Source organism: Macadamia integrifolia, chromosome 1 (assembly GCF_013358625.1).
Source record: "Macadamia integrifolia cultivar HAES 741 chromosome 1, SCU_Mint_v3, whole genome shotgun sequence".
NCBI lineage: Eukaryota > Viridiplantae > Streptophyta > Magnoliopsida > Proteales > Proteaceae > Macadamia > Macadamia integrifolia.
The window spans coordinates 8006532-8077435 of NC_056557.1; the positions used below are offsets into that span (position 1 = coordinate 8006532).

General features: G+C 36.9%; 6 protein-coding genes and 1 long non-coding RNA gene across 11 annotated transcripts in view; 5 read left to right on the forward strand and 2 right to left on the reverse strand.

Moving 5' to 3' along the window:
* Positions 1-9699: 9699 nt before the first annotated feature.
* On the forward strand, positions 9700-14608 carry LOC122074610 (uncharacterized protein At1g28695-like). Its single transcript, XM_042639513.1, has 3 exons — positions 9700-10091; positions 10202-10600; positions 13965-14608. Exons 1-3 carry the CDS (start codon positions 9942-9944, stop codon positions 14517-14519), a joined length of 1104 nt encoding a protein of 367 aa, XP_042495447.1. The 5' UTR covers positions 9700-9941; the 3' UTR covers positions 14520-14608.
* Positions 14609-26357: 11749 nt separating this feature from the next.
* Positions 26358-30233, reverse strand: LOC122086415. Of its 2 annotated transcripts, XR_006142410.1 has the most exons (4): positions 29970-30233; positions 29714-29830; positions 26608-27785; positions 26358-26521 (listed from the first exon to the last, which is right to left on the reverse strand). It is a non-coding gene; the product is annotated as an uncharacterized LOC122086415 (long non-coding RNA). The 2 variants fall into 2 exon arrangements; XR_006142408.1 differs by having other exon boundaries at positions 26358-27785.
* Positions 30234-34113: 3880 nt separating this feature from the next.
* On the forward strand, positions 34114-41743 carry LOC122073922 (short-chain dehydrogenase TIC 32, chloroplastic-like). The gene is made up of 8 exons (XM_042638640.1): positions 34114-34331; positions 38400-38631; positions 38825-38904; positions 39049-39202; positions 39410-39488; positions 40713-40797; positions 41157-41203; positions 41379-41743. The coding sequence occupies exons 1-8, from the start codon at positions 34226-34228 to the stop codon at positions 41535-41537; spliced, it is 942 nt and encodes a 313-aa protein (XP_042494574.1). The 5' UTR covers positions 34114-34225; the 3' UTR covers positions 41538-41743.
* A 4407-nt stretch (positions 41744-46150) lies between these two features.
* Positions 46151-53092, forward strand: LOC122083644 (short-chain dehydrogenase TIC 32, chloroplastic-like). 2 transcript variants are annotated; one of them, XM_042651547.1, is made up of 8 exons: positions 46151-46627; positions 48359-48590; positions 48792-48871; positions 49025-49178; positions 49691-49769; positions 51508-51592; positions 52453-52499; positions 52673-53092. In XM_042651547.1, exons 1-8 carry the CDS (start codon positions 46522-46524, stop codon positions 52829-52831), a joined length of 942 nt encoding a protein of 313 aa, XP_042507481.1. In that variant the 5' UTR covers positions 46151-46521; the 3' UTR covers positions 52832-53092. The 2 variants fall into 2 exon arrangements, with proteins under 2 accessions (XP_042507481.1, XP_042507553.1); XM_042651619.1 differs by having other exon boundaries at positions 48359-48568; positions 48803-48871.
* Positions 53093-58084: 4992 nt separating this feature from the next.
* Positions 58085-61489, forward strand: LOC122076509 (short-chain dehydrogenase TIC 32, chloroplastic-like). The gene is made up of 7 exons (XM_042641827.1): positions 58085-58333; positions 58488-58567; positions 58714-58867; positions 59021-59099; positions 60357-60441; positions 60838-60884; positions 61062-61489. The coding sequence occupies exons 1-7, from the start codon at positions 58167-58169 to the stop codon at positions 61218-61220; spliced, it is 771 nt and encodes a 256-aa protein (XP_042497761.1). The 5' UTR covers positions 58085-58166; the 3' UTR covers positions 61221-61489.
* A 1937-nt stretch (positions 61490-63426) lies between these two features.
* On the forward strand, positions 63427-65180 carry LOC122074535 (GTP-binding nuclear protein Ran1B-like). Its single transcript, XM_042639409.1, has 4 exons — positions 63427-63577; positions 63688-63867; positions 63962-64039; positions 64841-65180. The coding sequence occupies exons 1-4, from the start codon at positions 63513-63515 to the stop codon at positions 64908-64910; spliced, it is 393 nt and encodes a 130-aa protein (XP_042495343.1). The 5' UTR covers positions 63427-63512; the 3' UTR covers positions 64911-65180.
* Positions 65181-68454: 3274 nt separating this feature from the next.
* LOC122077072 (pentatricopeptide repeat-containing protein At4g19440, chloroplastic) overlaps positions 68455-70904 on the reverse strand; it is an 8474-nt gene continuing 6024 nt past the window's right edge. For all 3 annotated transcript variants that reach the window (XM_042642966.1, XM_042642889.1, XM_042643049.1), the window contains one exon: positions 68455-68879. The gene's annotated coding sequence lies outside the window, so the exon portion shown is untranslated. The remainder of the gene's footprint in view (positions 68880-70904) is intronic.

The window sequence follows — 70904 nt, forward strand, 5'->3', positions numbered from 1 at the left end:
CCAAAAAGGGGGAGATTGTTGGGAAACATGTCCACACTCCTTGCTATGTTTTGATGTTAACAAACAAACATACATCTTTAACTTGATTTGATAAAATGTGATTAGCTTGAAGAAAGTGTAATTAGTTTGAAGAAACACTTAGAAGGTCGAATCAAGATATCAAGGTTTGAACTCATGCAAACATGACCTCATGGTTTTAAGTATCTCCGATACCGATACGATACCCTCCGATATGTATCTTAAATTTAGTCGGTCGATACGATACACACCGATACGATACATTGAATTTTTTAAATCATTTCGTATCGATATATATCCTACAATACATACCGATATGCATCAATACACCACTAATACACATCAATACGATACGACATGCCTCGATACGACTCTATGAAAAATATAAAATTGAGGTAAAATGTACGTTTCGATATGTATTGGTACGTATCAGTATGTATCGATCGGTACGTATCGGTATATATCAGTACGTATCGGTGAGTATCGATATATATATATCGGTACGTATCGGTGAGTATCGATACGTATCGGCGCTACGGTCATATAATGGCCAATATGGGTAATTTTTCAAAAAAAAAAAGATTTTTTGAAGGGTTTTTGTTCCAAAGTTGCTGTCAGCCATATTTCTCTCTAACTAAAGTGGAAATCAAGGTTGGGAACAAGGATTTTACATTTATGGGACAACTACAGACCTTGAATTCTTAGTACGATACCCTCAATTTAGTGTTTATGCATAATACATGTTATCAATAGCTTTTTTTAACAAATTCTTTATGCGAAAGTGTTTAAAAAAATGTTTCCTATCCATTTATGTGTGTATCTTTAGCGTATCTTAGTGTATCTCCGATACGATACGATACCCTTCGATACGTATCTTAATTTTGGCCGACCGATACAGCGACCGATACCGATACTTTAATCCTTGCATGACCTTGAAGCTTTAAGATATCAAGACCCAAGTTTATAAAGACAGTCAAGACCGAAGATGAAGACATCAAGACCCAAGTTTATAGAGACATTCAAGACTGAAGATGAAGACATCAAGACCCAAGATGAAGACCATAGGATAGAGAATATATTTTGTAATTTGCACACACATTGCATACGCACGCACCTCATGCATCATACTAGAATGACCATAGGTGGTAGAGTGCAATATGCTCTAGTAAAACTTTGTGAAAACAGATTGACCTGCCTCAAGGGTATTTTGGGTAATCTTAAGGTCAGTATCAGGAGATGAAACCTTCATAGAAGTTGTAGAAAATTGAGTCACAATTCCAACGCAACTAATTTCAAATCAATCCAATATTGGACCAAAATGTTATGATCAAAACATTAACGACTGGTCAGTATGACAACATTCTGTCAAAAACAGTCTGTCATGTTGGCGGTCGACTAGCTGGAATCCCCGGTTGATCGAACATATCCGAGACCATAGCCGATCGATCGACAGAAAGTCTCGATCGACTGGTGCCTCCCTGGAAAAACTCCAACGGCTAGTTTTTTACCTCAACGGCTCTTTTGGGTCGACCGACTACCGATGACGGTCGATCGGTGGTCCCAGAATACGACCGTTAGAGCCTAATTTCCTGCCTAAAATGCTTCACTAAGTTCACCTATAAATTCCCAAACCACTCTTAATTAAATATGAATTAAGAAAGAGCTTTAAGAGTATTATTGCAAACATTCAAGAGTTATTAAGATTATTATATTCCACTTGAGTTGTTCGATTACACCAATCCTAACAAAATGCTCAAGTCTCAATCAAAGTCCACCACTCTCTCTTAGTCAAAGCCATAAGAGATGACTTTACAAAAAGGTGCATCATTCATCTCTCATTCTCATCATTTGCACCACACTTGAGGTATTCCTTCTGTTCCACTATTTCTTATTTATTTCTGTTTTTACAATTCTAGACTGTACTTAGGATTGTAAGGATTCTCTTATCCTAAAAAGAGGAATGTGTCTCTCTACCTCCAAAAGAGATTAAAAAGGTGTCTTTCTGCCTATAAAGGGGATTTGTAAGGATACTCTTATCCGTGAAAAAGATTGTAAATGTTTTTTTCCTTACCTATCGTACTGAAAGGGAGAACTAGTGGAATACCTTACAAGAGGAATCTTGTAGGGAGTGGACTAGACTCAGATTGAGTCGAACCACTATAAATTTTGTGTTGTGTGATTGTACTTGTTTTATTTATTCCGCATTGTTTCAACTTGTTGTCACATTTGTGACCTATACATCGAAAAGAGTTAAATTCCACTAGTATAACCTATTCACCCCCCCCTCTAAGTTATTTCACGTTGATCCAGTAAGAAACTATGAGACATCAATTTCGAACTGAAAAGAAACTATAGAGACTAATAAGATAACTCATCACAAATCTTCATGTCAGCTTAAAGAGACCATGTTCCTATATATTTTAGTATCTATAGATAGCAACGCAACACAAATAAAAGAAAATGATACAAGAAAAGAAAATAAATTCATTGAATAAAAAAAAAAAAGATTTCAAACACAATGATAAGATGCGAAAATAAAAGGGTCCAGTGTAGTTCTGAAACTCAAAAGCTTCTACAATTGCTTCCCCCTCTCATGTAGTTGTGAGCCTTAATTTCAAACAATCCAACAACCAAACCCAACTCAAAAAAATGCACCCAAAAAAAAAAAATCCCATTCGAGAGAAGATAACAAAAGAAAAGAACTTCATCCACCTAGCTCACCACAACGAACACATATTAGTGAAGGATTTAACATGTGTCAAACCCTGTTCGTACTCTAAGATCACAAATCCCTATTCAAACCCTATTCATATTCTTAACACAAATCTAGAGAGAGAGAGAGAGAGACCTCGCCGGCGACTACAAATCCCTATTTCAAATGCCGGTGATGAATGAGAATGTGAGTGAGATAAAGAGAGAGATACTCGCTGGTGATGAACACGCCGGTGAGAACGAAGGTTGAGTTTGATTTCTCTCGGTGACGGTAAGTAATACGTAATTTCCCTAGGTTTTTTAGTGGCTAAGGGTTAAAACAAGAGTTTTTTAGTGGTAAGGGTATAATGGTCATTTTCCCTCCACACTTAACATTGACTGATGGCAGGGGGTCTGAAGATAATTTGATGAAACAGAGGGGGTGGTCTTAACATTATGGCATTCTCCAAGGGGTGGCGTGGTAAATTTCCCTCATTATTATTATTATTATTATAAATGTTTTTCTATTGTTTTATTATATTATAAAAAGACTGAGGGTTGCTTATGTAGAAAAAGATCCTCTCCAACACAGCATTCACATCGACATGCACCCTATTGTGTGCCCGTATTCTCCCAGCCTTTGAATGCCTTACTTATGTTATATAATGTTGCTGCTGAAAAACCCGTATGAGTTGATCCTGCACAAGCACAGACGGCAGAGGCCCGGAGCTTTGTCCGGGGTTAGTCCTCCAACGCTCAAGTTAGGAATCGGCCGCACAGTTTTTGTTAAGGAGTAATGGTGTGGGTATTGATCCTTACCTCTCCCTTTCTTCCGGGCCTTCTTATATAGCTCTTAGGGTTTAGGGTTTCCCCTTTCCTCGGAGGAGTCTTCCTCGAGTCTACCTCCTTTCCTTTTAGAGTCCTACTCCGATACGTCCTACCCCTTCGTGGGGGATATTCTCTTCACGCAGTTGACGTGGTAGAGTCCTGGCACCCTCTATTAGGTGGGTGACACGTGTCCAAGTGGGCGACGCGTGTCCTTACCCTACTGGACAGTCAATTTGGCTGTATAAGGAGCCCCCTTACTCCCGTCAGGAGACTCTTCCGGTGGGAGCAATCAAAATTTTCATCTTTTCTCTTCTCCTCTCATTTTTTTTTCTTTAAGTCCCTTCGGCCTTATTCCTTTTGCTTCGGCTTTAGTTCTGCTTGCAATTGAGAGCTTCAGTCAACCGATGTGAAGACCTTCGGTCAGTTTGGCTTGGCTGTGCCCGAGCCCCTGTCTGAGGTGGGGGCCTTCGGTTAGGTCCGCTCGGCTTTGGCCTGAGCCCTCAGCTGAGGTGAGGACCTTCGGTCAGGTCCGTTCGGCTTGGCCTGAACTCCTAACCGAGGTAAGGACCTTCGGTCATTTCGGCTCGGCCTTGTCCGAGCCCCGACATAGGTAAGACCCTCGGTCAGTTTGGCTCGGCCTTGTCTGAGACCCCGACCGAGGTAAGGACCTTCGGTCAGGTCCGTTCAGCTTTGGCCAAACTCCCAACCAAGGTGAGGACCTTCGGTCAGGTTCGTTCGGCTTTGGTCGAGCCCCTAATCGAGGTAAGGACCTTCGGTCAGCTAGGGTCAGCCTTAGCCTGACCCCCAACCGAGGTGAGGACCTTTGGTCAGATCGGCTCGACCTTTCCCTGAGCCCCCGATCGAGGTGAGGACCTTCGGTCAGCTCAGCTCGGCCTTAGCCTGAGCCCCCGACCGAGGTAAGGACCTTCGGTCAAGTCCGTTCAGATTTGGCCGAACTCCCAACCGAGGTGAGGACTTTCGGTCAGGTCCGTTCGGCTTTGGCCAAACTCCCAACCGAGGTGAGGACCTTCTATCAAGTCCGTTCGGCTTTGGCCGAACTCCCAACTGAGGTGAGTACCTTCGTTCAGGTCCGTTCGGCTTTGGTAGAGCCCTCGACCGAGGTGAGGACCTTCGGTCAGATCGGCTTGGCCTTTACCTAAGCCCCCAACCGAGGTGAGGACCTTCGGTTAGCTCGGCTCGCCCTTAGCCTGAGCCCCCCAACCGAGGTGAGGACCTTCAGTCAGATCGGCTCGGCTCTAGCCAGAGCCCCCGACCGAGGTAAGGACCTTTGGTTAGGTCCGTTCGGCTTTGGCTGAATTCCCAACCGAGGTAAGGACCTTCGGTCAGGTCCGTTCGGCTTTGGCCAAACTCCCAACCGAGGTGAGGACCTTTGGTCAGGTCCATTCGGCTTTGGCCGAACTCCCAACCGAGGTGAGGACCTTCGGTAAGCTCTGCTCAACCTAAGCCTGAGTCCCCGACCGAGGTGAGGACCTTCAATCAACTCGACTCGGCCTTAGCTTGAGCCCCCGACCGAGGTAAGGACCTTCGGTCAGGTCTGTTCAGCTTTGGCCAAATTCCCAATCGAGGTGAGGACCTTCGGTCAAGTCCGTTCGGCTTTGGCCGAACTCTCGACCGAGGTGAGGACCTTCGGTCAGGTCTGTTTGGCTTTGGCTTGAGCCCCCGACCGAGGTGAGGACCTTCGGTAAGCTCGACTCGACCTTAGCCTGAGCCCCCCACCAAGGTGAGGACCCTCGATCAGCTCGGCTCGGCCTTTACCTGAGCCCTCGACCAAGGTGAGGACCTTCGGTCAGCTTGGCTCGACCTTAGCCTGAGCCCCCAACCGAGGTAAAGACCTTCGGTCAACTCTATTCACTTTGGCCGAACTCCCAATCGAGGTGAGGACTTTCGGTCAGGTCCGTTCGGCTTTGGCCAAACTCCCAACCGAGGTGAGGACCTTTAATCAAGTCTATTCGGCTTTGGCCGAACTCCTGACGGAGGTGAGGACCTTCGGTCAGGTCCGTTTAGCTTTGGCCGAGCCCCCGACCGAGGTGAGGACCTTCGATCAGATCGGCTCGGCCTTTGCCTGAGCCCCCAACCGAGGTGAGGACCTTCGGTAAGCTCGGCTCGGCCTTAGCCTGAGCCCCCTGACCGAGGTGAGTACCTTCGGTCAGATCGGCTCAGCCTTGGCCTTAGCCCCCGACCGAGGTAAGGACCTTCGGTCAGGTCCGTTCGGCTTTGGTTGAATTCCCAACCGAGGTAAGGACCTTCGATCAGGTCCATTTGGCTTTGGCCAAACTCCCAACCGAGGTGAGGACCTTCGGTCAGCTCCGCTCGGCCTAAGCCTGAGCCCCCGATCGAGGTGAGGACCTTCTGTAAGCTCGGATCGACCTTAGCCTGAGCCCCCGATCGAGGTAAGGACCTTCGGTCAGGTCCGTTCAACTTTGGCCGAACTCCCAACCGAGGTGAGGACCTTCAATCAAGTCCGTTCGGCTTTGGCCGAACTCCTGACCGAGGTGAGGACCTTCGATCAGGTCCGTTCGGCTTTGGTCGAGACCCCGACCGAGGTGAGGACCTTCGGTCAGATCGGATCGACCTTTGCCTGAGCCCCCAACCGAGGTGAGGACTTTCGGTCAGGTCCATTCGGCTTTGGCCAAACTCCCAACCGAGGTGAGGACCTTCGGTCAAGTTCGTTCGGCTTTAACCGAACTCCCAACTGAGGTGAGGACCTTCGGTCAGGTCCGTTCAGCTTTGGCCGAACTCCCAACCGAGGTGAGGACCTTCAGTCAGGTCCGTTCAGTAGAGTTATGGTCACCAAACAGGAGAATTACTCTCAATTGCCGTAAACCATCTTTCATATTTTCCATGAATAAGATCCTCCAGAGTTTAGGATGAGGAATTACAACTTAAAAGTGCGTAAGAGCAAAAATTGCAAAATGCGAGTGTGCTTGCTACTCTTGTACGAGGCTTGGTTCTGCTCCATTGGCTTGAAGGGTTTTTTCCATCTGGATGTACTTATTGCACTGAGCTCTCAACTCGGCCAGGTTCCTCGGTGTATGCTTCGCCAAAGACCTTTTCAGCTCCTTATCCTTGACGCCTCCCAACAGGGCTGTGAACTCCTCTTTCGGGTCCAGACCTCTGATCGTGACCTTCTCTTGTTGGAAGCGCTTCATGTAGTTTCGCAGTGATTCTCCTTCATGTTGCTTGAAGTTGGTCAAGTTCAACGTGGTCTTCTGAAGGGCTTGGCTACTGGAGAATCCCTTCACGAAGAAGTAGCCTAGATCGTTGAAGCTATGGATCGACTTCGTCGGCAAACGGTTGTACCATAGCCTTGCCGCTCCTCTGAATGTTAATGGTAGGGCGCGACACATAATATTTTTCGAGACTCGATGGAACTGCATGGCGACCTTGAAGCCTTCCAGATGATCGACGAGGTCCCCAGACCCGTCATAAGTGTCATACTTGGGCAGGTGAAAGCCGATCGGGAGCGAATCCCTCATGATCTCATCAGCTAGGGCCGTGTCATTAGTGAGGTCTGGCTCGTGAGCTCCCATCTGATTTTCTGCCACCTTCTTGATCTCATCTTTCAGGTCCAGGACCATCTGCTTTAAACCCGAGTCCTCGTGCCTCTATTCGTCTCCCTGGCGTGGCTCCCCATGTGGGTCTTTGGCGGCACGCAGAGTCCTTCCCCTGGGTGTGGGAGTCTCCCTCATTGCTCGGTTTCGAAGGTTGTGACCAGAGCTTATCGATCCTGTACTACTCCGGTCCTCGTCTCGAGCCCTCTTAGGCTGGATGTGGGGGTCAGGCGGTGCTCCGCCGGTCTTCTGAGAGAGAGCTTTGGAGACCTCCTTCATTGCCTCGGCCATTCGGTCATATTTATCCTAGAGGGCTTCGAATTGCTCCCTTGTCACATATTCCTGCGCTTCAAAAAGGGGCGTAGGATCACTATCTCCGCGTACTGAATATCCGGCTGAACGCTGGTACCTTACGGATCCTTCCCGATCATCGTTGCCCCTTTCTCGTCCTATCTCCGTCGAGGGAGGGATCCCCCCTGAAGGTTCCTCCTCCCCCATATTCATGTTCAACGCGGCTCTTGTCTTCTTACGATTGTAGGTTCTCCCCACCATTACTGTCGTTCCCACAGACGGCGCCAATCTGTTACTGCCGAAAAATCTGTATGAGTTGATCCTGCACAAGCACAGACGGCAGAGGCCCGGAGCTTTGTCCGGGGTTAGTCCTCCGACGCTTAAGTTAGGAATCGGCCGTACAGTTTTTGTTAAGGAGTAATGGTGTGGGTATTGATGCTTACCTCTCCCTTTCTTCCGGGCCTTCTTATATAGCTCTTAGGGTTTAGGGTTTCCCCTTTCCTCGGAGGAGTCTTCCTCGAGTCTACCTCCTTTCCTTTTAGAGTCCTACTCCGATACGTCCTATCCCTTCGTGGGGGATATTCTCTTCATGCGGTTGACGTGGTAGAGTCCTGGCAGCCTTTATTAGGTGGGTGACACGTGTCCAAGTGGGCGATGCGTGTCCTTACCCTACTGGACAGTCAATTTGGCCGTATCATATAAAATTCTATATATGTACAGTTTATCATATAATTCAAGGTAGGATCAAATTGGATTGGGCTGACCTCAACCCAAGACCTCAACCTCAACCAAGACTTGAGATTTCTAACCCTAACCGTTCATAGAAATTATAGAACAAATAATCTTAATCAAAACCCTATTAAATTTAAGGTGGACGAAAACTGATTTCAACCATCAAAGCCAAACTGACACCCCTAGAAACATCAGTCATCAATTATCAATCATCAATCATCAATCATCAACATGTAGTTGCATTGCGAAACATGAGGCCGCTGGCTCTATTTGGCCATTTCTCCTGCGATGCCGTACAGGATGATGCAAGATTCCAAATTCTTAAAAGGACTGATACAGCTGGTTCAGTCTTTGTCCTTCTGTCTGACCCTGTTGTGCCACCATGATCAAAGGAAAAGTTATACAATACTAATAATAGAAGAACCGACCTGGTGGATCACCTCAACTTACACTTGGTGGCGTCCTATACGGATGTCTACGACAAACTTCTCTAACCTTAACCTATGAATGCTCATTCAGAACCATACGTCTTCTGCTTCATTTAAAAATAAATAATTTAAATAAGTCTTCTGATATCTTTGGTTAGGTGAGGAATCTAGATGTGAAGAAATTGGTGCAACTAGTCACGGTAATAGACTTAAATAAAGGATCAGGCAAATAGTAGACATGGAAAAATGGAGGCGTGAGTCAAAACTCTGCCACCGATCATGATAAATTACTTGTGATGTGGCTTTATAATCGTTGGACTAAATTTTTCATTTCACAAAATAAATTCTAATTAAAAAGTGTGAAAGAAAAAATAGAAACAAATCTACTACAATAGTCATTTTTTTTTTCTCATTTTGGAACATTATTAACATCTACCTCTCAGCAATTGAACAGATATCTCGTATGTATTGGCATCTCTCACATGTTAAGTCAATGACGTAAGGGTTTACATCATCAAAAAAGAAGAAAGAGAGTTTGAGAGGACATGTATTATGATGAATGTGTATGTCATTTTCCCTTGAAGTTGAGTGTAAGAAAAATTCATCTATGTGATATGATAGGCCAACTTAGTGATTCTTAAATGCCGAACAATTTTAGGTGGATTCCAATCTAATGTCCATTAAAGCTTCATCCTTTGATGTTCTTGATAGGGTTTTAAGATCAGTATCGCATAGATCACATGGATCAACACTAATATTGATACCTAGCCAATACCAAATCGGTGGTAGAATACAAATAAAAGGTTAAATAATTAAAAAAAAAAAAATGTTGGTAGGAGACCATGAACTAAATCCATGGTCCTTAATCCAAGGAAGCTGTTAACTGGGGCAAGGTGACTGATTCATATATCTCATTTATAGATGCTCCCTTGTAAGTATCCGGTGATCTTGAACGACTGAAGATCAAGGGTCCATCCCCACTGTCCATTAAGTGGACCCCAACAGAACTCCTACTTAATTTAATTACCCATAGAATGGACCCACCACGTCTGACATCATTCCATCTTATCAGATTTCTTTCTGTTTTTGAACTTATGCCTGGCCTTTATGGGAAGGAAAAAATATCTAATATCCTACCTTCTATTTTGACTTTTAAGAACTCCACCACCACCACCGCCACCACACACAGATTCAGACCATGCGCTTGTGACATAGTCTTATTTTGGTGCAAAGGGCTCTCTCTAAGTCTCTTGAGTTGTTGTGAGAGTTTGAAGACTCTTCTGCTTGACCTTAGGGTTGAGAGGTAAGGGTAAATGGCTGAGAATTAAGTTTAAATATAACATATCCTTCTTGTACCCAAAAGTTATTGGCTACCATACTCATGGATTACTCCAAAAGCAGTGTTTCAAACTTGGTTGTAGTGGTTGTTCTGTTGGCCGGAGTTCTCTATCTCTGCAACTGGTCTCCCTCTGCCTCCTCCATACTTCTCTTTCCAACCCAGAAATGCCCATGTCAGCCATCAACCAAACTGGTAAGCCTCCATAATTTCTCTCTCTTAATCTTATTTTTTATGGAATTACTGACATGGGTTCACTTAGTTTTACTGAAATTTAAATATTTTCTTTGGTGGGTTCTCATCAGAGTGATGAGGCAATCATGACTACCAGGCCAAAAGATGAGCTTGAGATGGCATTGGAGAGAGCTTCAATGGTGAACAAGACAGTGATAATTGCTATGGTTAACAAAGCTTATGCTGATGGGGGAACTCCAGGGAAGACTATGCTTGATCTATTCTTGGAAGGATTCTGGTTGGGTGATGACACCAGAGGCTTAGTGGATCATCTCCTGCTTGTGGCCATGGATCAAATAGCTTTCGACAGGTGCAAATTTATGAAACTTCATTGCTATAAATTGGAGACTGAAGGTGTAGATTTTGGAGGTGAGAAGTTGTATATGTCAAGGGAATTTATAAAGATGATGTGGAGGAGAACTCTTTTCCTTGGTGATGTTCTCAAGCGTGGATACAGTTTCATCTTCACTGTAAGTTCTAACTTGCTTTCACTATTATTATTTTCTTGTTAAGCTATAATTGCAGATCTTATGAAATACACATATGAGACATGGAATAGATGTGAGGGAAAGAGGACAATAATAGGGCAATACTGGATGTTTCGTTTTCTTCCTTTATTGGTGGGTCAGATTGGTCTCACATTATTCACTGGCCAACTCTATAGGGTTAGCTAGGTTTGGGAAGAATGACTTCCTATTAGGTGACCCGACCCGATAACTGACTTGGGATTTAGGAAACAAGATTTAGAAGCCTCTTAGGTTTCATGTTCTTAATATTATGTTGGAGCAGAAGTTTTCCTTCACCAGGTGATTGAAGAGAGAGACCTAGTTAGATTTCCATTCACCGTGACCTTTGGAATATACAACTATTAACCATCAGGCAGACCAATTCGACCCACTGATCCACCCATTTTCATATCCACTTTTATTTCCAATATTTCCATTTCCAAGGGGAAGTGGACAAGGAAAGTGTCGTTTTGTGTTCATTATTGAAGCCTGGTTATCATTTTGATTGCGATTGCCTTATTGGGGAGATACAAATCCCTCACCCTTTTTTTCATGGGAAAAAGTTTACCACATGCACTATTCTCCTCTCACTGTCTCACATGGGTTTCTTTTGTACTCTCTTTCTCTTCTACTTTGGCCTTATTGACTTTGTGTGAATGATGCCAATTTTTTTTTCCAGACTATTGGTACAAATCCATCACAAATTTTACTTTGTGGTTGATAGAGTTTTATAATCTGGCATCTATTAGTCATTGGCATAATAATAAATTGTTTCTCTCTTCAACAAGAAAAAAAAAAAACCTATTGGTGCGAACCCATCACAAAGGTATCGAGAGGAACTATCTTCCTTGTTTTGAACAACCCACTATTGATTAGAAAAGAATTCCTTAAAAACTTTTCTTTTAAAGAATAATAAAAATGAGAACCAATGTTTCCTTTCAACCCTGTGAAAATGTAGGAAGAAAGAATTCCTTTTCCGTTGATGATGTGACCCATATTGAAATTTTGTGTCATCACTACACTCTCCCATCTTATTCATTATGTCAAAATTATCCCTCTCCAATACATTCTAATGATACCGATGATCATATCATGAGGGAAAGAAATCTCGATCATAAATGTAAAGAAAAAAACATTAATCCAATAGTAACCCACTGCAAGCTTTATATTTTATGTTGCACCATGCAGTTTCCCTAGGTACACTTTTGAAATGACCCCACCACTAACATTGAAGAAGAGCCTACCTTTTACATATTCTAAATGTGTTCTCCATGATATATAATAAGTCCACAACTTATTATTCTTTATCTATAAGTTTGTTTTTCAGTTCTAACAAGAAAAAAAAAAAAAAAATCGTTTTTCAGTTTCTATTTAAGATTAAGCAATAATTAGTACTAGTCAGCTGAGTACTCCAACTTAATTGAGTTACCCAAATCATATTGAGAATGAAAGATTAACATGTATCCCAATAGGTTGGGGTCCACCAAACTTTTCTTCAACACAAAGACAAGGTTTTAGATATATGGTTTTCAATCAAGTAATAGCTTCACAACTGGACTCTAATAATATTTTGTGGACCATATTTGCGAAGTATTACTAGAGTTCCTCCCCACCCCCACTTATGGTATTAAATTTACAAAGGAAAGAGCAATGAGTTTGCTTAAATTGAATCTCTTGCTAATTGGTGCTAAACATTATTGATAAAACCAATCAAACCAAAGATGATTCACATAATGAGTCTTACATGCTAGAATTATTTTCATCCTTCTTATTTTCATCCTTCTTATGTCTTACATGCTTAAAGCGATTAATGAATTGTTTAGTATTGATATCAACCATTAGATCCAATGAAGGTATTAATTTAATAATTAAATGCTAAAAATATATATATTTATATATTGAATTTTATATTCATTCAAAGTCTTTGGACGGATGTGCAAAGTCTTTGAATAGAGTGTGATTTTGCATCATTTGTCGTTTCCATTCAATCTAATTCGTTTTTTTTCTTTTTTTCTTAGGTAACAGTTGTCTTTCTTTTTGCAACTGAATATATCTTCTATTTCTTGAAAAATTATACATTATCTCAGAGAGGCAAATCCTTTAGCAAATTTTTGATGGAAAAAAGGGAAAAGTTTGGCATTTCTAGTTAAGATATTTCTTCCATTTCATTATGGAGGAACTGTTGAGGGATGTTTAATGTAGGCCAAGACTTAGATTTCGTTAGTTTTGTATGGAGTCCTAGTTTCTCCCTGCTGATGGCATTAACTAAGATGCGGGATTTTTAGGTTCTTCTTATGTTGTGTTTGTCCAAGTTTGTCTAGACATTTATCTTTTATCTTTTTTCTTAATATATTCAATATGAACCTCTTAGTGGGAAGAAAAAAAGTAGTATTTTCCCACTTCTTCTTCTTCACAGAATACCTTCGCCTCACCCCACGTTTTAGTTATGGGAGAGGTTCTCTGCCTGAAAGTGTGGCCCCTATGCTAGCAAGGGACCCAATCACAGCACAGGTAGGAATATCAACACGAGTGGGATTTTTCGCAATCACAAATATAGGGCGATCATTTCACCTCCTTTTGTGTCTAGACAAAGGTCCCATATTACTGAATAGCAAGGTTCTTTTGCAAAAGAATGTTCCAGTTAACAGTTTTCAATTAGACCAGTACCAGTTTACCATGATAAATCTAATACCCAATGGACAAACAACCACTAGAAACACATACCCTCACAATGGCTGCATAAATCTCAATATCCCCTGGTTGTTGCCTTGCATCTTTTACTTTGGCTATCTATTGTAACCATTTTTTTTCTCCTAATCCCACCTTATAAGTTGACGTGGATTATGGATTACTCAACCATTGGATAGTCATTGCACCTTTGGACTCTCTCTATGTCATGTTTCGTGGTACATCTCATTTTTATAGTCTATGGTCTTAGATATTTGTATCATAATAATTCCAATCATTTAATTCAAATGGTACAGATCAAAATCAATCACATGACTCATTGTGTATTGATACTTCAATATTATCAATTTTCATAAATTATGAGTAATATATCTCTATATATATATATATTAATCTTCTACTGTACATAAGATGACAAGATTGTTCTATTGTGATCAAGTGATCACGGGTTTGAGTTAGGAAACAACCTCTCCATGAAATGGAGGTAAGGCTACATATATTATGATCCTCCTTAAACCCCGCAATAGCGGAAGCCTTGCGCATAAAGCATGCCTTTTTTCTGTTTTACATAAGTTTTTGCTTTACATAAGTGAATTCATTTCATCAGTTAAAAACTCTTTATTCCTTATTTATATTGCAGGATATGGATGTAATGTGGCTGAGGAATCCATTAGTAAGGTTGATCAAGATCAACCAAAACCAAACTGATGATGATCTCCAGATCAGCTGCGATGAGTTCAATGGCTATCCAGATTCCAAAGACAACCTTATCAACACAGGCTTCTACTTTGTTAGGTCAAACAACAAGACCATTGCTCTATTTGATTCATGGTATGACATGAAAGACAACTCTACAGGAATGAAAGAGCAAGATGTCCTAATTAAGATGATGCATATGGGTATGTTTGAACAACTAGGGTTAAGAGTGAGGTTCTTGGATACCCTCTATTTTAGTGGATTTTGCAGAGATAGTAGAGATTTTAATGCAGTGACAACAGTCCATGCAAATTGTTGTCGTAGTATGAAAGCTAAGGTGGTTGATCTTATGTCTGTTCTTCGAGATTGGATGAAGTATAAGAAAGTTACCAAGAAATATAAGCGCTTAACCAATAACACATCATTCTTTAAATGGTCTCCTCACAGTGCATGTTTCAAGTCATGGATAGGGTTCAATTTTAGTGCACCTGTGCCGTAGATGATTCTACTTCATGTTTGTAAGCTATTAAATTGAGAATATTGAATAATATAGAAGAATATAGAAAATTTTAATGGATGTTCATACTACTAGCTTTGATGCATAGTGCATAATGTTGAATAGTTAAGGAGTATTATGTAGATTAACTTAGAGTAGCGGAGATGAAGAATAATCATATTAGAGCTAATTTGGCAGCAACTCCGATACATGATAAACTATGAGAAAATCATTTGAGAATTCATGGTCATGTTCAACGGAAGCCTTTGGATGTTCTAATACGTAGGAATTATTTGATTCAAAATGAAGGAACTTAAAAACCCAGGTGCAGACCTAAATTGACTTGAAAGATATGTATAGTATAGGCCTTGTGTATATCAAGTATATCTTCAAATGAAAATGATTGGAGAACAAAAATTCATAAAACTGCGTGACCCCATTTAGTCAGAATAAAACTGAATTATTATTTCTAGTGTTGTATAGAAAAATCCCATGGTATAAGAGCCATTGGTCTAAAGTAATAGACCTCTGTTATGCGGTGCTCTTCTCTTTTTTATTCTTGTATTCATTCCTGACAGCGAGTGGTTTTGGGGTTTCCCTATTTTGATTGAAGGAGAGCGAAGAGTACAATAGTAAGACCCTAATTGTGCCAGTTTTGGAAACACGCTTCTGCTTTCTTTAGAGCCAGGCAGAATGCAATTTTTTAAGGGGGGATAGTGCTGGTAAACATGAGTTGATTTCTTAGATCAACGTCTTTGAAATCATATGAAAGATCGACCTTTGGAGCAAGTCCCCACCCGAGAAGTCTATAAACAAGATTGGTAAAATACTTCAGAAACCATCAAAACAGTTGAACAAACTATTGATTCCTTATTAGAGTTTGAGGAAATCAGACTCCTTGAACCAAGATCCAAAATCTTTACAAGACTTAAGAAAAAATTATAAGTATCTTCATGTTGGACTCATCCAAGTAGCGGTGAAACCATTACACAGAGAAGGACTTAATGCCTTTATCTTATTAGCCCTTCATGATCGAAGGTTCTTTGATTTTGATGATTCCTTACTAGGAGCCATTGAGACAAGTCTATGTAATGGAGTTGTATACTTTCATGTCTACCCAGATGTGACTGTATCTTTGTCCGACCCAAACATCCTAGACACACTGGATGTAAATCTTAAGACCCACGGGAACAAAGTAAAGCAAAGCTCCATACCAGTAGCCATAGTGCATCGTTTCCAATACAAAGCTATGACCAGGATCAAGCCTAGATCCCTTAAGAAATCAAGGAAAGGGCAAACAATTTTTATAGAAACTGACTACCTCCAAACAAGAACTACCTTTCCCAGTACAACCCATTGGAATGATATCTCATTTCCAAATGAATGGAAGCCCTAAACTAGAGTACCTAGACAACGAATGGATAACAGAATTTTAAAATCAGTCACTCAAGACCTAGAGGGTCAAGTAACATTGAGATTCAACAGAAAAAATAAGCAAAAGATGGAACCAGCTATAGCATCTTGCTTCTAGGTTATCAAGTAGTAAGTCTAGCATCTATTCAAGCACACCATCCCATGCAACTCAAAGTGAACTGTTAGGAGTCCATTCTCGGGGACAAGTTGTTCATGGGACCCACTAAATAGATGATCAAAATTCTCAAAGAAATGGAATCCCCTCCTGGGTCACCTTCATCTTCAACAGATTTCCAGATTGATAAATTAAGAATTCGAAAAGACTTTGATCATCCAAAAAACAAAGAAAAGGTGGATTGATTTTTTGCCAAATTCACGATAGAAGAACAGCAAAAGATAAAAACTGAATGGTATACTAGAATGTACGAAATCATAGCAAACATCATGTTTAGTGTCTACTTAGATATATATATATATATATATATACTTTAAGAAATAATATAGATTACCCATTTAGAAACCAAATTAATGTCCAAAAGATAACTCACAAATTATGGACCAAAAATGATGGGACTCAAATTGAAACCATCCACCCTCCAATGAAAAATATTAAATTTGTCTTTGACAAAGCAGATTTACTTGCTTCCCCCTTCAAATCATATGAAGGTGTCATGGAAGGAACAAAGCGAATAATCTAACAAGTAAACTTCACAAATCAATGTCTTCAGACAATTGGCCAACAACTTTGTAGAGTTGAAATCCTTGCCCAAAAAAGTAAACAAATTGTAGATGTTTCGGAGTCTAGTAAAGTTAGATCTTTACCTATATTCAAACCCTACAAAATCCCTACCAAACAATCTAAGGAGTTACACTAGTCTCTAATCCAAGAAATTGATTCGAGTCTTAGTTCACTAATAATTCCTGATACTCCCCAAAAGGTATCATCAACCCAGACTTCTGGTACTAGCACCATCAGAAAAATCCAGAAAATGATCAACACATAATCTACATCAGACTGATAGCACAGCAAATGGATGGCTAAATGCCATCACAACAAATAATCATAATCCCACTTTCCCTGACGTTCAAATCGAAGCCAAAGGACAAAACCACCAGGCAACCTATCAAATTGATATTATCTATGAATGGAACATAGATGGTCTCTCAGAATATAAAATAATAAATAAATTACAAGAAATGGCGATGGTAAGCAATGCTTATCGAATCAAAGCAACATTTGATAGAGCCGTAGGAGACCTAATAATATCTGGATTTACCGGACAACTCAAAGGATGGTGGGACAATGTCCTCACCATAGAGCATAAATAAGACATCCTAAATTTTATCCAAACCGCAACTGATGGAGCCCTTGTCCTAAATGAGGATCATCAACCTATTGAAGATGTGGTTAACACACTCATCTTTAGCATATGTTATTATTTTTTTAAACATCCATCCGTTTGAAAGACAGCACATCTGAACAATTGAAAAACATAAGATGCAGAAAATTACTTGACTTCAAATGGTATAAAGATACCTTCCTTGAAGATGCAGACCTTCCTTTCTAGAAAGAAAATTTTTTAACTGGTTTACCCAACATATTTGCTGAAAAATTAAAACAATGGGTTAATTCCGTATGACCGATTAACCTATGGAAATATAATCAATGTAGTGAATGAAGAAGGACTGGCCTTATATATTGACATAAGGCTTCGGAAACAAATAAGGAAAGAAAACAAGTCCAACAAAAAAGAATTAGGAGAATGCTGTGAGCAATTTGGTTTCCAGGCCCTTAAACCACCCTCCTCTAAGCTATATAAAACTAAAAATTATAAGCATAAATAGTATAAAAAATTTAAGCATAAAGATAAAGGAAACGAGAACACAGTACCTAGATTATTATAAAAATAATAGAAATAAACCTTACAAAAGGAAATTTAACAAAAACTTCAAGCAAACTCCCAACAAGTCTGGATGTTTAAAATGTGGCAACCCAAGCTATATAGCAAAACAAGTAGGGTTAACTCACTTCAGATCAATGATAATCAAAAGAATGAAATTTTAGAGATTTTTGCTCATAGTGATAGTAGTTCAGAAAATATCTCTTCTCAGATTGAGCAAATAAACCAAATAGGCGAAGTCTCTTTTGACGATTCCTCAGAAAATTTCTCTGACAAGAATTTAAACACCAAATTATGTAATTGTGAATCCTGCACCATAGGAGAATCATATGCGGGGAAATCAAGTCCATAAGAATCATTAGAGGAGAATCTTCTCTTTCAAATCCTATGCTATTATACATAAACCAAATAGAAGATCCAGTCCTTAAGAAACACTATTTAGAGCAAATGAAAGAAACTCTTCAAGCCCAAGAAACAAAACCTAGCCGATCCTATGATCTAAACAATATATTTAAAAAATTTAGTCAAACCAAATTAGTCCACTAACACATTGATACTAATAGGGTAAAAAATTTAGAAATTTCAACCAAGGATCTAAGACAAGAAATTAATCAAATCAAGTATGAGTTAATTCAATTTAAAAGAGGGCTATCTTCCAATGATAAAATTATATCAGATAATAATGAAACAATTATAGTAGAAGATGACCAAAAGAGTCATAGGTTCCTGGATCTTATCAAAGAAATCAAATGCCAAATTGGTACGTAAAATTAACAATTGTTGTCTCCTCTTCTTTTAAAGTTTCTACTATCGCCCTAGTAGATTCCGGAGCTCAACTAAATTGCATAAATGAAGGGCTAATACCAACCCAATATTTTGAAAAAACAAAACAATAGTTAGCAACAACAAACAGAGAAATCATACTAGGACAGCCTTTCCTAGAAATGATCAAGCCCTTCAAAACATCCGAGCAGGGAATCTCTACAAAAATAAAGGGAAAAAAGATTCTATTTAGCTTCATAGAGCCTACCCACACAAAACAAATCAACGAACTCCAAAATTTGACTATTTTCAAAGAAAATACCATAAATCAAATTGCTAGAAAAGAAAAACAAATAAGTTTTCTGAAAGGAGAAATATCCCATAACAAAATTCAAGAACAATTAAGAAACAAACAAGTTACCTTACATATTCAGAAAATAAGAAAACAAATAGAACAAGATCTTTGTTTAGACTTTCCTGATGCATTTTGGCATATTAAAAGACACATAGTCAATTTACCATATATCAAAGAATTTTTAGAGAAAAATATTCCAACAAAATCCAGACCTTTCCAAATGAATGAACATCTTCTAGAAACCTGTAAAAAAGAAATACAAGATCTTTTAGATAAAAAAAAGTAATCTGCAAAAGTATCTCACCATGGAGTTGTGCAGCCTTATATGTCAATAAAAATGTCGAAATTGAAAGAGGAACACCAAGGTTGGTTATTAATTATAAACCTCTGAATAAGGTTTTACAATGGATCCGGTACCCAATTCCAAACAAAAAAGACCTCCTCCAACGTATTTATCGTGCCAAGATATTCTCCAAGTTTGACATGAAGTCTGGATTTTGGCAAATCCAACTTAGTGAACAAGACCGACACAAAATGGCCTTCACTACACCATTTGGCCACTATAAGTGGAATGCCATGCCTTTCGGGTTAAAGAATGCCCCCAGTGAGTTCCAAAACATAATGAATAAAATTTTTAACCCACATAGCCATTATGCTATAGTATACATAGATGGCGTACTCATCTATTCAGAGAACATTGAACAACATATTAAGCACCTTAAAACTTTTCACCAATTCATAAAAAATAATGGATTAGTCCTCTCCCAAAAATAGATGGATCTATTCCAAACCAAAGTCCGATTCTTAGGACATTACATTCACAAAGGCAATATCAACCCTACTGAGCGAGCTATCACTTTTGTAGAAAAATTCCCTGACCAGATCCTAGAAAAGAAACAACTCCAAAGGTTTTTAGGGAGCTTAAATTATGTGAGGGATTTCATCCCCCATATTAGCAACTTGAGTGAGCCTTTGTACCAAAGGCTAAAAAAGACTCCCCCTGCATGGTCTAATGCGCAGACTCAGGCAGTGAAACAAATTAAGAAAATGGTTAAAGAAATCACACGCTTAAGCCTAGCAAATCCGGATGCCCCCAAAATTGAAACCAATGCCTCTGATTTAGGATATGGAGGCATCCTCAAACAGGTAATCAATACCAAAGAACAATTAGTCCAATTTACTTCAAGAAATTGGAATCGAGCCCAACAAAATTACTACACTATTAAAAAAGAAGCCCTATCCATTGTCTTGTGCATCCAGAAATTCCAAAATGATTTACTAAACCAGAGACTTTTTTGTCAGAGTAGATTGCAGTGCAACAAAGCATGATTTAAAAAATGATGTTCAAAAACTTGCATCAAAACAAATTTTTGCACAATGGCAATCGCTTTTAGCATGCTTTGATTTTGATATTATATATATTAAAGGAGAAACAAATTCCATTCCTGACTTCCTTACTCGTGAATATCTCAAGGGCCAGAAGAGTCAGACAATCAATTCCATTAAAATGGTTCCCCCTAAGGAATCCACCTCTTCCTCAAAATTGAAATCAAAAGCAAGTTATGCAAAAGCAATCCCCAAGCAAGCCCTTTCAAATCAAATGGTTCTCCGAAGCCAATCCTCGCAAGTCTAATCAAATGTTCCTTATTCCCATACAGTGATATTAGGAACAACTTCCCAGTCCACCCAAGTCTCTAAAACAAAAACCAAAACAATCCAGATCCAAAATCAGGAGAGTCAACCCATGTAGTCAACTGACAGAAAAAGTCCAATTATAAAAGCCAATATGTCCTAAAGACCTTTTGCCAATACCTTTACCCGGTTGGGGAGCAATTCAGCAATTGTAGTACCCCTACAGATATTGCAAAGAAAGTGTTCTACAAAGAGTGGCATTACTATTCTCCAAATTCTGCCAAAAGCAAGGAATACTATGAGTTCACCATGGTAGATACTGATTTTATCCGGATAAAACAAAATTTTGGTAAGAAATATCCCATACTAGTCACCCATACCACGATGACTATATGCAAGATCCTTAGTGCTAAGGAATGGGGACAATATCCCTTGACAAGCGAAAGACTCTCCCAACAATATGCCCCCCCCCCCAAGACTACCATTTCTTTGAATACATGGATGCTTGGCACCATGCATTTCTATTCCAGAATCAGAAGAATCGGCATTCATACTACAAGTTCTCGGGCGAGATTCCCTTTTGGTTCTCCCAATGGTGGACTGCTTATGGCCCAATTGAAGAAATCTACCTCCATCAATTAGTAAAGCCCTGGTGGTGTTTTGCCAACACACCACCTCAATTCTAGAACATCCGGATCTCCTCAGATTCTTCTTCTATTGTCTCCTTGCATGGATAATGTATTGGGACTATAAAGTAGAACAACAAACTCATCAAGACTGGAGCCTCCAAGTACTCTCTCGTGTCTTCTATGTCAAATGGTGGAATAATTGTGATATCACCAATTGCACCAAAGCCACACTTATCAAGAACCTAACAGGGCTCCGACCTGTACCCCAAATCAGCAGTACCTCTCAAAATTCAGAAGAAGTCCGAAAACCAAAAGCAAAGTTAAAAGCCCAGCTGGCCGCCTTCGGCCCAGATTCAGAAGAAGATGAGGATGCAGACCAAGAAGTCTTGTCCAGTATGTCCTCTATGGTCCATCACCCCCATCAAGGCCAGTTCGCCCAGGCTCCCTCAGATGATGAGCCAACCTGTCCAAAAACACAAACCTCACGAATCTTACCCAAAAGAGGTAGAAGCACACCCCGGGAATCATGGGCTTCTCTTTGAAGAAAAGTCTATTTAAGAGACCCCTTAGTTCAGAAGAGGGGGAGGCAAAATCGAAGCTTGAGACTCTACTCTACTCGACTCTTTTTGCAACTATCTGTATTCAACATTTTATTTTTTCTTTTATGTCCTGTAACAAGTTGAGCATCAACAAGCATCCTCAAGCAAAACCTTCCCGCAGGAAGATTTCAAGAACCCAGTAGCCAGAAGCTTAGTTTGTTAGCTCCAAACTCAAGTATGGTCTAGAGTTAACCAAGTAAGATTCCAGACCTTGTAATCAAGTCCTCATTTTATCAAGTTCTACCAAGTTCTCCAGTATATAAAAGTATTTTCAGCATATGCATCAAGTTTCATACTAACAAAAGTTTTAAATGAGCACAACTTCTGCACAAACACTTTTTTGCACGTGCTCTGCCTAGGATCACTCCCTATTGATTCTCAGGTACAGGTAACTCCTGAATGTATGAACCCTAAATTCAAGTAAGAAATTGTGGACACTAAGAAATTGTTCTCAAAACAGAAAGACCCATACACAATTTGCTAATATAGATATGAGTAAGCTAGCTAGACCGCATATACTAAAAGGTTTGTCAAGGCTCTCTTTGGTATGATTTATGTTTCTATTTGTCTAACGTATTTTTATTTCTGTAGATGTTTGGCATGATTTATGGTCTTCATTTCTCAAATAAACCACAAATATAAATAACCCTGAGCTATTTGTGATTTATGACTACAAATCATTTACGTTGACTTGTGCGTTAGCTTTTAAAGGTCACATGCTATAATTACCTAAAATTAAGGGTAAATAAGTAATTTCATTTGTATTTTATAATTCCCTCTTCTGATCTATGCTTGCACCGTGTTTCTTCCACTGAGGAACCCTGTTGTGAAATCATACACTCGTTCTCTCTGAGCTTTGCAATTTTTTAAGTGAAAGACTCCGTCTGTGACAGGTTGCAAAATCTCGAGCATTCATCTCAGTTGTGGTTGGTTCGTCTCTGCCATGGTTTTAAGTATCGGTGCGTATCGTGCTGTATCGGCCGATACGTATCTGTATCGGTAGGCATCGGCACGATACATACCGATACGTATCATGAAAATTTTAAAACCCTTATGTATCGATACGTATCCTACGATACACACCGATACGCACCGATACACCACCGATATGCACCGATACGTACCGATACTCTATGAAAAATTCAAAATTGAAGTGAAATATACGTTTCGGTATGTATCGGTACGTATCGGTATGTATCGATGCGTATCGGTATGTATAGGATGCGTATCGGTATGTATCGACCGATACACACCGATACGTACCGATACGGTCATAAAATGGCCAAAATGGATAATTTTTTAGAAAAAACATAATTTTTTGAGGTGTTTTTGTTCCAGAGTTGCTGCCAATAATTTTTCTCTCTAACTAAAGTGGAAATCAAGGTTGATAACAAGGATTTTACATTTATGGGACAATTACAAACCTTAGATTCTTAGTGCGATACTCTCAGTTTACTGTTTATGCATAATACATGTTATATATAACTTTTTTTAACTATTTTTTTTATGCAAATGTGTATAAAAAAGTGTTTCTTATCCATTTATGTGCGTATCTTTAGCGTATCTTAGCGTATCTCCGATACGATACGATACCCTCCGATACGTATCTTAATTTTGGCCGACCGATACGATGATCGATACCAATACTTTAATCCTTGGTCTCTGCTCACCTCATCAACCCGAAGCTGTTCAAACCATAGTTGGAAGACTAGGTTTTGACTGGGAAGATTCGCCCGAGTCAAGTCAAAATTTGAGATTCCTGGTCAAGAGTCAAGAAGATTCGCCCTGTGTTAAAAGAGAAAAACAAGACACGAGACAAGTCAAGACAATTCTACATTGACTCTTTGAAAAACCCACCAAATCTGGTCATTGTATCAAAAGACACTTTAAAAAAAAAAATCGAATAAATTAAGTCTCTTCACAATCCCAAATCCCCAGACTCCTAAATTAGTAATTTCTCCAACTCCTTCCCTTTTACCGGAAAGAACTTGGGACCCAAGAAACTTCATGTATTCTTAAATCCAAAGTTTTTATTTTATTGGAGGTTGGATTGTTGGATGATATAATTTATATTTTCTAATCCTTAACCCTAACCTAACATTCTAACCAAGAGAAAGACTCTTGCCTCCAACCCTTGAATTATTGATATGTGATTTTCTTTTCTTTCTTTTTTTTTCCCCGCATTTTTCATATTTTTCTGTATTTTTATGATTTATTTACATATTTATTGCATTTTAATATATATATATATATATATATACTAGTAAGAAATACACGTGCAAATGCACGTGGGAACATAAATGAGTAATATTAATTCAAAGTTTCATTTGTTCTCTTACGTTATGAGTGTGTGTGTGTGTGTGTGTGTGTGTGTGTGTGTGTGTGTGTGTGAGAGAGAGAGAGAGAGAGAGAGAGAGACGTGAAAATACATGTGGGAACAAAAATGAGTAATATTAAATCAAAGTTTCATTTGTTTATCTTACGTCGTGTGTGTGAGAGAGAAAGATTGTCTACTAAAATTTATAGAGATAAAGAGAGAATGCAATAACTTAAATTTATAGAGATGAAGAGAGATTATTTAAATAAAGTATGTAAGTCTCCTACATTTGTAACATAACTTTAAAATTTAAAATTATTTAAGGAAGCCCATGAATATTTGCCACTACAAATAATAATTATTTTGGAATAAAGATCAAATGGTATAAGCTTAACTTTTTCTATTTTAATTTTTTTTTTCTTTTTTGTCTTCATCTTCTTCAACATCTATGATTCTTTTTTTCTCCACATTTCGTTCTTTCATGATATCTATAACAATGCTTTTTTATTTTCGACTTTCATCATTTTTTGAATCCATTTTGAAGTAGAAATAATAGTTCTTTGATAGACACGCATTCAGTTTTTGTTTGTACTACAACACATGAAAATAAATTTACAATTATCACTATATATTAATATATTATTTTAATTTAATATAATTCTTAAAATCAGATTAACATTCAATATTTATACCTTTTCTGATGATGTTGCATATTCAATTGCCAAACATCTTATAAGTGTTTCAAGTTCCTCAAAGATTGTCACGGTTATTGTTTCAGTTGAGTCTTTGATCTTGAATTTTCTGAAGTATCTATTAATGAGTAAAACCTTATAAATAGGATAGTAAATTAATATCATGGTAACTAAAAATAGGATAATGCATATCTTTTTAAGTGTAGGGTGGGGATTGGATTTTTTTTTTTTAATGGAAGGTGGCGTGCGAATCTTAGAGAAAGTGGCGAGTGTTAGAATTAAATAAAGAAAATAATTTTTTTATGAAGAAAGAAATTATTATTATAAACTAATATTAGAGAGAGAGAGAGAGAGAGATTGTGTGGTGGGATTTGTAGTTTAATAAAGAAACTAAATTTTGCCCTTCTCAAAATAGTACCTATTTTTTCTTTTAAGCTTCCTTAGAAATAGGGAAGTGAATTAATTTCATGGTATTCCCTATAAATAGGCAAATGAATTAATATGATGGTTTTTAAAAATAGCATAATTATAATAATAATAATATTATTATTTTTTTTTTGGGGTGGGGGTGGGGTTTAGAGTAATCTCTTGTTCAAATATTCTCTACTCTTGTAAATGAAACAGGGTTGTGAAAAGATCAAATTGTCTCCATTACAAGGGTCATGATGCAGGCTGTGGAACATCAAGGATTCTATATATGTTAATTTTTTGAGGAATTGAATTATATTGTCTCAATTCCCAAACTTGGAGAAAGTAACACTGCTTTCTGTAATGGCAACTTTAATGTCATTCACCTACTTATTCATTCCTTTGTACTTGTGCATCCAAAATTTTGCTTCTCATCAGAAGTTTAAAGGGACTTTAATTGGAGTTAAAACAGGGGTGAATGGTATTTCTCAATCAACTCTATCTGGTACATTCTTTTGTTTAATGCTCCTGTGCCAGCCGACTTCTCCATTTGGATATAAAAGAGGATACTGTAAGGCATCATAACAACTATAATAATGTATCACTCGATGTTTCCTCCTTGAATGTCCTTCTATTATTATATCACAATTTTCAGTTCTATTGAGATTATTTCCTTCTACCCAAGTAGCTACAACTTGGTCAACTGATGGTAAATTGTAAACTCTCTGATCAAGATGTACGTCACTTGTGATTATGATCTCATTATTCTCTAACAAAGGAACATCTTTCAAACTTTTAAAGAACCTTGCGTATGAATTAATTGATAGAATATCCATTAGTTTTGACATAATAGGTTCTTTGAGTTTTGAATCTTGTAACACTTTCATCCTATTTTGAAGTTCATTATTAGTATCATTAAAGTATAATTGTAAATAACATGGATTGTCTTTTTCTAACCAAATTGGAGGCAAATCATGATATACTTGTCCTTGAGCTCTAAAGGTATATATACTTTCTTTTCCATTTGCAATATCTTGGTCAATATGAACTCCAAAAGATGTGAAGTAAATTATACTATTGTAAGCACATATATATCTACGGAATTCAATAGCTTCAGATGTTTGAGAAGTAAATAAAGAATATAATTCATCTGGAATTGTTGTAGATGCCAAAACAACATTTCCATTACAGCAACAAAATGAAGGTGGTTCATATTCAAATTACTTCCCTCCATAATGGGTACATGGAGGTACTTTTTTCAGTACATGTACTTCAGAATTTTGTGGTTCAAATAATCCTGTATCCAAAAAATAAAATATAAGAAATAAAGAAAAATCAAATTAATCTTATTAATTTTTAAAAGATTATTATTCCAATACTAACCTTTCATACCAGATGTTTGATTTTCAAAATTTTCAGAATTTGAAGTTGTAGAACTTGATTCAGTAAGTTGGACTTTCAGTAGCCATGTCTGATTTTTGTTTCTTTTATTTGTATGCAGGCTTCCTCTAATAGTCCTTTTATTTGCATTGTATCTTTAACATTGACTGTTAGTTGCTATATATTTTGGTGGCATAGTGATCTAATAAAGGAAAGGCAATTGAGTTATAATTCATTGAGCAAGTCTAAATTTTAAAAAGCAAATCCATTGGAAGTAAACACTATGCACAATGGGGGACATGTTTAAGGTTATATACCCTATATATGGAATTCAAACAAAAAAGTAATTAAGAAATCCATACCAACTTCAAAAAACAACAGGAAATATATCAACAACCTGGACAAAAAGTTTAAGAAAATTAGGAAAGGTGAGAATGTTACACCAACAACAAAAAAAAAAAGGAAAAAAAGGGAGTTATAGAATCTTGGAAGTCCTTATTTGGGGCCCTATTTGGGACTCACCACCCTACACATATTTGGTCTATGAAATGAACCGATTCATTTTAAAAGTCAGATTTCAGACCGGCAAACCCAATATCCACCATACACATGGACGATTCCACATGTCGAAATTAGACATACCCTTCGCTAGCCTTCACCAGGGATTACAGCCACAAAGGATTTCGATCATTTTTTTCCTTATTTTAAGAGAAAAAGTAATAAAGTGGGTAACTACCTATCAACAAAAACAAAAATAAGTTGATAACTCTCTATTCTGATGTATCTGAGTTGGCATCTAGGGGTCAATTGCAAAGGATGAAGAGGTAGCCAAATTGAGAGATGAGATCAAGCTTACTTGCACTTATTGGAAAATAAAAACTATTGGAGTCACAAGTAATTACCCTGAACACCCCCCCTCTTTTTTTGTACTCTCTCTTAAACAGCTCTCTTTTTAGCTTTCCTTTTCTATCAAAAAAACTTTATCTCTTGTTATTTATCAAAATAGATGCTTCATATTTTACCCGTTTACAGTTGGAGAAATACCAGAGAATAGTTGATTTGGAAATGAAGAAGAGGGTACTGGAGTTGGAGTTCTGTCTTCAGGAAGCCCACTCTTAGATAAGAAAGCTTCAAAGGGTAATATATATTTTCCTACCCTGAATTATTCACTCTCATTTTAGCTGAAAATAAATTGGGTATTAGTGGCTTTCCAAATGACGAATGCAAATCCCACCAATAACGAACAATAACAGTATAGCAGGAATGAGACAAAGCATTTAAAACAACAGAAAAGCAGGAAGAAAGGAAATAGAAATTGAGCTTGTCTACAATTTTTTTTATGAAAATCAAAACCTATAGATTACTGAACCAAAACCTATATACTGGAACATCTAGTACAACTATATAAGAGAATGAAAAAACAATTTTTGAATTAGAAATTACCCATAAATCCAAATATTGTTTCAACACATTAAACAATATAAAAAACTTTTGGTGCAAAAGAGATGGGAAGAGAAAATCAAATCATTTTCATGTCCATATCCAAGTAAAGAGCAAAAATGATGGTTCTGAATCAATGAAATCAAAAGTGTATATTGTACTCTAGTTATAGTGGCATGGAACTCACTGCCACATGCCAGGGAATCAAGGGCACCACCCAGATTTAATTTAGATTGATTTTCAAGTAGTATTCAAAATAATAACCATAACAGAAGCAATCCTATTCCCTACATCGAATCAAATCCCCAAACAGTTAGCACCCATCACACAAAGCGTAGGTGTGTAAAGAACACCTCGAAAACAAAAATACCAGTATAGAGTACAGATCAAATTAGAAAAACATAATAACCTTGAAGGTAAAAGGAAGGAAAAATAAAAATACCAGTATAGAGCACAGAACACAAAAAGGATAATGATTCGGGGATGGTTGTTAAATAAATTATCTGTCATATTTTATTTCAAAAGGAACTAATGAAAAGAAAATCCTTGAACCGAACCTGTTTTTTTGGTGATGAAACTACAATAAGAGAAAACACGAAGGAAGGGTGGGGGATAAGCCTGGATTATTGGTGGGTTGGCTGGATTATCTGAAATCAGTAGTGCGTTTTACTTGAACTGCGATTTTTGTCGGGCTTAAGTTGGGAGAAGGCTGATTTTTTTTTTTGCTGCTATTAGACATTCTTAAGAGGTTCTGCTTGTTCTAGATGATGTATCCATATACATCTCCTTCTTCTATCTTGATTCTCTACAACAATATTTTAGGGATTCAGAAGAATCAATCCTTCCATGCAAGTGGAGACTGGAGAGTACTGTGTCACATTTGTTTCATTTTCCCATGAAATATAAAAATAAGAGGGAATATGTGATACATGAAGATGTCTATGCTACTGGAGATTTTATTCTTTTATAGCTCTGAGCCAAGATGGAATGGTACTACTACTTTTGATCAATCTCATGTTTGTATTTTCACATTGGCATACATACCCCGATGGTCCATAACAAGATGCTAAATCTTAAGATAAACCGAGAACAACCTTGAGATGCTCGATGGAATTACTCTTTTAAGTGGTATAATTTGGCTCGGAGATTTTAGTGTGTTTGGGTTTTTTTATCTGCTATCAGTTTCCTTTCTAATAATGAACGTTGATCAGTAAATTAACTATGAGAGTAAACAAGGCATAGTAAATTTACAGGTATTGTATGGGTCGAAGCCCGATAAGCTCCAATAATCAATATCCCTTACATGTTCAGCTTTTGGGGCTTGGGTTCAGAGAAGGAAGGAAATCCTTTCTCTTTTCTCTCTCAGAAGTTAAAAAGCTCAACGGAATTATAAAGCAAATTACCAAAACAAAAAACATCACAATCATTTCAAGGTGGAATGAATTCAAAACCTCTTACAAGATGAAACAAAACCAGTTATAAGCTAAATTTAAATCACATAAATCATCAAAACCAATCTAATTCAGAGAAACAAAAACAAAACAAATATTAATTGCAGCACCAATAAAACTATTTTCCATATAAATCTTCTTATACGAATTGTACAGGAAAAAGTCTTAAGAAGAAAAAAAGAATAATTGGGATAAAAGCAAAGAGATGGGATGATTACCTGGGAGAACCCAACGGCAGGAAGACATTGGTGGATCTGCTATTCCAATGCCCAAGAAGATTTCTAGATTGTGCTTGGCTTGTCGTTGACAATGTGCGTAGGGAAAGACGCTGTCCTCTGTTGCAGATGATGATGAAACCACATAAAAGTGAGTGAGAAATAGCAAGAGAGAGAGACAGATGATAGAGAAAAGAAACTAATGTTAGAGAGGATGACTTTCTTCTACATCATGTTTAATGGAATTCTCGAGGATTACATCAGACAAACTTCAAAATTCGAAGCAATCCGAAGCAAGCAAAGCCCTATTCGAAAAAACTTTCTTCTCACCGGAAATAGCTAAATCGGGCGGCGAAGACGAGTCGAAGCAATCGAAGTTTGAAGATGGAGAACACTGAATGAAAGACTCGCGTGCCGCTACACCAGAAATAGCTAAATCGGGCACCGAAAATAGAAGAACGTGAGAGTGAGGTGGGAAAAAAAACTCCTAGAAAATAGATTTTTTTTTTCTGAAAGATAGAAACATGAGAGAGAAGATGGAGAAAATATAGAAAGAATTTTTTTTTTTTAGGTAAAACCGATTTCTAAAATATAGTTTTTTTTTAATTTAGAAAGATATGGATTAAAAGAGTAAGAGAGAGGAGGGAGAAAATTCAGAAAGATTTATTTAAAAAAATAAGAGAGAGAGAGAGAGAGAGAGAGAGAGATGAGGAAGAAAGTTCTTTACCAAAAAGAAAAAGGAAAGAAAATTTAGAATGAGAGATTCCTAATATGTAGAGATTTTTATAATTTTTTTTCTTAAGAAACATATGGATTAAAAGAGAGGAACATGAGAGGGGAGGGAGAAAATTTAGAAAGAATTTTTTTTTGTATTATGAAAACTCTTCAAAATATAGATTTTTTTTTCTTTAAGAAAGATATAGATTTCTTTACCAAAAAAAAAAGCAAAGATATAGATTTTTCTAGAACGTGTGAGAGGTGAGGGAGAAAAGGAAAGTGAGAAAAAGGGAGGGAGAGATAAGGAAAGGAATGTGATAGGAATAAAAAAACTAAAATTTAGAAAATATATAAAGGGTACCAACAATATCAAAAAAATAGAAAGGTTTGACAAAAAAGATAATGAAAAAGATGACGTATTTAAATAAGTAAGAAGAATAAAACTGTCAAAGAAAAGATTAGCCACGAAACATGAGTACATACTTTTATATAATAGTATGATATATATATATATATATATATGTATGTACTAGGTTTGGTTAGCCTCGTATGGGATTATTCTAAAGCTAACGATGTTTAACATTAAGAAGTGTGAGCACTGCAATAGTGTAATTTCTTTAAGGAAAAAGCTAGGCAGGCCGTCGGTATGCTGTAAGCTATTGTGTCTATCTCTTTCTTCCTCCTTTGAAATGACTCCCTTGTCTCTCTTAGCTTATGAACATAGGTGGTTTGCTATCCCCCTTTGATATGTAAATGTTGCTAAGAGAGTAAGCAAGATTAATAAAATGCTAAGGAACTAAATATAATTACTAGGGGAAGTTGTTACCTAAACCACTTAGATAAACACATCCCAAAGAGAGTGGATTATAAAATAGAGATTGTTGCAGAAGGGGAAGGGGAAGCAAGGAAAATGCTAGTATCCCATGACATTGTATGAAATTTTGAGTCAAATTTGTAAAAAATATTAAAATATTAACATGTTTCTCTTTCCATGCGAGATTAGGAAAATGTAAAAGGACTTTAAAAAAATTCTAAGAAGTGACATAAATAGCTTGATTAAACACTTACCCAAAGAGAAGGGCTTGTATCATGGAGATTCCTAGGGCAAAAGTAAAGAAAATGCTATTATGCCAAGATAATGTTTAAAATTTAGAGAGAAATTTATAAAAAAAAAATAGTATAATATTAATTTGTAACCCTAGAATGGAATGACAATGACTTTGTCCTCTCAATTGATAAGCTGTGGTGTGCAAAAGTCTCATGCTCATCAGGAGGTCTCGAGTTTGAGTCTCCTGACTGTAACCTATTTCCCTCCTTATCAATAAAAAACTAAAAAAAAAAAAACACTTTGTCCTCTCTTTTGACTTGTAAAGATTGAGAAGGTGATATTAAAAATTCGAAGAAAAATACTCGTATGCCATGATGTCATTATAAATTAAATATTTTTCTTTCCTTGAATTTTTTTAATTAAAATATCATTAAAATTTTGGACAAAACAAGGTAGGGTTAAATTTTTTTTTTTTAAATCACACTATCGGCAAAAAGTCAAACACTCCACCATGTAAGCAGGGTTTAAAAAATTAGTTGATGGGGAATTAATCAATTCACATTGGAATCATCGACATGATTAGATCAATTCCCATTGATTCACTCTAATTAATGATTGGTTTTGATCGATTTTTTCCTAATGGCACTAATTGATTTGGATGTCAGACATCCAAGTTTAAACCCTACATGAAATTGGAGGACTCGGATCGTCCCCAACTACTGATGCTTCTACGAGCATCCAACAATCCGGATCCAAGGGTTGGGATGGCTTGGTCACGCATCCCAACACTTGGGGATGTATGCCCAAACACTCCCAGCCCTTGGACGGATCGTTGGATGCTCGTTTGTGTTGGAGACGATTTTTTCCCGAAATTGAAGGCTAACTTTGTCATACCTGGATCTTCTCCAATGCCTCAGATGCAACAACTAATAGCAACTAGCATGTACCTAGGGGTGTCAACGGTCCGGGTTGGTGCGGTTTCGGTCCGGTTCCATCTGTTTCGGTGTGAGTTTGGAAGTGACCGAAACCGACCCATTAAGGATTTATCGGTTTCGGTCCGGTGTCGGCTTCGGTGAGGTTTGGGTTCGGGTTGGTACCGGTTTGGATTTATTAGGTTCATTTCGGTTTAGATCGGTTTTTTAAACCGGTATGGAGCCATTAGGAAACAACCAAATGATGAATTGTTGAACTTCGGTTTCTTAAATCGATTTGTAATCGGGTTGGTTTTGGTTTTTGGTCTAGTTTGGATTCGATTTTCCATACAAATGTATACAAAACTATGCAAATTTTGATTTTTTTAATGAATTTTGGAGTGTTTTGGTTTCTTACCGGTTTGGTTTCGGTTTCGGTCCGGGTTTTGAGCCGGTTTCGGTTTGGTTTCGGGTTCATCCGGTTTTCGGTGCCGTTCGGTTTGGTTTTGGGGTTACAATACTCGAAACCGAACCGAACCAATAAGGCTTCAGTTCGGTTCGGTCCGGGTTGTTATCGGTTCGGTCCGACCGGTTTTACCGGTTCGGTTTAGGAATTGACACCCCTACATGTACCCAAGTGATTTTCAGCCGTCAGATGTGTATTAGGAAGATTAAGATGGATCCGGTTTCTCTCCTTAATCTCCTACACCCAGGTCTTACCTATAGCTATTTGGTCGAGTATCACGTGGTGAGATGAGATGACAATCCAACGATTTTTGGTGCCTTGTTCTCCGTGCCTTTCTTAAATCGTTGGATCATTCCCTTACCACATGGCACTCTCAGGTAGTTATCGGTCGATCTGGGCGATGGGCATTAAGGAGAAAAGCCGAATCTGATTAAGACCCTTTTTAAGGATTTGGATCCCCTCTCACTTATGGCTAGAGAGACCGGGTGAGGAGAGAGAAATAGAAAATATGAAACATAAATAGAGAGAGAGAGAGAGAGAGAGAGAACAGTGGCTTGTCCCTCTCCGGCCAACCCCCTAACTTGAGAAGATCTAGATCCCCTCTCGAACACCCTTTCAAACAAGCACGGGCTCTGGAGAAGATCTACTCTCTCTCTCTCTCATTGGTCCTTCTCTAAGGTAGGATTCCTCTCTCCATAGGGCCCAAGGATCAGAGTTTGATCTCATGACTAGGGTGATCTTGAACACGTGTCCGGGTCCTCCTTGTTGTGGGATTACTCTATGGAGAGAAGTCAGATCCCCCTCTCCAGCATCCACGCTTGAGAGGATTCAAAATCCAAATCCAACTGAGGAGGTGAGGCGTAGAGGATGGATTGGACTCCTCTACGGCTCAACAGGGGTGACAACACATAACCCACGGCCTGAAGCACTTCAAGAAGCGTACCCATGTGTTGGGGTACGGGTGCAACCCCAGTACCCTTGCCGCACCGCTTAGCGGCCACATCCGAAGAGGATCAGGATCCGTATCCAACTTCCTCACACTGACAGACAGAGGGGAGCGCGTCACCCCACTTGCTTGTGGTGGTGCTAGCTTCGACCCCTGGAAACAAAAGTCTTTGGTCGTGGGGTGAAGTGTGGCTTGTGACATCCATATCGTGGGCTCCCACCTTCCACTTGCCACCAATTGGCAAATGATAACTATGAAATCCGGGTTAGTTCGTAGAAAAAAAAATTCAGAAATTCGTGGGTCTCTCTCCTGGTCCTGGGTTTGATTTTCTGTAATAAATGACGATGCTCACTACTATAATGGAAGTTGTGGAGAGGAACCATTGTCTTCTTTGGTACTCTGAATTCCGCTCTGCAGTGAAGAAACGATGTGGCCCTTTGGCAGAAAAGGACCCTCTGGGTTCTCAGCTAGTTCAACAGCAGAGGAAGTCACCCAAGGAATAGATGGAACTGGTCTCACGGCCATTGTTACTGGTAATATTTTGTTTTTGGATTTCCATTTCTTTGTTCTGTTTCTTTCTTTCTCAATCTTCTAATTTGAATTTTAATCAATTTTTCGATCTGGGTATTACAGATACAGCGAATTCATCGCTTTTCTTTCTTTTTTTTTTCTTGTTAAAATCAATCTCTTCCTCCAATACTTATTATAACTGCTTTAGATGGGTTTGCTGGAGATTTCAGTTAGAGATTACGGTTTGTTCTGTGCTTAGCATTCGGAGAACGACTACCTCTTGTGTGATAGAAAGCAGGACTCTGTTTTTCATTTATTTAATTTCTCTTAATTGGAGTTGGTGTTGATTTCTTTGTGTGGGATATTTTTATTGGTTTGATTGAGTGGTAAATTCTTACAGTAATGGCTGCTGATTGATCATAAAATTTACGATGGCCTTTTGTTTTATGCCAGACCTTTGGTTCATTTGAATTCTGGACAGCAACGTGAAGTAGTTCGTTATGCCCTTCTGTTACATATAAAAAGATGATGGGTGTCACTGGAAGGGAATCATTTATATTAATTTTGTATAATTTTATTTTCTAAATCGCGAGTTCTGAGTAGGAGTTGAATATTTTGTAAAAGATATGTGATGTGTAGTGCATGTTAATTACTAGATCAGTTTCATTATCCATGACTGACTTATCTAAGAATTGTATATGTGTGAAGACGAGTAAGGTTCATACAGCCATATCTATTGGAAATGGCAACAGGGCTGGCTCTGAATGATCCTCCTCTCACCTGATCATATATCCCACAAACATGTCTCTCTCTCTCTCTCTCTCTCTCTCTCTCTCTCTCTCCACTACAGGGTTTTGGAAGGGCAAATGTACGCAACCTTACCTTTCATTATTTGAATTTTTTCACGGCGAGAGTACACAAATTATTTACTAGATCAGTTTCTTTATCCATGACTGACTTCTTATCTAATAATTGTGTATGTGTGAAGAGGAGTAAGGTTCATACAACCATGTCTGTTGGAAGTGGTAACAGGGCTGGTTCTGAATGATCCTACTCTCGCCTCATCATATATCCGACAACCTGTCTCTACCTGTCATGTGTTTGAAAAAATGAAAACTGTAAATGATCAAATTAAAAATTAAATAAACATGTATTGGCTTTTCCTTTCTGGTGGAGTTAGGCATGGTTCTTATCTGTAAAACCTGAACGAGTTTCTTATACTGATATCTATATTTGTGAGGAGAGAAATTGAGGCAACTAACAAATTCCATATCCTTCTTCCTAGAAGAAATGGCACCCCTATGCTGAACCGATTTACAGAGAGATCATATCGATAATATATTGATTCTTCTTCTATTCCATACTTATATACCGAGAACCACTGTTACCTGAATTTTTTCTAATTTTTTCGAGTAATGATCCAGTTACCCTATTTCTCTGATCCTTTAGGTATGTACTCATGTGGGATTCATATCCTTCTACCTTCTTGGACCTTTATGAATTCACTGCCAGATGCCTTGTTGTTTGCTGATATTCGGAATATACCTGTGAATTGTATTTCCATAGGGTTTCCCTGCATCATCTGTACCTTAATGATTTCCTAGCACTAACCAAATTCCTTTCTCGATTAACTTACACAGATTTGAGATTCCTTTCTCGACAGCAACCCTATGGTATCATATTTTCTTATCCCTCATAATGACACCATACTTGATTGCCTCAACTTACGTCCATAAGCTTTTCACCTCAGAATGAAATTTCGAAGACATTTCCTTATTATGCGTTTTCAACTTCTATAACTTGTGGTACTCTAAGCCTCCACTTTTTTTATGGTGAGCAAGCTCCTATGTTTTTTTTTTTTTACTTGTTCATTGTTCAATTCAGGTGCATTACCCGCAGCTTTTGTAAATCTTCCTGCATCAAGAATTCTGACGGGGTATTTAATTAACTACTACTATTCGGGTGCTCATTATTTTGAAGTCTAGTTAGATTAGGAGAAAGACTTCCAGTCATGGGTTTGGTTTAATCAATTCCAAGGACTATTAGGAGTCAAGTAAAGAGTTTTAAATTTTTTTTCATATTCCCAGAAGTGGTAGGTTTGAGTCAAGGTCTAGAAAGAGGGTCGTCCGGGTAATTTTAATGATAGGTTGCAATTTTTGAAGAAATTTTTATTGTAGTTTCTATTGGTAATGTAGAGCTAAGTCACAAATGACCCAACCCCAGAATAGGATCTTAAACACAACCAGATCAGACCCTAGTTCAGTCTCAGTAACATTATATAAATAATCACCCAACAGTAAGTGACAATAGGGTAAAATACCCTTTACAACTTCCAAAAATATCTAAAGATGGTGTTGAATAGCCCCAGCTAAAGAATAAACCAAACAGCAGCCTAACAAGGCTATCACAGAGCATAAACTAGGTTCAAGAACTAGCAAATAAGCCATAAGCTATCTTCAAGAACAGCAGTAAGAGATATTGGATAGGGATGAAATTAGCATTGATTGGAGCTCTAAGATAGAGAATAAAACCCTGAAAATTTTAGATTGATCTAACAAACCAGTAAATAATTGATGAAGTTCTTGATTTAGGCGTCAGTTACGGAGATTTCTGATATTAGACACACCAGAACTCTGATCAGCTTCAAATTCCAACCAAGTGGGAGTCCTTAGGTTGGGGGTTGATTCCCAAAAGCTTAGCCCAAACAACCCAAGGAATGATGAGATTGATCCACTCCAAGTTACAGAAAAATCTTCTCAGAAAAACTATATCGTATGGATTGATTTTATATACCTTCGGACAGGAATTCCAACAGTGTATCTTCAATCAGCAGTGTATCTTCAATCAATCAATCCTCAGTCAATAGCATATTTCAGCAGCAAATAACTCCAATCGATTGATGATCAGACCAGCAGCAGATCAAAACTCAACACACAGATCTATTGACAAAAAGGAAGAAAATAGAAAAGGGATAATAGTCTCTCTCAGACTAGGGAATATCAACCAAAGCCTCTCACCTTACTGCATCTCACTGGATTTCCTTGCACAAAGCAAACTCGTTTCATTCATAAAATCGTGGGGAGAAGACTCAAAGGTCCCAATTACATATAGTGCAAACTTACCAGAAACAGAGTTAGAAAGCAAATAGGAAAGTACTAGAGGCCTCTTACAAGAGACTCTTGAGGCTTTCAGACCAATAAAAGCCTCTTACATTGCAGCCTTTCTTTAGTTCTTGATTTGTTTCTATAAATTCATTAGTGGGGCCAAACACTGTTTGCAGAACCTCCTTTTTTTTTTCTTTCTTTATTTATTTATTATTTATTATTATTTTTTTATGGTGTATATGTAGGCCCCAAGGAGAGTTGAACTCAAGAGTGTTGCTCCTTGCCAACTGAGCTACTCCTTGGGATTAACATTTGTATTGAGAGTTGAACTCATCAGTTTGCAGAATCTTGTAGCTGTAGGTTATTTAGACTGCTTTGGAGAGAAGATTTTATTTTGACTACTTGGATGACATCCAACTTAGGAGTTTTCAAATTCCATAAAATCGGAGCACTTCCCGAGGTCCCTTATTAGCTGCTCTTTTTTAGACCTGATATATCATTCTTCCTTCTTCATTTTTTGTAGAGCATGTTTACCTATGATCACTTGCCAAACTAATTAAAGGTATATAGGTGGGGTGTCGGGGTTGTGAGTATGTCTAGGAGTCAAATCCAACAACTAGATGCATGCTTAGTTGGCTAATATAGATATGCCAACTTGGTATGGACACATGACTACATAACGATTTACATTTGATTTCTAAGAAAGAAAGAAAATCAATAATTTATGCACTCATTATTTTATCCAGAAGTCAGTCAGGAACTATAAATGGGACAAAGAATAAAACCTTGTTATTGAGAGCAAAATGCTAGTTGGAGATGGGTTTAACAATGAATGTTCACTTTTCTTCTTTTTTTTTCCCCTAATTAAAAAATGCTTTAGAGGGCATCCCTGGTTTGATCTGTACCATTGACTTTTCATAACTTGTTCGGTGCATTTGGTACCTATTATTTTTAACTATTAGATGCTTATGTCTGTTGTAATTACAGGAGCATCAAGTGGTATTGGGACTGATACAGCACGTGTTCTTGCGCTGCATGGAGTTCATGTTGTTATGGGCGTGAGGGACACAGCCGCCGGAAGGAAAGTCCAAGAAGCAATCATGAAGGAAGTACCCACTGCTAAAGTGGATGTGATGGAATTAGATCTCAGTTCAATGGCATCAGTGAGGAAATTTGCATCAGATTTTCATTCCTCTGGTCTTCCTCTGAACATTCTTATGTAAGAGATGAAGTTGTAGGAGAGATTGCATTGCTTACTTGTGACTCCTGTCTCTCTTCCTTTTAGTCATCTGTGCTTTTGGATAGTGGATTACTGTGATATGCACTTCTTGTTGTCTCTGTTTATGGACCTCTTGTTTTCTTCCCTGGCTTAGTAAGAAGAGGATAGTGATTTTTGTCTTCTTTGAATTAAGTAATAATGCAGGTATTATGGCTGCTCCTTTCATGCTTTCGCAAGACAACATAGAAATGCAATTTGCGACAAACCATGTAGGTATGTTGTAGAGACATTCCAAGATTTAACATGAGATTCTTCATTGTATACATGAGTTTATATTGTAGCTTTGGAATTGTTGTTTGCAATTTGTCACCTTTGATAGAGTTGGAACTAATATTACAAGATCTCATGGTTTTGCAGGCCATTTTCTTTTAACAAATCTTTTGTTGGAGACAATGAAGAGTACAGCACATGAAAGTAAGAAAGAGGGAAGAATTGTTTGTGTTTCATCAGAGGCTCACCGGAGGCCATATCCCGAAGGAATTCGTTTTGATAAAATCAATGATAAACCAGGGTATCACTTTTCTGACAATCATTCATAATGGCTGTATTCTACAATTTGAAATCTCAAAGGAGCAATTTAGGATCCCGACATTAACTTATGCCTATGTTCTTGCCATGTATTTCGTTTAAATAATATGAGGTGTTTGCTTGAGGATGGTCTATGAATTGGAATTGTTGAAGGCATTTTAATTTATCCTTGGACTTGCTAATTTTTCAGGTATGCAGCCTGGAGTGCCTATGGCCAATCAAAGCTTGCGAACGTATTGCATGCTAAAGAACTTAATAGGCGGCTAAAGGTACCCGATCAATTCATGGATCAAAATTATTTCTGAAATATTAAATCTAAAGTAACTTCCCTTCCCCCCCCCCCCCTCTTCCCTCTTCCCTCTTCTTCCTCTTGTTAGACATGCAAGCTTGATTACATTCACTTGGAATAGTTTTTAGGTGGGAGTGTTGATAAGAGAGGGGAGGGTGAAGGCAGGACTCAGGCGGGAGTCTTGGCTATAGAAGCACAAAACTTTACCTGCTGACCTGGCACCTTCAACTTTAAAGTGTTTGTGAACGACATTTTTGAGGAACTTTTCCTTGTTTGAGATTATGATTAAAATATCATTTCTCAATTATGTGCCAAAATTAACATTATTGTATCTTAGACACTACGCTTTTGTTTTTCTGCCCTACTAGGAAAGGGCTTTTCACCATAGCTTGCAGAGCCTTCTTATCCCTCTACCCCCCACCCCTAACCTATCCCTTGAAAAATAAATGTTTGCTCAAATATCTGGCAGAGTGGAGTGGAAGTGCTTTTGTATTTCTGACACTAAATTTGTTTGTTTCTACAAAGAGATTCTTGGTTTTGGGGCTATAGGGCTATTAGAATGTACTGAGCCCTTATATGTTGCTGTATATCTCATGACAAGAAAAACAATACCCTACTTTTTATGAGCCATTAAAGAGATCAACTAGACTAGCACATGATCCTGATATGTATCTGTATACGTACAAGTGGGTGGGGATCACCATATGGCAACTTGGTGCTTAAATTTCGTGGAGATGTTCACAGCAACCTTTTACAGTGGTGAGTTTCATAAAAGATATGTTCTTCCCTATGGAAAATAATTTCTTAGGGAGGGTTTAAATGTCAACAATTCCATGAGCTTGGGCTTCTGCTTGAGCATTAGCAGTTGAGCTATGAAATTCAAAGTGTGACAAATCCAATTAGTCCCCTATCGTGTCCAGGAAGTCATTCTGTTATATCAGTTATGCCTTTCGAATGTTCTCATTGCATGTAGAATTGCTCTTCTATTTCATTACTGCGAGATGTAGGTAATCCAACTGTTTTGGCAACTTCTATCATTTCTTTTTCAGTCCTAGTTCTGGAAAACTTCCCTCAGTTACTACGTTTTTGCACCTGCTTATCAGGTGTGGTAATATATTACCTCCATTTTTTTATGGTAGTAATGCAAATATTGCAAGGTAAAACATGGTTTGGTTTTCATGGCTTCTTTACTTTATTTGAACAGGAAGAGGGGGTTGACATAACTGCGAATTCGCTTCATCCAGGAGTTATCGCGACCAATCTTCTACGCCATCACAGTTTTTTAAATGGTAAATGATCTATCTATTTTACATCCATGTTTATTTTAATCTACCCTAAGAAAGAAGAAATCCATTGGATTGCTTTAGTTCATTCATGCGGAAACATTTCATTGTACATGGGATGATTTATGGTGGCAAATTATATAATTTTATTTTCTGCCTATTTATGTCGGTAGTTCCATCCTTCATTTTAGAAAAATATAGTCATACTGGAAAATTTCTCGTTCAGTTGTTCTATGAGCATTATACCATATAAAACTTAAGTTGATGTTATCATATGGATGTTTCCTTGTCAATTATTATTATTTGCAAATTTCATGTTAAAAGTCTGGAATTTGATTTCTCAATCTTCTGTGTTCATTATGCAGGAATTTTTACTTCAATTGGCAAATTTCTGGTAAAAAATACTCAGCAGGTACTCTTTGTATTTTGGTTGAGCCCATGTCGTAAACTCCCTTAGCTCAACAATGAATGAATACATTTATTCAGCCTAAACATGCTAACTCAAAAAGATTCTGTTTTGTTATGATATCTGATTAGGATTTCTACTTTCATTTATTGCTAACTTAATTCAATGGATATGGTTGCAGGGTGCGGCAACCACTTGCTATGTAGCTTTGCATCCGGCAGTGAAGGGGGTAGGTGGTGAGTATTTCTCAGATAGTAACATCGCCGATCCCACTTCACAAGCTAAGGATGTGGAGTTGGCAAAGAAGCTATGGGAATTCAGCATGAGTTTGACTGGTTGATGGACCTTTACCTCATAGACATTACTCCTTTCTTAATTGGATGTGGAAGATAATATTTTGTGATATGTGATCCAGAAAAATCATGTTAATTTTGTACAGGACTATCTAGAGATTCCTGAACCTATAGCTATGGAAGTATTATGTAATGGATCATTAATAATACTTGCTATTATAAGCAGATGATGCAGATATTTTATGTTGAGGTATGTTCTGACATTTGTGCAAGGTGAACCATAGCTTCTCTTTGTTGCCCAAGGAAATATAGGCAACAAAAGAAGCTATTTGAATGATAAAGTCGGAAATTTAGGGTTTCCTTGAGGTGCCAATGCGAAATAGTATGATGGCAAGGAAATGGGAATCTTAAGTAAAAAAACCTTTTGGTTAAAAAATATTTAGGGGTTTAGTAATCCCTACCACATTGATGACTAGCGATTAGGTATCAAAGATTAACTTTGTTAATTGGTACATCTGCTTAAGGTACTGATCACCAAGTTAGACCACGAAGAAGCATTGATGGGTGTTTAAGGGACATGCCTTCCTTAAAGATCAGTCACCATTGCGAGGGAGGATTCTCTGTCTTTCAAGTTGGTTATACTACTATTTTTGCCTCTATCTGATCCATGTAGTCGACCCCATTTAGTTGGGATAAAGTTATGATTATTGTTGTTGGTTATACAAAGTCTAGTAGGATTTACGGATTAGAAAATTTATGTTCTTTAAATTATTTTATTTTATTTTATTTATTTATTTAGTTTTTATGATAAAGCCTGGTTTAGTGTTTCAATATTTCAGATGTTTTGTAGATTTTTTTTTTTTAAATACCTATTTGTGCCAAGATCCTACAAGGCTATGCTAAAGAATCTTGGATCTGAGAGTAAATGAGAAGAAAGAGTGAGGGGTTGATGCTAATGACTTGTAATAAGCTGAGAATGCAAATCCTTCGCAACATTGCTTGCATGCCCAAATGGGTCTAATGAAGTAATCAAATGGTTCCTTAGGATATATATATATATTCTTGAAAGAATTGGAGATATCTGTGATGGAAGATGCAAACCTTCGCGCTCTTATAGATATTTCGATTCCCTTCCCATTCTTTTATTTGCAATCAGGCAAAACCCTATGGATTTCAACGTAGTCATGGGATTTTTTTTCTTGCTCAAATTTATTCTCTAAATGATAACAAAAAATTCAGCCTTATCCCAATTAAATGCGGCCGGCTCAAATTTATTCCCTAAACAGATATGGGAAATAAGATAAAGTCCTAAAGCATTTAGAATGCTGTGTATTTTCATTTAGTTTTAGAGCTTAATCGGAATTCGATTATAATTAGAACGTTCTCATAAGGGCATTGATAGGATGCATTGACCTTGAAAAATCTATCAAAATCAAGGCAAACATAATCTAATATGTTGGTAATGAAGTTTAAAATTTCAGCTTAAACCATATATTCATGTATCATGGCCTTGGGATGTGATGGATTGGAGGGTTGGGCTACGTGATTAATGTGGCATTAGTGTTTCTGTATTCAAACACATGCACTTCTTCTTTACTCAAAATTAATAGAGAATGAACCTTAATTGAATGGTAGATATTGCCATATTGGTTACTTTTATTCTCCACTTCCTATGGAAGGTAGTTAGCTTTCTTCTTTAATTTATCATGTTTTTGAAGATTAGAAACATTGTAGGTCATGACCTGTGCTAGGTGGTCTTGTCTTAAAAGTCAGTGAAAGGTCATTAATCCTTGGAGTTTTAGTGTGTAATGGCACTGATAAGGATGCCTAACTAAAATTGAATGGAAATGTCTTTACAAGTTGGGATTCAAATATTAGATCCCACACTCCTAATGAAATAAACAAATTAATAAATAAATGAGGACACAACGAATTATGGTAATTGTGATCTTAAAGAGGTTTTCAAAAGGTTACTTAAAAAAAAAAAAAAAAAAAAAAAAAGGGTTTCGTTTTGTGTAACCATGATCTTATCACATGATGATGTTGCCCACGTATCATCAATTCATCAAGGGGTTTGTCTTCTTTATGACATGTAGGATAGAGACAATGATACATGAGTATACACCAATTATCTATAGACAAAATATTTTTTTCCCACTTGCTTTGGAGTATATAACTGAAAGGGTTGCCATATTTTTTGCATGACAGGGGAGGATTTCCTACAGGGGTAATGTAAGAAGGAATCTGCACGCTGAATCAATGAGGGATTGAAAAATGATATCATTCATATGAGATCTATATAGTCGAAATAAGAAAGACAGTGTCAGTGTGAATCCCACGATTTTTTTCTCATAACTATAAATTATGCCATGTCATAATAGAGATTATTACAAGGCTGATCCAAGGGTTGACAATGCCCCTAGAATGCTGATTTGATGGTTCTAACTACACCTCCTTTTCATATATGGAGATCAACTTCCTCTCTGACAAGCTTCTCCATCTATTGCAATCTTCTTGTTCCTCTTTAACTCACGGGAAAATGTATCATTTACCAGAAAACCTTCTTCTTTTGTCAAGTCATCTTCTTTTTTACCTGCTTGAAGCATAACCCCTTAACCATGCACTTAAAACTATTATTTGCTTAGTGAGGCCCAATTTTTTTTTTTCTTTTTTGATCAGCCAAAGAAAGGATAAAGATTAGATATTATAATTAATATTACATACAATGTCTATTCTAAATATTGGCTTCCTACCAGATAATGCTTCATAAGCCATAGATTTCAGTTTCTCTAGAATACTATTTGTCTTTAATAAACTAAACCTAGGATATATACGACACTTGTCCACCTCATCCCTTAGGATGATTAGAGTTCTTGGCCATAAGGTTAACAGTTTATCAAATTCTTTATCAAAGAACTTTTTGAGAATATCCGCATCACTCCGAACTTCTTCAATCACCCATTTTTTGTTCCTTGCGGTCACCAGTCCTTGTAGCACACCTAGCGTCTCGGCCTCACAACCTTCTCCTGTCAATACATAATTTGTTTCACATGAGACTATATTATGTTGGGAAATAAGCGCTAAAGCCCATGCAGATATTTTTTTGTCCTTTTGTTATCACACTTGTAATGATTAGATAATTTGAGTTTTGTATTGTCAGTGAAGCCATATGAGTTGGATATGTACTAGATATCACCTGAGTCTCCAAAGATTTGTGAGTGAGTCCATTCGCAATCCAATATTCAATGTGCTTAATGATGGAGATAGGATCTGGATTTTGGGCTGAGAACAGGATATTATTTTTGTGGATCTAGATAAAATAATATATGATGATAAAAACAGAGAAAAACCATTTCAATTCTTTTTTTGGAATGAACCCTGAGTTGAAGCAAAATAAAACCAGTCTTTTGACTGAGTCAAAGCGAAGAAGGTTAGGTCTAAAACCCAATGGGCTCGCTGCCCAGACCTTCCTTGTAAACTTACAATTAAACATAAAATGGTAAACTGACTCCTGCTGGCAATGGCAAAAGCTACATATGGAGCCAATATCCACCCACTTAGCTAGAATATCTTTTGTTGGTAATCCATCATTGATCACTCTCCAAAAGAAAAACTTAAACTTGGGGTGGATATTGATTTTCTAGAAAAATCGCCACCATCGTGAACATGGAGATGAGCAACAATACCTGTGTGAGCATGCATGGAAATTTGTTAGTGCATTGGAGCTAAGAAACTTGGCAGCTAATTTAGTTGTGAAAGATTCTGCCTTAGAAAGGGTGCACCACCACCTGTCATCTTGAGAAGATAATGAGGTTTGAGCAATACAATCAATGATAAAATCAGGGATGAGTGATTTCAAACGTTCCAAGTCCTATAGGCTGTTTAAAGTGAAAGTGCTTACAGACTCAGAGTGGTAGTTACGATGAACACTATGGTGTGAATAATTTTGCAGTTCGATGGTGTGATTATGATTCCGAATCCAGGGATCATACCGAAAGAAGGTATTTGAACCATTACCTATTTTCCAAAAAAGGATCTTCTCGAGAGAGTGAGGCCCAATTTACGTTACACATACTATATTTGGCTAGCCTCATATGGGATAGGTATAAGGATAATGGCAGTTAACATTAAGGAGTGTTGGTAATATAATAAAGGTAATACATGGATTGCCAATCTAGCCATCAAACTTTTGAAGAGAGAGGATGATAATAGGAAAATGCATAGGGATTAAAAGGAAATCTTAGGAGAGTTGTTACATAAATCACTTGGTTGAACACTATTCAAATAAAAGGGAAAAAGATCACCTCCAATACCAACGATCCAGGTGTTGACAGAAGTTGGAATGCGTGTCCAAGCCCTCCTAACCTTTGAATGATCGTTATAGGAGAGTTGAAGGATCAAGTCATTGGAGAAGAGTTAGATCCAAAGAAAAAGGCCTGTAGGGCGTCAATCATGAAGATGGTCAGGGCAGCAAAGAAAATGCTGGTATATCCCTTGGTAATATTTGGAATTTTGAGTGAAATATTTCTCTTTTAGTGTGTAAGAATTGCTAAGAGAGAAGATGAAATTAGGATAATACAAAGGGACTAAAAAGAAAAACTAGGGGAGTAGTTATATAAACCACTTGATTTGACACTCTCTAAAAGATAAGGGCATGCACCATGGAGGTTGTGAAGGCAATAAGGAGAATGCTAGTATTATTCTCCCCAGAGGTTTGAAATCAGCCATGATCCATCCAATCAAGATTTCGACGAGTGTACCATTGAAGTGTAGACTAATAAACTTTTAGAGAGAGAGGGAGAGGACCCCCTAAACAAATATCTTTGCTAGAAGCCTAGAACTAGTGTGAAGAGTGACTGAAGTGTGAACATTCAATGAGTTTCTAGAAAGAAAAGAAAATGGAATTCAGAAATTTGTGGTTCATCTGGTTGGACTTTGTGTAATAAATGGCAATGTTTCAACTGGTGGAGAGTCCCAGGAACTATTGTCTTCTTTGATACTCTGAATTTTACGCTTTGCAGCGAAGAAACGATGTGGCCCTTTAACAGAAAAGGACCCTCTGGGTTCTCAGCTAGTTCAACAGCAGAGGAAGTCACGCAAGGAATAGATGGAACTGGTCTCACTGCCATCGTTACTGGTGATATTTTGTTTGGATTATCCAGTTTTTGTTCTGTTTCTTATTTTCTCAATCAGATGATTTGGCCTAGTGCCTTTTGGTGGCATCTTGCCTTATAATCTTTTCTTTACCCTTTTTTTTGGGATTTTAATATATTTATTTATTCACCCAAAAAAAGAATTCAAATTTTTTATATGGGAATTACAAATACTGTATGTTCATGATTTTTTTATTTTTTTGGTTGAAAATTTTGTGTCTTCCAGTTCTTACTTTGTTTCCGGCAATGATTCTTACTGTTTCAGATGGGTTTGGTGGGGATTTTCAGTTAGAGGTTATTAAGGTTTGTTTATGGCTTTTTTGCACTTAGCATGTTGAGAACATCTCCCTCTTGTGTAATGAAAGGCAAGACTCTGATTTTTTGTTTGATTTTGTTTTTGCCCTTCATTTATTTACGTTTAGATGGCCCTGGTGTTGATTCTGATTTATGTTTTTCCCTCAATGGGAATCTTCTATTGGTTTGATTTGATGGGAACTTGTTACAATTATGGTTGAATTCTGCTTTTCATGGATGCTGACTGCACATAAATTTTAGGATGGCCTTTTGTTATACAGTAGACCTCTTGTTCATTTCAATTTTGGAGAGCAGCAAGAAGTAGTTCTTTATGCCCTTCTGTTAAATACTGAAATATCATGGAGTGTCACTGGAAGAATGATATATGAATTTCGCATAAATTTTATTTTCTACAACCTAAGTTCTGAGTAGAGATTGAATATTATGAAAAAGATATGTGACGTGTGAAGACGAGTAATGTTCATATATTCGTGTCTGTTGGAAATGAAAACAGGGCAGGTATTGCATGATCCTACACTGGGTAATTGTAATAGTGGTTGTAATTTTCAAATAAATTGTGATTGTGGTTCTTGTGGTATACCTTTCTCTTGGCTGCAGCTGGGGTGCTCCCTAGCTACTTCTGGTTTACAGGGATGCTATTATTTGTATTTAGATTGTGTTTCTTGTGTTGAAATTTCATCATTCTGTGTTGGTTCTTCGACTATTTTGCAGCCTTTCTTTAGTTCCTTATCTGTTTCTTCATTGGGAGGGAGTTATATTTTCCTCAATCACATGCTTTAAGTAGACTTCTAAATCTTTTTTGAATTTCAACTGAATCTACTATTTTCAAGTGGGGAAAGAAAAATTTCATTGAATTTGGATGTTAATAACTATCAATAGACTTCCGAATCTTTTTCTAAGTTCATATGATTTTTAAAGAAGTTTCATTGAATTGGATATTTATAGTTAATTTTTATTGTTGGTGCAAAGTTTGTGATTACTTTGGCTGGAGAGAAAACCTACCCTTACAGGTAGTGATAATTTCAATTATCTCCTTTCACCTAAAATGTTGCTTCTCTAGGATCATCCTACACCACATCTATATTGTTTGCAGAACCTTGTAGGTAATTTGGACTGCTTTGGGGAACAGCTAGTATTGTAAATATTTGCATGACATCCAGCTTAGGAGTTATCAAATTCCATGAAATTAGAGGACTTCCTGAGGTCCTTTATTAGCTGTTCTTTTTAAAACCTCATACGTCTCTGTTTTTTCTTTGTTTTTGACTTCACTGTTTGTCCAAAATCACCTCCATGGATGCCATCCTTGTTTGATGTGTACCATTGACATTTCATGATTATGTAGGTGCATTTGATACCTATTATTTTTTGCAGTTAGATGCTTATGTCTGTTTTATTTACAGGAGCATTGAGTGGTATTGGGAATGAGACAGCGCGTGTTTTTGCATTGCGTGGAGTTCATGTTGTTATGGGGGTGAGGAATGTGGCTAGTGGAAATAACGTTAAAGAAGAAATCATGAAGGAAGTGCCTTCAGCTAAGGTGGATGTGATGGAATTGGATCTCAGTTCAATGGCATCAGTGAGGAGATTTGCATCTGATTTTCATTCATCGGGCCTTCCTCTGAACATTCTTATGTAAGAGATAGAGGAGTAGGAGAGATAGCATTGCTTACTTGTGACTTCTTTTTCTCATCCCTTTAGTTATATGTGCTTTTGGGTGGTGGATTACTGTGATATGCACTTCTTATTGTGTCTCTTTATGGACTTCTTTTGTCTTCCTGGGTATTTTTTCATAAGTAATAAGAGGATAGTGATTTTTGTCTTCTTGGTGTTTAGTAATAACGCAGGAGTTATGGTTAGTCCTTTAACACTTTCAAAAGACAACATAGAACTACATTTTGCAACAAACCACTTAGGTATGTTGGACAGATATTCCAAGCTTTTGAGTTTTGCCATGGGATAATTTTTTTTGTAGATGAGTTTACATTGTAGCTTTTAAATTGTTGTATGCAATTTTCAGCCCTTTGGTAGAACTAACAATAATACGAGGAGATCTCATTCTTTTGCAGGCCATTTTCTTTTGACAAATCTTTTGTTGGAGACAATGAAAAGTACAGCATGTGAAAGTAAGAATGAGGGAAGAATTGTTAATGTTGCATCAGAGGCTCACCAGAGGTCATATCCTGAAGGAATTCGGTTTGATAGAATCAACGATAAATCAGGGTATCACTTCGCTAACAGCATTCACGATGGCTATATTTATTTATTTATTTTAATATGGGATTTTTTTTGGATGAATAAATGAATTCATTACCAATCGACGAAGAAGAATATACAAGGGGAAAAAGGGGGGGGGGAGGCACAGTCCAGCAAGATTATCCAACCCAACAGAGTGGGATTTTCATATTGACACCCCTTAAGGTGCCATATAATTTTAACCTTACTTGGTTTACCCTTAAACTTTTTTTTTTTTTTATTAATAAGGGTGCATACTGTTATTTTGCATATGTACACGAAAAATGTGCAAAACATTGACATGGCACTTTCAAATTGTTTTTGAAAACCCTTTTATATCCCTAACTTAAAGAACTTTTGGAAATCAGGCAAGGGGCAATTAAAAGAAGTTGTCAAGTTTTTAGAAAATCCCCTCAATTTATGGTGTTTGCACAAGGCTGGTCTATGAATTGGAATTGTTGAAACCATTGTAATTTATCCTTGAACTTGCTAATTTTCAGGTATGGTAGCTGGCAAGCATATGGACAATCAAAGCTTGCAAACATATTGCATGCTAATGAACTTAATAGGCGTCTAAAGGTATCCGATCAATTCATGGATCACAATTATTTTGAAATATTAAATTTAAAGTAGTTCCCCCCTCCCTCCCTTTCTTTAGACATACAAAATTGAAATTGATTTCATTCACTGGGGAATATTTGCGATTGTGGATCAGCTCCTCCGTACATGGAGTGAAATAACTCTTCATGCACAGTTTCGTGATGACACATGTCCTTTTTCTTCCACAAATGCTCCTCTAAACACTCTTAATGGCAGCATCGAGGGGCATTTGTGGAAGCTAAAGAACACATTTCGTCATGAAATCATACATGAAGCCTTCATGTACAGTGAGCTGATCCAGGCTCAATATTGGGGGCTGGAGGGTAATGATAGTGTTTGTAAAAGTAGCATGCGAATGTCATTTTGTTGGAAAATTTTCTTGTTTCAAGACTCATCATGGTTAAAATATCTTGTCTCAAATATGTGCCTAAATGTGCTCAATTCTGTATCTTAGAAACTTATCTTGTTTGCTTGTAAAATTGTAGAATATTAAATGTAAAGCAGGTGGTGAATGATGATTTGTTACTACTCCTTTGAAATTTTTTTATGATCATTGGGGGAGCCTCTAGGGTATCATCACTTAGGCTGGGTTTGCATCCGCCTTCTTTTCCCTCCCCCACCCCAAACCTTCCCCTTGAAAAAAATAAAAGAAGATTTGCTCAAATATGTGCCAAAGTAGAGTGAAGGCTTTTGTAATGTCAACACTCATCTTATTTGTTTCTAGAAGGAGATTCTTGTTTCTGGGGCTTCATGGCTATTAGAATGTATTGGGTCCATATATGTTGCCAGATATTTCATGACAAGAGGATCAATACCCAACTTTAGATGGGCCATTAAAAATATCAACAAGACTACCACATTTTCCTAATATATATCTGCATCTAATAGACTAAATACATACAAGAGGTTGGGATCTACCATATGGAAATTTTGAGGATATGTCCACACTCACCCTCTACACATGGTAAGTTTTATCAAAGGGATTCTCTTATTGATACCCCTTAAGGTGTCAAATAATTTGTAACCTTATGTTTTCGCCCTCTTAGTTTAACACACTTTTTCCTTTCAGTGAGGATAAATCCTGACATTTCATATGTTTACTTGAAAAGTGTTTGAGGCAATACCTCTTGAAATGACATAATGGTAAGTCACTTTCAAAAAAAATTTGAAACCCCTTTTTTTATCCTACTTAAATAACTTTTGGGAAAAAGATAAGGGACAATCAAAAGAAGGTTACATGTTCTAAAACACCTATAGAGGTGTCACTTAGACAAGCCCTTCATCAAAATTATGTTATCCCTGTGGCAGAATTAATTTTGTTAAGAGTTAACTGTGAAACTTAAGTGTGACAAATCTAATGAGTCTCCTATCGTTTACACAAGAAGTCATTATGTTATATCAATTTTGATTGTTGAATGTTCTCATTGCGTATAGAATTGCTCTTCTATTTCACTATTTTGAGGATGTAGGTAAATTGTTTTGGGAACTTCCATCATATATTTTTTTTGTAGTTTAGGGAACTTCCCTCAATTACTACATAGTTGCACTGTGCTCATCAGTTGTGGTAATATATTACCTCCACTATTTCATAGTAGTATTGCAGTTATTGCTGCAATGAAATTTTTGTTTCATAGTATTACAATTATTATTGGCAATGAAATTTTTGCAAGGTAAAACACAGTTTGGTTTTCATTGTTTCTTTACTTTATTAGAACAGGAAGAGGGAGTTGATATAACTGTGAATTCACTTCATCCAGGAGTTATCGGGACCAATATTTTACGCAATCACAGCTTTCTAAATGGTAAATGATCAATCTATTTCTGATCTATATTTATTTTAATCTTTCCTAAGAAAGAAAAAAAGCCACTAGGTCACTTTGGATAATTTATCAGTGCAACATTTCTTCATGCAAGGATAATTTATGATGGCAAATTATATAAATTTATTGGGTTTGCCAATTGTTAGTACCATCCTTTTTTTTAGAAAAATATATTATCATACAGAAAAATTTTCCACGTTCTTTTGTTCATGAAGCACCTGAAATTTTGTACTTGATTTGTGTTATCTATGTGCATTAGGCCATATAAAACTTCTTTTTTTTTTATTAGATAAAAATTCATAACCAAAGAGAGAAAACAGGGGCTCCCCCACGAAAAGGGGGGTGGGGTGGGGGAAAGAAAATTGAAATACAAGCTAAACCCAGCTTCATCTAGAAGAGGCCTGGGAAGAGTACAATGAAACAGGAAGACCCCAGGAATCCACAATTAGCCTATTCCACGGGGAGTCGATGCACTAAGAGGAGGCCGCTGAAACTTGCTTCTAATGTCGAAAGCAATGATGGCCAAAATCTGCTACAAGGATCAAGAGTTAGGAGTCCATCATTTGAGGTTGCACTCCAACCAAATATGGTAGATGGCGGCATCAAAGGAAAGCTTACCCATAGTATCACAACTAGATCGACCGGCAAGGTTGTGTGACTTGTGTCCACCCAAATCCATTCTCTATCAAACGGCAAATCCTTCTATTACAAGACCATATAAAATTAAATTGATGTTACCACATGGACGTTCCTTATAAATTTTTTTATTTTTTATTTATTTGCAAATTGCATCATTAAAATTCTGGTATATGATTCACTATCTTTTGTGTTTTTTTATGCAGGAATAGTTCTTTCACTTGGCAAATATGTGTTTAAAAATGTTCAGCAGGTACTTTCTGTATTTTGTTTGAACGCATGTAGTAAAATCCTTATGTGCCAAAAATTGAGTGAATAGCATTATTCGGCCTAAATATGCTTACTCAAAAATTCTGTTTGTTCTTGTTATTATATCACATGTTGGACTTCTCCCTTCATTAATTGATTCAATCGATATGATGGCAGGGTGCGGCAACCACTTGCTATGTAGCTCTGCATCCACAAGTCAAGGGGGTTGGTGGTGAGTACTTTGCAGATAGTAACCTTGCCGAGCCCACTTCACAAGCTAAGGACATGGAGTTGACAAAGAAGCTCTGGGAATTCAGCATGAGTTTGATTGGTTGATGTACCTCTACCTCATAGACATTTGTTCCATTCTTGAATAGATTTGGAGGATAATTTTGTGATTATGATCCAGAAAAATCGTAGTTATTTTCTTATTATTGTTGCATTCAGTTATTTTGTATAGTAAACCCAAAAATACAATTATTCATGTGGTGATTGTACAGGATTATTCTAGAGATTCCTGAACCTAGAGCTATGAAAGTATATGTAATGGATCACTGATAATACTAGCTATCATAAGCAGATGATGCAGATCTTTTATGTTGTGGTATGTTGTAACATCTGTGTAGACAACAAAGGAAGCTGTTTGAATCTGAAATTACAGATGAAATATGAAAGAAGGGTTACCTTGAGGTGAGAATGCAAATTAGTATGGTGGCAAGGAAATTGGAATGTTTAAGCAAAAACGCTTTTGGTCCCAAAATATTTAGGGATTTGGGAATTATTAACACATTACTGACTAGAAATTAGGAGATCCCAAAGGTAAACTTTGTTAATGGTACATCTTCTTAAAGTACAGACCAAGCTAAGTCACGGAGAAGCATCGAGGGGTGTTTAAGGGAGACACCTTTCTTAAAGATCAGTGCACAATTGCAAGGGAGGATGCTTTGTTCTTCATGCTGGTTAGGAGGCTTCTGCGATGTGCACTGTACTGTACTGTTAACTTTGTAACTTATCCAATAATATGGAATGATTAATCATTTCAAGACAAACGCTTAAATAGATGATTTGGTTTCCTACAAGGTTATGCTAAAAAAATTGGATCCAAGAGCAAATGAGAAGAAAGTGTAAGTGATGGCTTGATGCAGTAACTTGTAATAAGCTGGGAATGCAGATCTTCTGCAACATTGTATGCAGCAGTTATTCTTGCAGGCCCAAATGGTTCCTTAGGATATCTATTCCTGGAAGACATGGAGATGTCTCTCAGGGAAGATGCAAACATGACCACACCCCCCCCCCCCCTTCTTCCTCAGGGCTTGTTCTTTGGTGCCATTGGCTGCAAACATTGTTGCAGTTCATGGCCACCTGTAGATAATTCTATTTGACAATACTGGATTATTATATAAAAAAAAAAAAGAGCAATCCAATGCATGAAGCTCCCATTATTGCAGTGTCTGGGAGGGGCAAGTGTATGCAGCCTTACCCCCTGCTTCACAGAAGAGGCTGTTTTCAAGTTTATGGAAAACAATAAATTTGAGAAATTCCATTGCTTTAAGATATACTCTGAAGAGTAGAAGCTGCTTCATATTTTTAAACTGCATAAGGATCTATAACAGAAGGGGTGAGGTTTAATTTGTGGATTTGGATTTAGCTGTGAATTTGGATTTAAACCCTTGAATTTATAGATGTAAAGTTTTCATCCCCAAATTTCAAATAGTATGTGGGGGGACTCCCACGAACACAAGGGGGTTGCAGGCTAATTAGTAGCTGATATGGAACTAAACTCTCAAGACTCTCCTGCACAAGTGGTAGTATATATTGCGGAGACGTGGATACGGTGAAAAGTTCTTTGATAATTGATACAATATAAAGTTTCCATTCTAAAAGTTCGAACTAGTCGGTGGAAGGACTCTCAACCTCCAGGTATATAAGAGGGTTGTAAGCTAATTAGTAGTCGATGCGGAACTAGAACTCCCAAAAAATCATTCGTCTCATTTGTTTTAAAATTTATTCATGATTTTGGAACATTCTAATCCAGTTGAAGAGAAGTAAAATTAAATAAAACCTAGAAAAAAAAATTGTAATCCTTACCTACCATGACTGTGCCAACCAATACCAAATCATTATAAATTTAAAAATCTATCAAAATGCATTCCAAACATATCTCTATCATGCTGGTAATCAAGTTTAGAAATCCAACTTAAACCATACATTCTTGTACCATGGCCTTGGGGGGTGTTGGTTTGGGGGGTTGGGCTAAATGCTTAATGTGGCATTTAAGTGTTTCTATATGCATAAACTTGTATTTCTTCATTAAACCTCAATTCAATATAGAATGATCCTTACATGAATGGTAGATATTGATTGCTTTTATACTCCATCTATATTACAAGGTCAATTCAAGTTTAGAATCCTTAGGATGATCATTTACCAGTTCTAGGTATATCTAATAAAGGATTTAAAAACAGGATTCTGTGATGGAATTGCGGATTCCAATTCAGATCAACTTGAAATCGGCTGAATCGATCTCAATAACCCTAAAATTGGCCATTTGAACTGAAAATTTATCAATACATAGGAATCTCGAAGAAATATTTCGATTCAGAGTGGTGAAAATCCGGATTCACCAATTCTCAATACGATTCAACATTTTTTGAAACCTTGTATGGCCATATCTAATATTTTCCTTACTTTGAGATGTTGAACCTAAGGATGTGAATTTGAAGCTGAAACCGTTTACCAAAATCGAATCGAGCCGTTTGTACGAAAATCGTAAAACCATTCAGTAAATGGTTCGGTTCTAGTTTCAAGTTTAAAACCGATTAGTTAAATAAGTTGGGTCGATTTAATCCGTTGGTTTTAAACCGAATTGATACCATGAAAATTGAACCATTTAAACCGATCCAATTAACCCGTATAATAATTAAATATTTGGTTGTTTAACAAAGCATAATGGTTTAATTTATGGAAGAATTAAGAACCAAAGAGATTGTCCAATAGTCTATTCAATAATTTACTTATATTATGTGGTTAAGTAGTTAAATCCTTGTTTGTTCAATGCCTCATTTACTTTGATACAAGATTGAAGCGTTTATCAATAAAAGAAAATTTTAGTAAGCATGCAAATAAATTAACAAACTGATTACTAACAATTTATAAACCGTATGGAATAAATCATGATCAAAACTGATTAAAACCATGAAACTGACACCATTTAAAAACCGTAGAACCAAAACCATTGACTAAATAGTTGCTGTTTCAGAGGTTTCAGAAAGTGTAGCCGTTTAATAAATAGTGCGCTTTTTGTTTCAGCCAAATAAATGTGAACTGAACCAAATCGAACCACACCGTGTACACCGAAACCGATTAACATCCTTAGTTGAACCAATCAAGAGAGAGAGAGAGAGAGAGAGAGAGAGAGAGAGAGAGAGAGAGAGAGTCACCTGTCACCCTGGCTGGCGCGTGGTGCTATCTCCGACCCCTTAAAGCAAAGTCTTTGCTTCCATATCGTGGTTCCCACTCTTCCCATTTCCCACTTGGTTCTTCTGGGTTGACTTTGAGTAATAAATAGGAATGATGCTCACAGCTATAATGGAAGTGCTGGGTTGGAACTCTTACCTTTTTGGTGCTCTGAATTTCGCTCTGCAGCGAGGAAACGATGTGGCGCTTTGCCAGAAAAGGACCCTCTGGGTTTTCAGCTAGTTCATTTTTTTTTTTTTTTCTCAGCTGTGTGGGAATTTTTTTTTATTGGTTTTATTTGATGGAAGTTGTTACAATTATGGTTGAATTCTGCGCTTCATGTCTGCTGACTGCTAATAAATGTAACAGAAGGGACCTTCTGTTCATTTGAATTCTGGAGAGTAGAAGGAAGTTGTTCTTTATCCCCTTCTTTTACATACTGAAGCATGATGGAGTGTTATTGGAAGAGACGTAGATATAAATTTTCTTTTCTATATCCTAAGTTCTGAGTAGAGGTTTAATATTGTTAAAGGTATGTGATGTTGTGTCTTAAATACTACACCATTTTCTTTATGCATGACTGACCTCTTATCCAAGAATTGTGTGTGTGTGAAGACAAAATAAGGTTGATACAACCATGTCTGTTGGAAATGGCAACAGGGCTGGTACTGCATGATCCTACTCTCACCTTATCATATATTCCACATAGCCAACTTGCCTCTACCTGTCATGGGTTTGAGAAATGTGAACCAGTAACTAATCATTGCCTCTACCGGTCATGGGTTTGAGAAATGTGAACCAGTAACTAATCAAATTAAAATTTAAATAAACAAGTACCTGGCTTTGCCCTTCTGGTACAGTTAGGTATATGGTTATGGTCTGCTAAAACCTAAAAGCATGTCTTATTCTGGTGTCTATATATGTGAAGATATAGCTTCACAGCCCTCACACTTTCACAGATAAACTTCTGTTCAACCGTGTTAACTAAATTGGGTTGGAGGGTGGGGGGGGTGTTACATCCTTATATTAAAAAACTCAAAGAGTAATGTTTGAGTAAATTTCAACCACTTCAACAAATTCTAAGAGGATTAAATAACCACTAAGCAACCTAATGGGCTCAAATACTAACACTGATTAGACTAACATTAAATAGATTAACTCTTGATAAACCCATGACATGTTATTGGCCCACACAAATATAAATATAAATTGCAACAGTGCCCCTGGAATTTAAAGGAATCATAACAGTGCTCCCAGCTAACTAAAAGAATATCTAATAACCATCCCTTTCCCTTATTTGGCAAACTTGAGCCCAATGGCTTAAAGAATGGACTGAACCTCGTGGGCTTTGGTTTTCCAACGTCTATCGTCTCTGTACCCAGTGCATGAGGCTCCCTCCACTGCGGGTCGGGGTCAGGTCATAATGTACGCAGCCTTACCCCTGCTTCGCAGAGAGGCTGCTTCCTGTGCAAACCTACTGTTATTAGTAGCAATAGTTTCAATTTTATCTGTTCACCCAAAGTGTTGCTTCTCTGGGATCATCCTACATCACATCTATATTGTTTGCAGAACCTTGTAGGTTATTTGGACTTCTTTGAGGTACAGGTCTTATTGTGGATACTTGCATGACATCCAACTTTGGAGTTTTCAAATTCCATGAAATTAGAGGACTTCCTGAGGTCCTTTATTAGCTGCTCTTTTAAAACCTCATATGTCACTGTATTTTCTTCGTTTTTGACTTCATTGTTTATGCAAGATCACATCCAAACTAATTGATGATACATGGGTTTGGGTGCTGCCAGGATTGGGAGTGTGTCCCAGAGTCAGGTCCATCTAACAGTTTTTTGGCTAATATGGATATGCCAACTCGGTATGAACTTGTACTTCATAATGATACCTGTGATTTCCAACAGAAGGCAAATTAATAATTTATGCGATCAATAATTATCCAATAGTAAGTAATAGACTACAATTTTTATGCGACAGAATAAAACCATGCCATTGGGAGCACAATGATAGATGGAGATGGGTTTATAATAAAGTCATTTACTTTCTTCTTTGATGTGTACCATTGACATTTCATGATTTGTAAGTGCATTTGATACCTACACTTTTTTACAGTTAGATGGTTATGCCTGTTACACTTACAGGAGCATCAAGTGGTATTGGGGTTGAGACTGCACGTGCTCTTGCATTGCGTGGAGTTCATGTTGTTATGGCAGTGAGGAATGTGGCTGGTGGAAGGAATGTTAAAGAATCAATCATGAAGGAATTGCCTTCTGCTAAAGTGGATTTGATGGAATTGGATCTCAGTTCAATGGCATCTGTGAGGAAATTTGCATCAGATTTCCATTCATCGGGTCTTCCTCTGAACATTCTTATGTAAGAGATGGAGGAGTAGGAGAGATTGCATTGCTAACTTGTGACTTCTTTCTCTTCCTTTTAGTTATATGTGCTTTGCTTGGTGGATTACTGTGATATGCACTTCTTATTATTATCTTTTTTTATGGACCTCTTCTGTCTTCTTGGTATTAAGCAATAACGCAGGAGTTATGTCTACGCCTTTCATACTTACGCAAGATAACATAGAACTACAGTTTGCGACAAACCACGTTGGTATGTTGGACAGATATTCCTAGCTTTAACATGGGATAGGTTTTTTATATTGATGAGTTTACATTGTAGCTTTTAATTATTTGTTTTCAACTTGCTGCCCTTTGATAGAGCTGGAACTAATATGATGAGATCTCGTTGTTTTGCAGCCCATTTTCTTTTGACAAATCTTTTGTTGGAAACAATGAAAAGTACGGCACGTGAAAGTAAGAAAGAGGGAAGAATTGTTAATGTTGCGTCGGAGTCTCACCGGAGGTCATATCCTGAAGGAATTCGTTTTGATAGAATCAATGATCAATCAGGGTATCACATTAATTTATGCCTCTCTCTCTCTCTCTCTCTCTCTCTCTATATATATATATATATATATATATATGATGGCGTTTGCATAAGATGGTCTATGAATTGGAATTGCTGAAGCCATTTTAATTTATCCTTGAACTTGCTAATTTTCAGGTATGGAAGCTGGCTCGCATATGGCCAATCAAAGCTTGCGAACGTATTGCATGCTAATGAACTTAATAGACGTCTAAAGGTATCTGATCAATTCATGGATTGCATTTATTTCTGAATTAAAAAATTTAAAGTAGTTTTGTCACCCTTTTCTAAGACATGCAAAATTGATTACATTTACTAGGAATATTGGGAGTCTGGATCAGCTCCCCATACATGGATTATGATAGTTAGTCATGCAAGGTTTCATGACCAGACGTGTCCTTTTTCTTCCACAATGCCCCTCGAGCACTCTTAATGGGAGCATGAAGGGGCATTTGTGGAAGCAAAAGAACACTTGTCGTCACAAAACCGTACATGAAGCCCTCATGTATGGGGAGCTGATTTGGGCTCATTTGGTGAGGGAACATGAAGGCAGGGCAGTCTCAGGTCTTGGCTATAACAAGCCTGAGACCTTACTAGCTGAGCTGGCACCTTCTAGTTTAAAGAGATCAACTAAACTAGCACATTATCCTAATATGTATCTGTATCTAATCAATACAAATGGGTGAGGATCTGCCATATGGCAACTCGGTGCTTCAATTTTGTAGATATTTCAACATTCACCATCTACACATTGTAACTTTCATCAAATGGATTTTCATATTGACACTCTTTAGTCAAATAATTTGTAACTTATTTTTTTGCCTGTTTAATTTAACACACTTTTTTCAGTGAGGGTAAAACCTATTGTTTCATATGTATACTTTAAAAACATGTGGGAAATGACAACTCTTGAAAATGAAATAATGCAAGTCTTTCAAATAATTTTGAAAATCCTTTAACCTCAACTTAAAGAACTTTTGGGGATAATACAAGGTGCAATCCAAAGAAGGTTACATGTTCTAAATACACCTATGGAGGTGTCGCTCACACAACCCCTTCATCAAAATTATGTTTTTTCAGTTTTTCCCTGTGACAAAATAATATTTTTAGAGTTGAACTATGAAATTTTAAGTGTGATAAATCCAATGAGTCCCCTATCGTATACACAAGAAGTCATTCTGTTATATCGATTTTGACTGTCGAATGTCCTCATTACATGTAGAATTTCTCTTCTATTTCATTATTTTGAGAATGTAGGTAATACAACTGTTTTGAGAACTTCCATATTTTTTTTTTTTTTTTTTGGGTGCTAGTTTAGGAACTTCCCTCAGTTACTACATATTTGCACCCTACTCATCAGTTGTAGTAATATTTACTTCCACTGTTTCATAGAAATACAGTTATTGCATCAATAAAATTTTTGCCAGGTAAAACAGAGTACGGTTTTCATGGTTTCTTTACTTTATTTGAACAGGAAGAGGGGGTTAATATAACTGCGAATTCAATTCATCCAGGAGTTATCGCGACCAATATTCTACGCCATCACGGCTTTTTAAATGGTAAATGATCAATTTATTTCACATTTATATTTATTTTAATCTTTTCTGAAGAAGAAAAAGGCTACTAGATCACTTTGGATCATTCATGTGGTCAACATCTCATCATACAAGGATAATTTATGATGGAAAATTATATAATTTCATTGCCTTTGCCAATTATGTGGGTAGTTCCATCCTTTATTTTATAAAAATATATTATCATACTGAAAAATATCCTGTTTTACTGTTCGTGAAACGCCTGGAATTTTGTACTTGATTTGGGTAATCTATTCGGACTATGACATATAAAACTTAAGTTGATGTTACCGCACGGATGTTTTCTTATCATTTATTTTTCTGCAAATTGCATGGTTAAAAGTCTAGTATATGAATTCTCAATCTTCTGTTTTTATGCAGGAATTTTTGTTTCACTCGGCAAATATGTGTTAAAAAGTGCTCAGCAGGTATTTTTGTATTTTGGTTGAGACTATGTACTAAACTCCCTTATGGATCAACAATGAGCGAATACGTTAATATATTTACTCAAAAAAAAGAAAAATTGTTTGTTTTTGTTTATTATATCACATTATGAACTACTACCTTCATTTATTGCTTAATTAATTCAATGGATATGGTTGTAGGGTGCAGCAACCACTTGCTATGTGGCTTTGCATCCACAAGTAAAGGGGATAGGTGGTGAGTACTTTGCAGACAGTAACATAGACAATGCTACTTCACAAGCTAAGGACATGGAGTTGGCAAAGAAACTATGGGATTTCAGCATGAATTTGATTAGTTGATGTACCTCTTGTCTTATAGACATTGATCGATTTTTAATTGGATTTGGAAGATAATTTTATTTATTTATGATCCAGAAAAATCATGTCTATTTTCTTCTTTTTGTTACATTCTGTTATCAGAGATTTAAAAAAAAAAAAAAAATTGCAGTGATTCTGAACTTAGAGTTATGAAAGTATATGTGATGGCTCAGTGGCTCACTAACAGTTCTTGCTGTCATAAGCAGATGATGCAGATCTTCATATACAGTTGGTGTTCATTTGGTGATTAATCATCTTCTTTAATATCTTAAATCATTTTCTTTATTCGACCAATCATATTTCCTAGTTGAACATGAACAAGAGCTAAAAAATCCAGGGAGTCAGAACAGTAAAAGGAGGATAATAATTTGTCTTTTTTTGTATTAAGCAATACAAACCTCTCCAGGGAAAGGATTATTATATGTCAAGCACAACCATTAGAGGATAGAATGCTACATTGATGCGGATTGGCTGGTTCAATTTCTGAGAGATGGTCTACATCACTCAGTCAAAACCTTATTCTAATCGTCATATATGTCTCTGGGAAGTTAAATCATTTGAACAAGAAACTATATCAATACTATACCGTTTCAGCCAAAAAAAGGGTCATTTCCAAACTTTTTTTAGCATCTAAATTTCCACTTTATTATTTTTTTTAACACAAGAAACTCATAGAAGACTCCTCAATTCAAACAATTGGATATTCTTAGTAGCTGAGAGATTTTGAATGAAACAAAGAAACAGAGCCCCTCTCTCTCTCTCTCTCTCTCTCTCAATAGAGCCTCTCTCTCTTGCAGGTTTTTTGTATTTTTTCTTAAAATACCCTGTCAATAACCTATGCCCATTGAAAGCTCATGGTCTTGAGAAAACTCGATCCAATTTTTTTTGGCAGAATTTGATCCAAATTCTTAAAGCACTACATTAACATGTAGAAAACCCCAGTTGGCGTAAAAGTGGGCCATGGATTCCTCATTTAAAAATTTGGGTATGAGACTGAATTGGATGATAGCATTAATAAATCATGATTTGATCCAACGGTAAGGTACGAATGTTGTGATCTAATGATCAAATGATCGAAACAGTTTTTCAACATTCTCGAGGTAAGCTACGTGTTCTTGCCTTCTCCTCTCACCCAACCTCCCACATTTGAGAACCTCATACATCAGGTACGCCATTAAATCATAATTTGGTCGTTCTTGGCAAGCTAGCAAAGTGCCTCAAGGGACGATGCCGATGAGAAGCCAACTTGTTAGGCCGGCGAAGGAAATGATTGTCGTTGAGTCAAACCATCTCTTTTAGTTAGGATATCCTAGCCGGTTGAATCCGGTCTGATTTATGGTATCATCCGGTTACCATTATTGAATCTATGCTTGTAGGTATTTGTGAATTTCAAGATTTATGTTAATTTTACTGTAGTGTGTTACAATATGATTTTTTTTTTTTTTTTTTTTGCTTAGATGAATCTTATTATCTATCTTTTTTTTTATTGTACCCATATCTTTATTGATTCCTGATGACTTTTCTGTCATATTGAAGTTGTTATACTTTGTTGATGGTTTGGAACGATACAATGGATACTGTTTCATTTAGATTTTGGTTTATCTTTAATTGTATGTTATAAGGAACCAGTGTGATGTTTGCACCCCACTTTTTTTTCGGTCTTCAATTTTATAGAACCAAGATATTTCAATTCTTGATTTCTCATTGATTCTTACAATTTGTAATAGTTTTTATTTAAATGGAAAAATGGAAATTCCATACTCATATTCCAACAAAGATGTCTTCCTTACCTCCTTAATAAGTTTCAATAACTTTTTATCTTAGAACATCAATAGAAGATCCCTCTCTTTTATTGAGTGTCCAAACTGTTGGAAATCTATGATCTTTTTTAAGTAATAAATTAGTACACACACACACACACACACACATATTTTTAGTTAAAATGTAATTATTTAAAGTTTATAAGAATTCTTTCCGTTATTTTCTCTCTTTTCCCTCATCAAATTCTTTTTTATTCCATTTTTCCAATAGCATCCCAGTAAACCACTCTATCCAATTATAGGTTTCTATGTTTTTCATTATAAATCCAGTGAACTCAAACTTATTTTGACCCCCCCCAAATGATTCCATTGTGGTATAAATTCCTATATAAAGATATTACTGGTGGAGGTTGTTGATTTTGTTTTTTTAGTATTTTCAGCTCAGTGTCTAAATAATGGTTGTGTTTAAACTTCTTGTGGTATATGCAGTATCCATGGACAATGTGCGATCATCATGTTTGATGTTACTGCTCGGTTGACTTACAAGAACGTTCCTACATGGCATAGGGATCTTTGCCGGTGTGTAGAAAGAGAACATTGAAAGCCTATTTATGTTTCTAGCTGTGTAATGATGTTCCCCAATTTATCTTGGCTTTATCTCTAATGTATTTTTTGTTTTGAAATCACAGTGTCTGTGAGAATATCCCAATTGTTCTATGTGGAAACAAGGTCGATGTGAAGAACAGGCAGGTGAAGGCAAAGCAAGTTACATTCCACAGGAAGAAGAATCTTCAGTACTATGAGATCTCTGCTAAGAGCAACTATAATTTTGAGAAGCCTTTCCTGTATCTTGCCCGAAAGCTTGCAGGGTAATGAGACAATTTTAGCTTGATTTTCACCACTTTTGTGCTACTGAATGCTGCAGAAAGCATTTTATACTAAAATATGTCTACGGTTTTATAGGGATAGTAATCTCCACTTTGTTGAGTCTCCTGCTTTGGCTCCTCCTGAAGTGCAGATTGACTTGGCTGCACAGCAACAGTAAGTATCTCATCATCTGCTTTCTTACTTGTGTTTTTGAAACCATACTTTACTGAACTTGACAAGGATGGATAACCACTAACCTATTCCAATTTTTTAGCATGACACTTCAACTTTTAACTGTTCACTTTAAATGGGTTACATCAAATTACAGCCTCATGTAACCCCTTCTGTCTGGGCTTGGACTGTTAGAATGCAATTGATGAAAAAGTCTTAAACGTTCACCTCCTTATCCAGTTGTCTTCGATTGCGTGGTTTATGGCATGTAAACTGTTTGAAAACGTTGATTATCAAATACAGTAATTAATTTGTTTGAAGGGAAAAAAAAGTTTAGGTACATAATGTTAATGTTTTGTCCTGCTGGAGGATTGTATTGGAGGTTTCATTAGCATGTGGATGTGGGGCCTACTGGTTGGTTGAGACCCCACTCATTTATGTTGTGCATGAGCAGTATATGCTTTTGTTCCTACTTCCTAGCACTTCACTTCAACATTTAGTGCTACTCCTGCAGTTGACCCCAAGGTGATTATGGTCTTGCCTGTTTGCGGACTCTCTGAAAGTTCGGTGGTTTGGAAGTTAAATTTACATTGATCGATGATCCTCAACTTCATTCAGTTATTGGATCAAGATGGGTCTTGTATAACATTTAAAAGAAAGGAGTTGTTTGGATATATTAGTTGCAGTCTGTGATGGAATTTGTTAAATATAACCAATCCATAGATTGATGTATCTCTTGTCATCATTATGGTTTTTGCTGTTGGTGTTATTTTACCAAATGTTACACGTTTTGTGGTTTTGCAGGCATGAAGCTGAGCTTGCTGCTGCTGCAGCTCAACCTCTTCCTGATGACGATGATGATGCCTTCGAGTAAACCGGTTGAAACAATGTAGAGAGTTTTCCAGTATTCTCATATTTTTCATAACCTTATCTTTCCCTCTGTTATATGGATTATTGAATTGGTTTCCAAAATTTTCCGCAAATACATGAAGTATTTGGTTATGAGGAATTTTTTTTTTCTTTCCGCGATGCTGAGTGCTGAGAGTAATGGATGTTAACTAGAGGATTTTTTTTTTTGGGTATTGACCATTATTGAATCTATGCTTGTAGGTATTTGTGAATTTCAAGATTTATGTTAATTTTACTGTAGTGGTACAATATGATTTTTTTTTGGACTTAATGTGTTTCGAGTATGCATATGGAATGATGGGACCCACACTAACAGATGTGTTGTATTAAGAAGGCAAAAAAATATAAGGCTACAAACTAATTAAGCTGTCTGAAAAAATCCAATCAGGGAAGACCTTCGAGTGTCCTAAAACGAGTTGGCTCAACATTGGCTTACTTGGTACCTGGGTAGAACTGAGCTGTATAAGCCAATTCACGAACTAACCCAAACCCAAGCTGGGCTGTTTCTTGACTTCAACTGGTTCTGTTTAAGAGGTTCTGCTCTCTGCATGGTACATATCTATTTGGATTGTGTTTCCCTTCACCACGAGTGAAGGGGAATCCTTTGATCATGAGTCATTATAATAGTAAATATACATCATTACGGGGGAGGGGTAATTTCGTTTTGTCTATTAGGGATAGAGTAATAATGATCCTAGAGAGTATGAATTTTACTCATGCGGGGAAATTTCTCTATCCATTTCGATGTCTTATGAATGCAAAACAATTTTCACGTCTTCACTTAAATGGTTACATGAACTGCTTGGACTGGGAGACTATCCATCATAATCAGTGTCTTCTATTCATTTAACAATCTTGTTCTGACCACAACTTGCATTCTCCATTCTCATTATGGATCATGCATCTGATTTCAGCTATAACTTTTGAAACCTGCCATTAAGGAAAAAAAAAAAGGCTGTTCCGGCTATTAATGCTACTGCCAACAGCGATTACATCCTTTTTAAGTTACAGAATTTCTGTTCACCATCATCATCAATTTGGGGCCCGTTTGATTTTATTTTGGAATTGCAAAAAGGTGTTTGATTTTTCTGTTTTCCGAAATGTTTTCAACAGTGTAGTCGAGTTCAAGACAAGAATGAAAGCACAATGTTGTAGGAATGCAACTCACAAGTGAAAGCATGACGTTGGAGTTGCAAGTATGCTTCATGGAGATGAGCTTCAGAAAGATGAAAGGCAACCCGAAACTATGAGCTTTGCACAACCAGGTTGGAATCGCCGCATTTGGATGCTAAAAGTTTCAACAATGGGTTGGAGGTTTGGATAGGTCGGGTGAAGTATCGGGTTTTTCAAACTTTTTATTGCTCCCACTTGTTTCTAAAAAAAAAAAAAAAAAAAGTCTAACGTGTTTCTCCATTCCTGTTTCCAGACACAGAAATAGGCATAAATTCATATTTATGTTTCTAAAAACAAGTGAAACAAAACAGAAAAATCAAACGGTTTTTAGAGTGTTTTTCTGTTTCTGAGCACATAAAAACAGAAAAACCGTTTCTAAGAACAAAATCAAACGAGCCTTGGTGACTGCAGAAACAGTTGAGTACAAGGAGAGGAGAATAATATGTCAAAAATATGGATCTTTTATGATTATGCCACCACCTGGTATCAAATAATTGAATTGGTAATCGAGTCATTTCGGGTCAATTCTGATTTGAATCGGTTAAAATTGATCAAAATTGACCAGAAATGGACAGAAACGAAGTAGAATCGATTGAAATTGACTCAATCAGTCAAAATGATCAATTCCAATCCGAATCAGCCAATTCACAATTCTTAAAACAATACTCCCATTCCTTTCCTTCCCCACACCACATGGGAAATCAGATGGATAAGATGGACAGGCAACATAAAATTAACAATTTCTTAAAAATTATTTATTTCAAGAAAACATAAAATACCATGTGATATGTCAATTGGGAATTAACCAAAACATTGAATGGGTAATAGAAAGCACCATGAATTAATCATTTGTATCAGGAATTTAACTCAGCTTTTTACATAAGTGTTATATAGAATTTTCTTAGCCCATAATTTATCATTTAGAACTAGAATTGATAAGCTTAATCTGTGTTACAAAACAATGTTTGTAATTTTCTTTGTTTTAATTTCTGTTTCTATTTCTTTATAAAAAATTAATTAGTAATATATATATATATAATTAATTTTCACTGAAATGAAATTGGAGATCTAATTCAAATCTTATATAAATATCTTGCCCTTAAGTGCAAAGTCTAACTTGTCGTGGCCCTAGTCTTAGTCTTGGAAAGTTTGAATCCTGAAGAGAGAGAGAGAGAGAGCATGGTTTTTGGCGTATAGTGTCATGTCAGTTTTGTCAGCCATGATTGATACCGAAATATATCAATAGTTTCTGTCAAAAATTCAAAAAATGAACACCTTTTTAGCCAATTTGACTGATACTAAACTAGCCAATTCGCCCCCTAATACCATGAATTAAAACCATGAGAGAGAGAGAGAGAGAGAACCCACAGTGGAGTATACACAACTCCAACCCAGTTTAACTGAAAGAGAAAAGATAAAGATCTTCTCCAATTAATTGGGTGCCCAATTATTGATTCAAGCACTGAGATGATTTAATAATACATGCCCATATATTGGGATGCATATCCAAGGTCCTCTCAGCCCTTGGATCATAACTGTCCATTTCTCTTGGCAATTCGTATAATCTATCGTTTCTTCTCTTTGTTTGTGTTTTAAGAGTGTCAACTTGACTTCCAAGTGAGAAGTCAGGACCACAACAGCCTCTTCTCCTTCTCCCCCTTTTTTTCTCCCAAGAATTAATGTACAAAGAATAGCCCTCATGATCAAGATATATTCAATAACCAATATAATTTTATCTAAGGAATGTCAAAGACTATATATCGAGCAACAACTTGCCAATATATATTCTAAAGGAAAGTAAGGAATAAACATAAAGTTGCAAAAATACAAAATCGTTGCTGCTGCCTATTCAATTATCCTTATGCTGTGTCAGTAGTAAGACGTGTTATGATTGAATAGGCAGCATTGCTCTCTCAGCCTTGGATGCTCACTGCACCTCACCACTCAATGCAAACAACTTGGACTCTTACCTATCAATAGGAAAGAGTAACAGACACAGGTAAGAAATCCAAGACCAACAAACACTTTCCTGTAGTTGAGTACATAAATCATACTATATAGTTTTGCAAATTGGTTAGTATATGGAGCTTAGGATTATCTTGCACCACCAGTTCTGCACAAAAGAACCTGAGCATTATTTTTTACATTGCTTTGTTTTGGGGGGGGAGGCTGATTAGCTAAAAAGACCATTTGTGTTTCCATGTCACTGGAACTGAATGACTCAAACGCAGCCTCAGATACAAAAATGAATCTCTCTCAAGAGACATGATAAAATTAGAAAGCTACATAGGGGCAAAAAAAGACCAAATCACCAAATCAGCATTCCTCCAGCAAAATTCAGCATAAGAGTCATTCATTCTGTACAAAGTCATGACAATAGTCCCCGCACTGTTATGAATAAATCCTTCTTCTCATTCCAATGAATATATAAACAGATAAAAAAATAATATTTTACAAAAGAGGAAAGGGAAAAACGTCAAAATTCTTTCGTCACAGCAATGTGTAAATGTACAAAAGAATAACTAGAAGGAGGAAATTTTTTGGTGTAGCTCATTGAAAACATATATCACGATGACCGTACATGGAAATTTTTAGTGACGGCCTTTATCACCATAGCTTCATGCCTGCCTACTACGAATGTCCTCGAATAATCCTACTGATTGTGTCGGACTCTACACAATGCCAGCAGGCCAAATGGATGCTAGCTTATTGGGACTGGTATAGAAGAATATCCTCTGTCACCACGTCTTCCATTGCTCATCTACAATGATGGAAAGCAACAAGGATCAGAGTTGTAAAGTGGAAACAGAAAACTACCACAGTTCCTAGCCACAAAGTTCTTGATATGAACAATGGCAACTTGCCTCAGAGCCAGGTCATAATTAGCATTTACATTGATCAGCAATCGGTATAAGTCAACAACCCCATCAAATGCTGTGGAACATACCAACCATTATAGTTATCACGGCGACAAGGCGAACCAAGGCGGTGGAGGGTTGTCTAGGCGCTTAGGTGAGAAGGCGCCCGCCTTAAGGCGAATAAGGTGACCAAGTGTTATTTTTTATTTTCCCTATTTTCTAACATTATTTAGTAAGTTATATATACTTTGTATAATAAAAAATCAAGATTAAGCAACATCAAGTCAATCAACATTTAGCCATATAAAATCATAAAAAATTAACATTAAGTCATATTAAGTTAAAAAAAAATCAACATTTAGAGAAATGCTCTTGTTCTATAATAAGTTTGACTAGTCAAATGATTTTATTTTTACATGAGACTTCTTGTATTAGTTATAACATAAAATCATCTTTCCAACAAGTCTAAGGTTACTTAAATCTGAATTGTAATGACAAAGTTATGCTTCGGTCAAACTTATTTTAAGTGCGCGAGCGTTGTTAAAATCGTCTGAATAAAAATAATTTTATAGATATCAAAACAAAAGATTATTTTACCGGACTTTTGGTTTTTAACACTGTTTTAACATGATAGAATTTATAAAATTTTCATAATTGAGAAAAACCCCTAGCATTTAAAAGTTAAAAATCGCCCCTATAACTAAAATCCAGTTTTTGTTCTTGAACTGGGGGATTGAGTTTTTATCCTTTTGGAATTTGATTTTTAAACTATTTTTATTGGATTCAAATAGGGGGTATTTGCTCATTTATGAATAATATATTAAGTAAATGAATTTACTTAAATGATATTTAGCATAAATAATGTAAACACAAGGCGAATGCAGTGCAACAAGGCGGCTGTCGCCAGGCCCCAGGCAAACCGCCTGGACGCCTAGTCGTCGCCTACAACTATGCCAACCATCAAGAAAGCACGCCAAAATTACATCAAATAATGCCCAATATATGAATCACATTTGATAACCTTCAAATTTTTAATAGATCCAGTGCCAAGGGATGTAGCAACAAGTTGGGTTGGACCAAAAACAACACCACTTGAGCTGTTTGCAGTTCCACAAAGTTTTAAAGTGGGCTTTTTTAATAAATTCATCAAATGACAATCTCAATGAAGAATGAATTTATGGGAATCCAGTCTGCATAATTGTTGCAATCAATACCGTCAGAAAATTTAAGTCATACCCAGGAAAATAAGTATTATAACATTGTAATTATTACAAAAAGAAGTAAAGGCATTACAAAGGTAAATGAAACAACATAAAAGTGAGGAAAGTAAGATCCATGGCCAGAACAATTTGAATCCAAACGCTATGAAAATTAAAGCTTTTATGATCTAAGCATGACTCAACTAATAACTCTAGGGCCACGAATTTGACAGGAGCCATCATCGGTGCATCACAACAAGAGGAAGACCACAATATTGGAGAATGGAGACAAAGCAAGCTTTGAGAGAGTGAGGTATTTAAACCCCTACCATCCAGCGGTTTGTGAATCAAATTAGAGAGAGTTAAACACTACCACTGCTAAATGAATAAACTGAAACAACAAAGAAGGGGTAGGAGGAAAAGAATTTTATCAACAGCTATTTCCTTATTTAAATTAATTTAACCATCTGTGCAGTGGGAGAGCAAAGAATCCAAAAAGGATACAACAAAACCCAACCAAAACCAAATTACGTTCACTACATCTAAGAACTGAAAATGGATGTGATAAAGTTATATGGAGAGGCATGGAGATGTGCAATGAAAATCTCTGAATGCAGCAATAATAAATGATATGATTCAAATTGAAGGATCTAAAAGATTCAAGGGGCAGGCCTAAAACAACTTTGGGAGAGGTGATGATAAAAGGCATGAATGAATAAGGGTTGTTTT

Coding starts and splice junctions, on each gene's coding strand:
- LOC122074610 (XM_042639513.1), top strand. CDS start 9,942: ATGGATTACTCCAAAAGCAGTGTTTCAAACTTGGTTGTAGTGGTTGTT. Junction 10,092..10,201: donor GTCAGCCATCAACCAAACTG/GTAAGCCTCCAT, acceptor GGTTCTCATCAG/AGTGATGAGGCAATCATGAC. Junction 10,601..13,964: donor GATACAGTTTCATCTTCACT/GTAAGTTCTAAC, acceptor TTTATATTGCAG/GATATGGATGTAATGTGGCT.
- LOC122073922 (XM_042638640.1), top strand. CDS start 34,226: ATGTGGCCCTTTGGCAGAAAAGGACCCTCTGGGTTCTCAGCTAGTTCA. Junction 34,332..38,399: donor TCTCACGGCCATTGTTACTG/GTAATATTTTGT, acceptor TTGTAATTACAG/GAGCATCAAGTGGTATTGGG. Junction 38,632..38,824: donor CTTCCTCTGAACATTCTTAT/GTAAGAGATGAA, acceptor CTTTGAATTAAG/TAATAATGCAGGTATTATGG.
- LOC122083644 (XM_042651547.1), top strand. CDS start 46,522: ATGTGGCCCTTTAACAGAAAAGGACCCTCTGGGTTCTCAGCTAGTTCA. Junction 48,872..49,024: donor TTTTGCAACAAACCACTTAG/GTATGTTGGACA, acceptor ATTCTTTTGCAG/GCCATTTTCTTTTGACAAAT. Junction 51,593..52,452: donor CAATCACAGCTTTCTAAATG/GTAAATGATCAA, acceptor TTTTTTATGCAG/GAATAGTTCTTTCACTTGGC.
- LOC122076509 (XM_042641827.1), top strand. CDS start 58,167: ATGGCAGTGAGGAATGTGGCTGGTGGAAGGAATGTTAAAGAATCAATC. Junction 58,568..58,713: donor GTTTGCGACAAACCACGTTG/GTATGTTGGACA, acceptor GTTGTTTTGCAG/CCCATTTTCTTTTGACAAAT. Junction 59,100..60,356: donor AACTTAATAGACGTCTAAAG/GTATCTGATCAA, acceptor TTATTTGAACAG/GAAGAGGGGGTTAATATAAC.
- LOC122074535 (XM_042639409.1), top strand. CDS start 63,513: ATGTTTGATGTTACTGCTCGGTTGACTTACAAGAACGTTCCTACATGG. Junction 63,578..63,687: donor TGGCATAGGGATCTTTGCCG/GTGTGTAGAAAG, acceptor TTGAAATCACAG/TGTCTGTGAGAATATCCCAA. Junction 63,868..63,961: donor CTTGCCCGAAAGCTTGCAGG/GTAATGAGACAA, acceptor ACGGTTTTATAG/GGATAGTAATCTCCACTTTG.